The sequence below is a fragment of the Zingiber officinale genome, chromosome 7B (assembly GCF_018446385.1).
Source record: "Zingiber officinale cultivar Zhangliang chromosome 7B, Zo_v1.1, whole genome shotgun sequence".
Lineage (NCBI taxonomy): Eukaryota > Viridiplantae > Streptophyta > Magnoliopsida > Zingiberales > Zingiberaceae > Zingiber > Zingiber officinale.
The window spans coordinates 5,490,091-5,562,179 of record NC_055999.1 but is presented as its reverse complement, the minus strand read 5'-3'; the positions used below and the strand labels follow the sequence as shown (position 1 = coordinate 5,562,179).

The 72,089-nt window shown below is 38.2% G+C and overlaps 2 protein-coding genes across 2 annotated transcripts; both read right to left on the bottom strand.

Annotated features, from left to right (window-relative positions):
- Positions 1-31,427: 31,427 nt before the first annotated feature.
- On the bottom strand, positions 31,428-32,686 carry LOC122005139 (protein EXORDIUM-like 2). Its single transcript, XM_042560063.1, has one exon. The coding sequence runs from the start codon at positions 32,588-32,590 to the stop codon at positions 31,637-31,639; it is 954 nt and encodes a 317-aa protein (XP_042415997.1). The 5' UTR covers positions 32,591-32,686; the 3' UTR covers positions 31,428-31,636.
- Positions 32,687-46,359: 13,673 nt separating this feature from the next.
- Positions 46,360-48,012, bottom strand: LOC122005138 (7-deoxyloganetin glucosyltransferase-like). Its single transcript, XM_042560062.1, has 2 exons — positions 47,392-48,012; positions 46,360-47,011 (listed from the first exon to the last, which is right to left on the bottom strand). Exons 1-2 carry the CDS (start codon positions 47,897-47,899, stop codon positions 46,389-46,391), a joined length of 1,131 nt encoding a protein of 376 aa, XP_042415996.1. The 5' UTR covers positions 47,900-48,012; the 3' UTR covers positions 46,360-46,388.
- Positions 48,013-72,089: the final 24,077 nt, after the last annotated feature.

Here is a 72,089-nt window from a genome sequence, read left to right as displayed (position 1 = left end):
TAGTCATTCTGGGATTTTCATGTATATGTCATTATTTAGTGCACAATATAAATATGTCGTAACAACATCCATCATTTGCATATATGAAGTCTTCTCTGTGCTACTAAACCAATAAGATAATGGAAAGTAATATTGTCCATTATAGGAGAATATGTCTTTTCATAGTCAATCCCAAGTCTTTACGAAAAACCTTGTGCAACTAGTCGAGATTTGTATCATTCAATCTCATTTTTCTCATTTCTTTTCTCTATGAATACTCATTTATATCCTATTAGTTTAACACCTTTAGGTGTTTTTATAATATAATAGGCCCCAAACCTCACGTTTTGAGAGAGATGTTAGTTCTATCTAAATTGCATCCTTCCATTTTGGCCAATCCTTTCTTAATTGACATTCCTTTAAAGTCATAGGGTTAAAGTCTTCATTCAGAATATCAATTGTCATATTGTATGCAATATTTCATCAATATTTGTATTTGCTCAATCCCATGTTCTCATTGTAGAAATGTAATTGATTGATATTTCTTGATTATCTCTTTTAACTTCTTCTAGAAGTTTTTCTTCTTGAATCAAATTATTTCCTTTTTCTATGATCAATCTTTTCATTTGTTCCTCTTTCTTTTGAGGGTTTTTATCCTTAGAACTCATTGGTCTTCCACGCTTCAAGTATGGTTCAGATTCATTTGTTAGGAGGGGTTATTCAGAGACATCAAGTCTGATAGGAGCATTTTCTACAAGAATATATGATTTTGTTACTCATTTGGATTAAAGAAATTATCTGGCAATTGATTTGCAATCTGTTGCAAATGAATGATCCATTGAACTTCTAGTTTACACTATTTTGTGTAAGGATCGAGATGACATAAGGATTGATTATTCCAGGTAATCTCTTTTTCTAACTTTTCTTTCCTAGGGGAGTAGTATTCCAGGTAATCTCTTTTTCTAACTTTTCTTTCCTGGTATTATCTCCCCCTAAAGTTGGGAAAAAAATATCTCAACAAATCGACAATCAAGAAATCTAGTAGTAAAAACATCTCCCCATCATGGGCTCAAGAAATTTGATAATTAAAGGAGAATTAAAACCAACATAAATACCTAATTTCCTTTGAGGCCCCAGTTTTGTTCTCTGAGGGGGAGTAACGGGGACATAAATTGCACATCCAAAAGTGTGTAAATGAGAGATATTAGGTTCTCGTCCAGAGACCAATTGTAAAGGGGAAAAAACTTGAGAACTAGTGGGTCGGATGAGAGATAATGTTGATGCATGTAAGAATGCATGTCCCCAAGCATGAATGGGAAGGTTGGTTTTCATAAGTAATGGTCTCACTATCAATTGAAAGCTTTTAATAAATAATTCTGCGAGGCCATTTTGAGTATGAACATAATAAACTTACAAGATGTTCAACCTTTATACTAATAGACATGCAACAGTTATTAAATGCTTGAGAAGTAAATTCTCTAGCATTATCGGATTGTTTTGAAGGGATAATTAGGAAATTGTGCTCGTAATCAAATTATCTGAGCAAATAATCTCAAAAATGTAAGATTTCTAGTTGATAATAGGCACACATATGAGTATCTTGTAGATGCATCTATTAAAACTATGAATATCTAAATGGTTCACATGGTGGGTGAATTGGTCCACATATATCGTCATGTATCTGATTTAAAAATTCAAGTGATTAAATTCCAATTTTACTTGGTAATGGTTTTATTATCAATTTGCCTTAATAACATACAGTACATGTGAATTCATTATATTGACGAATCTTTATGTTCTTCAATAGATGTCCAGAAGAGTATTCAATGATTCTTCGTATCATTACCTATCCAAGATGATCCAGCCTATCATACCATAAAAGGTATTTATTTTGGCTAGTAAACTTCTGGTTTACTATGATATTTATTTCAATCGGTTTAATATATGTATAATAAATACCAAAAGAGAATATAGACGGTCTTTCTAAAACTTGTTTATGTTCTATTTTAACATTAGTAATGCATAATGTTCCTATCCGAAAGCTGAGTCGATGGGCAATGGAGATATGACACTCCCGTTGACTGGTCGAAGACTCTGCAAGCGTAGATCTCCTACCGACATGGACCTGCAATCACAACGCCGAGCCGGGGAGGGGTTCCCCAGCGATGACCCTCCGACGCTCAAGTAAGATCTCCGGTAGAAAGATGTAGAGCAAAGGGGAAGCGAGAACTATAGCTACAATAAAGAAGTGAACATACCTTCGTCGAAATCTGGAGGTCTTTATATAGGGCTCCCCAGAGGCGCATGCACGATCCCCGAGGCGTGCACGCTCCTCAAAACATACCTGGAATGGATGTGTCAGAAAAGTGTGTCTGACGTCATACCTCAATATCATGAGCATATCCTGACAAGACAATAGAAGCTTCCTCCGTACGATTCTCTGTTTAACCATGCCACTTGTCGGTGACACTGGTCCCCAAGAAGATATCCTCAACTGCTTCCTTTGTCCTCTTCCGGGCTGAGCGGAGGGACCGTCCGGCTAGTGCCTTTTAGGCGACACTAGGGCCGGACCGAGCGGGATGTCTGCTTGGTCAATCATCCTATTGCGACATTAGGGTCGGATCGAGCGGGATGTCCGCTCGGCCAATCATCCTATTGTCCCGGTTCTATCTCGCCGAGCGAAGAAACCGTATTTGCAGGGCCGAAGCTGCGCTCCTCGTTCAACCGAGAGGGGAGGTCGCTTGGCCGCTCAACGCTCGTTCCTCCTTGCTAGTCATGCTTGAGTCTTCTTAGTGTCGGAAGCTCGGCATCAGGCCGAGCTGTAATGCAGAATCAGACACACATACGTCCACTCGGTCGGATACTCACGGCGTTGACCGTTGACTTTCCACGTGTCATCACCCCTACTTATTACCGGATCACATAAATATTCATTATTTCCCATATTGGTTGTTTTAATATGATAGTAATTAAGAATACTATCTTCGAAACTTAATATATTTCAATGAAATTTGGGTGAAAATAATGCATTACTGATCAAGAAATTAGTCCCTTCTGATAGTAAAATGTTTGCTTTCCTGAAGCCTTCGATTAGGGTTATACTACCAGATATAATAGTCACATTTTGCTTTTTCATAATAAGATGAGAGAAATATCTTTTTTTTAGAGAATTTTATGTATAGTCGCACTGTCTACAAGACAGAGATCCTCATCTTCAAGCTTTGATCCAAGTTTAGATGCAATAATATCCATAAGTCTTCAAATAAATAAATAATGAACTTGAATTTATTTAATGAATTCAAACAATTATATTAATTAAAATCACCAAATTCAGCCCTCAAAAACATTAAAAGGGTCATCATTTTTAGATAGAGTATTTGCCTCCACATTATTCTTCGTTTCCTTCAATAAAGCTTTATAAAGCTCGATAATATGCTTTGGCATACGATAAGTACACAACCAATATCTAATCACTTCACATCTATAGCATTTATTCATAGCATTCTGACTAGATCCACTTTTTCCTTGTTTTGTCTCATTATTTTTTGACTTCTAATGGTTCAGATGTCCACCATGATCATTATGGTAAACATTTCAACTACGATAACGACCACATCCTTGACCACAATCATCCTCGCCCACATCTAGAATTGTTGTGAGTTGTCATATTCACTTCAAGGAATGGGTACTAGAGCACGTTGGACAAAATTCAAGATTTTTTATTAATAGCTCGTTATTTTGTTCAGCCACAAGTAAACAAGAAATCAATTTTGAGTACTTTTTAAAATCTTTTTCTTGATATTGTTGTTGTAGGAGTATATTCGAGACATGAAAAGTGAAGAGCATTTTCTCTAACATATTACAATCAGTAACATTCTCTCCACATACTTTTAATTAAGAACTAATTTTAAAAATGACTGAATTGTATTGACTAGCTAATTTAAATATTGGAATCTCAAATGAATCTCATCATAACAAGCTTTAGGGAGTATTACCATTTTTTAGTGGTTAAATCTTTCCTTCAGACTTTTCCGTAATTCAAGTGGATTTTTCACTAACAAATACTCGATTTTTAAATTTTCGTGGAGGTGGTGACGGAGAAAAATCATTACCTTGGCTCAATTTTGTAAAGTCTCTTTATTATTTTATTTAATTGCTTCTCTGAGTTCATTTGCATCCATATGAATTCCAGCATCAAGTATTCATGACAAGTAATTTTTTCCCCGAAATGTTGAGAACCACAAACTCAAGTTTGGTAAGATTTGACATAAATTACTATCACATAAGCACAAAAATAAACTAGAAAATAATATATACAAATGTTACTAAAATATATTATTAGTGACAATATGTTAAGAAAATTTTTTAAACAACAAGTATTGAAGTTAAAAAAAATTGACACAAGAGATGTTCAAAAAGAATCACAAGGAGCAACAACACAAATATGATTAGCACATTTCTACCATATCATGTAAATTTCAAGAATGCCATTAGTGAGATAAATTAGGGAATAAATTCTTAATTAGTATATATATATATATATATATATATATATATATATATATATATATATATATATATATATATATATATATATATATAGGAGGAGGATTAACTTGTTTATATAAAAGCAAAGCATCAATAGGCAAGACAATGATACTTACAAGTTGTGATTGTCTAAGATGATCTTGATGCTAAGCTTGTATAAAATTCGAGCAAAACTCATAATCTATTATAAAATATCTAGACAATAGAAAGAATTTAAAGAGAAGAAGAGAAGAAGAATTTTATTTCTCTCTTTGATTGTATGCCATGAGATTACAAAGATGTTTAGAAGTAATTAATGAAAATACACCCCTATTTAATATGGTAATCCAAAAGTCAATGGCCACTCTTGAATGTGGTAATCCAAGAGCTAAGAGCATCTTCAATGCAGCTTTTTTAACAGGTTTGTAAAGTTGAAAAAGTTCAACAAAAAAGCTCTAATGAGTGGATACATAAGCTTTGAGGTTTTTATTTTAAGAGCAGGTTTGATATTTCAAACCTGTTTTTTTTCTCTTGAAGATGGAGCCATTAATCATTGAAAAATTAATATTGCATGTTTGATTTTTTTAAAACCATTAAATATTTTATTTAATAGTTAAATTATACACTTTTCTTTTGAAAATAAATATATTTGGTAAGTTAAAAAAAATACAAATGACTATAATTAAATTAAAAATCATAAGTTTATTAATTTATTAATTAAAAATTATAAATAAATTAATTTAAAAAAAGGTAGATCCGCTACCTTAGCGGCCCCCCTAGTGCCGGCCCCACGGATATGGAGGGAGGTTCATGCAGGTACACAGGTCATAGACGCATGGCGGGGTAAACCAAATAAATTAATTTAAAGATGAGACAACAACAACAACAACCAAGCCTTTTCCCACTAGGTGGGGTCGGCTGTATGAATCCTTTTACGCCATTGAGCCCTATCTCCTATTATATTATCATCTATATTTAAATAAATTTTATCTTGTTTTATTGTTGCTAACCAAGTCTTTTTTGGTCGTCCTCTTCCTCGTTTGATATGCATGTTTATCATGGTTTCACATCGCCTAACTGGAGCATTTATTGGTCGTCTAAGTACATGTCTGTATCATCTTAAACGTGTCTCTCGGAGTTTGTCCTCAACAGATGCAACTCCGACTTTCTCTCTAATGCTCTCATTCCTTATTTTGTCCATCTTCGTATGTCCACACATCCACCTTAGCATCCTCATCTCTGCAACTCTCATTTTATGCTCATGTGCTCGAGTCATAGCCCAACATTCAGCTCCATATAACATAGCAGGTCTAACTGCGATTTTATAGAACTTACCTTTAAGTTTAAGAGGTACTTTACGGTCACATAAAACACCCGACGCTCCCCTCCATTTCATCCATCCTGCTTGTATTCTATGTAAGACATCTCTCTCAATCCTTCCATCATTTTGTAAAAATGATCCTAAATATTTAAATCTCTCGATTCCGGGCAACTCGTCCTCTCCTATCTTAACAATTGTTTCATTACTTCTAATATTGCTAAACTTAAATTCCATATATTCTGTCTTTAATCTACTAAGCTTAAAACCTTTCCCTTCTAGTGTTTCTCTCCAAGATTCAAGCTTAGCATTTACTCCTTCACGTGTCTCATCTACCAAAATAATATCATCTGCAAACAACATGCACCACGGTACTGTGTCTTGAATTTGCGCAGTGAGTTCGTCCATAATTAGTGTAAAAAGATAGGGACTTAGGGCTGATCCTTGATGTAACCCTATCTTTATTGGAAATGCTTCAGTTACTCCGCCTGAAGTCTTTACTCTGGTCGTTACATCCTCATACATATCCTTAATTAGTTCAATATATGTTACACTAACAACTCTCTTTTCTAAAATTCTCCAAATAATTTCTCTTGGGACTCTATCATAATCTTTTTCTAAGTCAATGAATACCATGTGTAGATCTTGTTTTTGCTCCCGATATTTTTCAATTAATTGTCTAAGGAGATGTATAGCTTCTATTGTCGACCTTCCAAGCATGAACCCAAATTGATTTTTTGTCACTGTGGTCTCCTTCCTTAATCTTTTTTCTATTACTTTTTCCCAAAGTTTCATAGTATGACTCATTAGTTTAATACCCCTATAGTTTGCACAATTTTGTATGTCTCCCTTGTTCTTATATAAGGGAACTAGAGTACTTATCCTCCATTGATCAGGTATTCTTTTCGTTTTCAATATCATGTTAAATAATTTTGTAAGCCATTCAATACCTTGTTTCCCTAAGCACTTCCATACCTCTATCGGAATATCATCTGGTCCAATGGCTTTTCCATTGTGCATCTCATTTAAAGTTTATTTTACTTCTGAAGTTTGAATTCTACGATAAAAATTAAAATTTCTATGCTCATTTGACCTAATTAAATTACCGAAGTTAAGTTGGTCACCTAAACTTTCATTAAAAAGTTGATGAAAATACCTCTTCCACCGCTCTTTTATTTCTCCATCATTTACTAATACCCTATTACATTCATATTTAATACATTTTATTTGGCTAAGATCTCTTGTTTTCCTTTCTCTCACTTTAGCTATTCTATAAATGTCTCTTTCCCCTTCTTTTGTATCCAATTTTTGATATAAGCGTTCAAAGTTTCATTTTTTGCTTCACTCACTACTTTCTTAGCTTCTTTCTTGGCTATTGTATATTTTTTTAAGTTTTCCTCGTTCTTACAAATATATAATTCCTTATAAGCTATTCGTTTTTCCTTCACTTTCTCTTGTACTTTCTCATTCCACCACCAAGATTCTTTCCTTAGTGGTGCATGTCCCTTTGACTCACTGAGTACACTTTTAGCTACTATTTTCAACTTTGATACTATCTTATCACATGTTGTATGAGAGTCATCGTATATTTCACCTAATGCTTGTACTTCTATCTGTTAATACAGTCTGACCTGGCTATTGTTTTGATGTTGACACTGATTTAAGTTTGTATCAGATATTAATTAAACTCAGACTGATTAATGATCAAGGTTGATCATGTGGAGAGGAAAAGTCCAAGTACAGATACTTGGCACGCGAAGTCGGAGAGGGCTCGGTAGCTCGTTCTCCGGACTAGGTCAGAGAGGGCTCGGTAGCTCGTTCTCTGGACCGGACGAAGTCGGAGAGGGCTCGGCAGTTCGTTCTCCAGACTAGGTCAGAGAGGGCTCGGTAGCTCGTTATCCGGACTAGGTCAGAGAGGGCTCGGTAGCTCGTTCTCTGGACCGGACGAAGTCGGAGAGGGCTCGGCAGCTCGTTCTCCAGACTAGGTCAGAGAGGGCTCGGTAGCTCGTTCTCTGACCCGGACGTGGAAGTCGGAGAGGGCTCGATAGCTCATTCTCCGTACTAGGTCAGAGAGGGCTCGGTAGCTCGTTCTCTGGACCGGACGAAGTCGGAGAGGGCTCGGCAGCTCGTTCTCCATACTAGGTCAGAGAGGGCTCGGTAGCTCGTTTTCCAGACTAGGTCAGAGAGGGCTCGGTAGCTCGTTCTCTGGACCAGGAAGACGTTAGGGTTTAGGGCTGGGAAGCTCTAAAACCAACAAAGGCATTGGATCGGTCTGTTGACCGATCCAGTGATACTTTGGCTGTCTGGATCGGTCCAGTAATACCTTAGTTATCTGATCGGTCTCGTGACCGATCAGTAACCATACAGTAGCTCTCTGTGGGCTATCTGATCGGTCTGGTGACCGATCAGTAAGAAGCAATGCGATTCAGAACAATAGGCGGATCGGTCTGTGGACCGATCCACCTATAGGCTGATCGGTCCACAGACCGATCAGCATCATCCCATACCGATCAGGATGTGTCCTGATCGGTCCAGAGGGCCATGGATCGGTCTGTTGACCGATCCACAACGATGTCGTTTGTCTTCTGCTGTTTCTCTGTGATTTCTGATTCATCTGATCTAACCATCTGCTGTAAGCTTTTTGAGTTACAGGTTGCAGGTGTCATGCCAATGCTTAAATTCAAATTAAACTCCATCAGAAGAATAAGACCAAGTGCTCTTTCTGCTGTGTTTCGCTACAAATGGTGCAATTGGAGCGTCAACGTTCACTGGCTGCGATCAGTTGGCAACAACTTGACTCTTGCTTATTGGTTCGAGCTCAGAGACACCAGTGAAGACCATGGATGGTATTGGTGTGAGTTCAGAGAACCAGATGAGGAGGAAGAGTGATTGGCGACGCCTGAGTTGGTCGCAGTGATTCGATACAGGTGACAGTGATTCGGCTCTGGCTGAAGACAGTGAGAAAGCAGAGGAATAAGAAGAAGGAAGAAGAGAGGTTTGGATAGGATTTTTCAAAAACTCTCTGTCGATCAAGCAAGAGTGCTGTGTTTTTGAGCTCTTGGCTGAGGAACTTCTTCTGTCTTTGCGTTTTGCTTTCATCGTGGCTGTAAGTTTATTGTTCATTCCTTTTAGCCACTAAACTCTGTAAGTCTTGTACTTCATTTCAAATCTTTTCTGAGACTTTGTGGAGAGATTACTCCACCGAGAAGGAGAAATACTTAGCCGGAATCTGCCCGGGGTGTGATCTACCGAAAGATCAAGGGATCGTCCACCTTATGGATACGCCGAGGAGTAGGGGCAAGTTATCCCCGAACCTCGTACATCCTTGTTGTGTTAGTGGTGGGTTGTTTCTTTTCCTTGCATCAGTTTTCCTTTTGCTTATTTTCGCTGTGCTAACAAACTTTTGTGAGGAGATTAATTGAGTTTTTAGAGGAGGCTATTCACACCCCCCTCTCTAGCCATCCGAAGGTCCTAACAAGTGGTATCAGAGCAAGGCGCTCTTCATCCGGATTAACACCCTAAAGAGCAAGAAGATGGCTATGAAGGAAGGTTTTAGCACCAATCGTCCACCCTACTTCGACGGAGCGGACTTCCAATATTGGAAGAGCCGTATGGAGTATTATCTCAAGACCGACATCTCCATGTGGTTCTCGGTCAAGGAAGGGTTCACACCTCCGAAGGACGAAGAAGGTAAAGAACTAGAGTCGTCAAGGTGGTCCGCCGAGCAAACTCGCAAAGGACAAGCCGATGCTAAGGCGGTGGTCACTCTACAATGTGGGATAGCCAAAGATCAACTTGTCAAGGTAGGTCCATTTGTGAGCGCAAAAGATTTGTTGAACAAGCTCATCGAGCTCCAAGAAGGAACCCGAGACTCTCGGATCGCCAAGAGAGACTTGTTCCTAAACCAACTACAAAATCTCACCATGAAGGAGAACGAAACGGTAAGTGAACTACACGGAAGGTTCAAAGAGATCATCAATGATTTTCATTCCGTAGATGAACGTGTAGAGAATCGCGATCTTGTAAGGTACGCTCTCAAAGCCTTTCCGAGGAATGCCTTGTGGTCATCTATGGTAGATGCCTACAAGGTCTCCAAGGACCTTTCAATTGTTAAATTAGATGAATTCTTTTGTGAAATGGAACTTCATGAACTTGCTAACAAGGGTCAAAAAGAGAAAGGTATTGCCTTAGTTGCAGGAGAAAAGAGCAAGGATGGAAGAAGGAAGAAAGAAAAGAAGAAGGAGAAAGAGATTCCTACATCCTCATCCTCCTCCGAGTCTGATGATGAAGGTGGATCATCATCAAGCGAGATGGCCAACTTCGTAAGGAGAATCATGAGAAGGAGCCGGAGATACAAAGGGAAAGGTAAGTCTATTGATCAAAATGTTGACAAGACTAATGTTACGTGTTATGAGTGTAGCAAGAAAGGACACTATCGGAGCGAGTGTCCAAAACTCAAGAAGAAGGAGGAAAGGGCTAAGAAGAAGAAAGCTCTCAAAGCTACTTGGGATGAATCCTCCTCAAGCTCATCGGAGGAAGAGAAGAAGGAGAAAAGCACTCGTCAATTAGCGCTCATGGCAAGGGAGGAATCAGATTCCGGAAGTGATATATCAGCCGCGGCTTCATCATCTTCGGATGATGAAGAGGTAACTTCTCCTCACTTAGAAAAATGCTATAAAACTATTGCACATTTATCTACTTTGCTTAAGAAATCAAAAACTGAAATCAAATCATTAAAAGATGAAGTAGAACACTAGAAGACTCTTAGGGAAGATGAGGTTGATGACCTACATCAAGAGCTTCTTGAGGATGAAAACAAAGCCTTAAAGAGTGAAATTGAGAAACTCAAGAAAATGCTTGAGAAATTCTCAACTAGTTCTAAGACCTTAGATATGATTCTAAATGCCCAAAGGGCGGTCTACAACAAGGCTGGGTTAGGATATCAACCTAAGGAATCTAGTTTTATTTCCCTAGTGTCTAGAACCCAATTTCATATATCACATGCTTCTAGGGTTCATGAGACTAGGAAGGGTGTGACCAAGACATGAGTTCCTAGGTCTTTTATTGTAGATGCATTAGGTCCCAAGATTTGGGTACCTAAAACATCTATCTTTCGTGTCTTGTAGGCATTTGTCAAGGGGGAGCATCTATCAACTTGGTTTGTTGATAGTGGATGCTCCAAGCACATAACCGGGGACAAGTCACTCTTTACTACCCTTCAAAACAAAAATAGAGGTAATGTGTCCTTTGATAATAATGGTAGCCTTAAGGTTATAGGAGTTGGAGATATTCATATATCCGAATGTTTCCAAATAAAAAATGTCCTTCTAGTCAAGGGGATGACCTTTAATCTCCTAAGTGTCAGCCAATTGTGTGATACGGGTTACACAATTGAGTTTCATTCAAGTCAATGTCTGGTCAAACACATTGACACACTTGACACGGTACTAGTAAGCACAAGGGTAGATAACATTTATCAAGTATTTTTTAAAAGTGCTACTAATGCCTCTGCTAAGTGTTTCATGTCAAAAGAAGAAGAATCATGGCTATGGCATAGGAGGTTGGCCCACGTAAATATGAAGAATATTCGAAAGCTGGCCAACAAAGGATTAGTGCGAGACTTACCAAGCATCAAGTACCAAAAGACAAAATTATGTGATGCATGTCAAAAGGGTAAGCAAACAAAAGCGTCTCATAAAGGTAAAAGCGCTGTAAGTACATCTACTGCTTTAGATTTATTGCAGTAATGTTATTTCATTGAATGGAAGTAGATACTTCCTAGTGATCATTGATGATTTTACTAGATATACATGGACTTTCTTTTTGAAAAATAAGGATCAAACCATAGATGTTTTTGTTTCTTTTTGTAGAAGAACTGAAAATGAAAAATCAACAACAATTAAAACAATTAGAAGTGATCATGGTGGAGAATTTCAAAACCATAGATTTTTAGAATTTTGTCAAGAAAAAGGATATAGGCATGAGTTCTCTACTCCAAGGACCCCACAACAAAATGGGGTTGTGGAGAGAAAGAACCGAGTCTTGCAAGAGGCTGCACGAAGCATGCTCAATGAGTACTCACTACCGAGCTACTTATGGGCTGAAGCTGTAAATACCGCTTGCTATGTGCAAAACCGAGTCTTGATACATAGGTTTTTAGGAAAGACTCCCCATGAACTTTGGTTTGGGAGACCCCCTACAATTAAACATCTTAGGGTGTTTGGTTGTAAGGTGTTTATCTTGAACACCAAGGATCATCTTGGAAAGTTCACGGCTAAGGCTGACGAAGGGATACTAGTCGGGTACTCTCTCATCAGCAAAGTCTATCGAGTCTACAACAATAGGACTAAATTGATTAAAGAGTCCTCGGATGTAGCATTTGAAGAAATTCCTAAATCAAATGATCAATCAAGGGATGTAGGAGAAATTCAATTTGAACTTAGAAATCTAAGTTTAAATGATCAAAACATAGAAAGAGTCGAAATTGACTCCGATGATGATGAGCAAAGGCAAGAGAGGGCTCAGTCTGATCCTTTGCCTGATACTGAGCCCTTGCCTGTGTCTAGTGAGACCACTCATGAGGCACCGCCAACACCAAGGCAATCTAGGATAGCCTCTAGTCATCCCCAAGACCAGATTGTGGGAGACATTCAACAAGGGGTTAGGACTAGATCATTCTTTAGAAATGAGTCTAATGAGGTCGCCTTGATCTCAGAAATCGAACCAAAATTAGTTGATGAGGTATTGCACGATCCTGATTGGATCATAGCTATGCAAGATGAGTTAGGTCAATTTGAAAGGAGCCAAGTGTGGGACTTAGTTCCTAGACCTAAGAAGACCACCATTATTGGAACCAAATGGGTCTTCAAAAATAAGTTAAACCAAAAGGGAGAAGTCGTAAGAAACAAGGCAAGACTTGTAGCCAAGGGCTATAGTCAAGTCGAAGGCCTTGATTATGATGAGACTTATGCTCCCGTGGCTCGATTAGAGTCCATTCGTTTAATGCTAGCTTTTGCTGCACATAGAGGCTTCAAGCTCTATCAAATGGACGTTAAATCGGCCTTCTTAAATGATTTCATTAAAGAAGAGGTCTATGTTGAACAACCACCGGGGTTTGTGAATACCGAAGCTCCAAACCACGTGTACAAGCTCAAGAAAGCTCTTTATGGGCTTAAACAAGCACCTCGAGCTTGGCATGAAAGGTTGTCAACTTACTTACTAGAAAAGGGCTTTGTAAGAGGTCAAATAGATACAACACTATTTCTGCGTAGAGATGGTGAAGACATATTTGTAGCCTAGGTGTATGTCGATGACATAATTTGTGGCTCAAATAACAAGGGTTATTTGAATGAATTTATCACTCACATGGAAAGTGAATTTGAGATGAGTCTGGTGGGAGAATTGACATTCTTCCTTGGACTTGAAATCAAACAAACTCGAGATGACATTTATGTCCATCAGACAAAATACACTCAAGAGATGATCAAGAAATTCAAAATGAGTGACTCTAAGGAAGTATTCACTCCAATGGCGACGAACACTCGCCTTGACAATGATGAGAATGGAAAACCAGTTGATCTAACGCAATATAGAAGCATGATCGGTAGTCTTCTATATCTCATAGCTAGTCGACCAGACATACTTTTTGCTGTGGGCATGTGCGCTAGATATCAAGTATGTGCCAAGGAATCTCATTTAATTGTAGTTAAGATAATTCTGAGATACCTTAAGGGCACAATTAGAGTAGGTCTCTGGTACCCTCGTACTGAGTCTTTTAATCTGATAGGTTATACCGACTCCGATTATGCTGGGTGCAAATTGGATCGAAAAAGCACTAGTGGGGGTTGCCAATTTTTAGGTTCATTATTGGTTAGTTGGTCAAGTCGGAAGCAACATTGTGTTGCTCTCTCTACAATCGAGGTTGAATACATTGCCATGGGAGAGAGTGTATCACAATTGTTGTGGATGATCCACACCCTAGAAGATTATGACTTTCATATAAGGGAGTGCAAGTGTTGTGTGGTAACATCAGCACAATAAACCTAACAAAAAATCCAGTCCATCATTCAAGGACCAAACATATTGAAGTGCGTCATCACTTCATTAGAGATCACGTAGCTTGGGGAGACATTGCATTCACATATGTTGAGTCAAAGTCAAACCTAGCCGATATTTTCACCAAACCTCTTCCGGAAAATGAATTTAGTCATTTGAGGAGAGAATTGGGAATGTGTTTGGCTCAATAGGTCATTAGGACCACGTCATGATCAATAAGGACAATTAAAACGATAAGAAAAAAAGGAAAATTAATTTGGGCAACTTGGGAACATCTCACACAAACTATAAGGTTTAACAAATTATTTTTGTTTGCTAGAAATGGGGTGAGATGCTAGGATCAGCCGAATTATTCAAAATGTATCATGCATCCCTTGAATAATTAGGTTGAAGAGACATAAATTGAGTATGAGGAAGACCATTACATAATTTATGTGTATTTGGTTCCTACATCTTACTCATATATTCCAACCAAGGAAACTTGGTTGGATCTTTACTTAGAAATTATGTAACTTTGGTTGATGGACTGTTTGATACTTTTGATCGATACTTTTCATGATTTTGATTGAAACTAGGACAAGTTCTTGAAATAATGATAGCAATTTGGTTATATTTTGACAAACTTGAAACGGAACATAACAGGTCAAAAATTTCAGTTTTCAAGCCTTGAGTTGTCTGTTTTTCTAAATGTCTGAAACTTTCGGGCTATAAACAATTTCAGACCATAATCTTTAGGAAATAGTTATGCTTGTAGATTCTTCAGGTTCTAGGTACTGAATTTGGAAGTTTTATTGGAGAAACTTCTACGAATTATCGAACACCTCTACGAATTTCAGTTACTGAAATTACTAGAGAAACTTCAGTATCAGACATTGATCGGTCTACAACCTAATCAGGAGAAGGTGGATCGGTCTGTCGACCGATCCAAAAATCTCTCTAGACCCTTCTGTTTGTAATCTGATCGGTCCAGGGACCGATCATGTTCATTTTGTACGCCAGGAAGCCTACTGATCGGTCTACAGACCAATCAGGAGTTCCCTGATCGGTCCGGGGATCGATCAGGTCAGTCTGGTACGCAGAGAGGGCTACTGATCATTTTCTGATCGGTCTACAGACCGATCAGGAGGTTCCCTGATCGGTCCAGAGACCGATCAGGAGGTTTCCTGATCGGACTGGTGACCGATCAGGAAGTTTCTGATATCTCCTGATCGGACAGCCATCCGATCACTTCAACACCTGGACCTAGCCGATCTCTCTTAAATCTTCCCGATCCTTTCTCTTCTCCTTTCACGCTGAAGCCCTAGCCGACACTTTCCTACACCTCAACTCTTCTCTTCTCTTTACACGCCGAAGCCCTAGCCAAAGCCCTAGCCAAAAGATACTCCAATGGCACCAAGGTAACTCCATACTTCCCTAGAACTACTCACCTTGGCATTTCAGTTTAATTTCTCACCGTATCTGTGCATTTTGTTCTGGTTATCGGTTGTTGGTGGCTCCGGTGCTCACATATTTGCCCCATTGTGTCACATTGTTAAACCTTAGGAAGAAACAAGTGGGTGAAGGAACCTCTAAGTCGTCTGAGAAGTCCAAATCTAAGGCTCCCTCTCGACCTCAACCATCCGTTTCTGGACGATTTCCAAACCATCACTTTGAAGAAGCCTTTAAACAAAGAACCTTCAAACTTCTTCCCTGTAGGTCTGTGGATCAAAAATTCATGGACGAATTTTGTCCATCTGTGTCAGAAATCATTGCCTATTACAAACTTGATTCACTTGTCTATTTAGAACGAGATATCAATTATGACTTAGTATCTGAGTTTTATAACAATCTTCATCAAACTAATGATGTAAGTTATAAAACAAAAGTTGCTAAGCAGACTCTTGATTTCAGTTTCTCAGCTTTCTTTGATTATCTAGCTTGCCGGAGGTGTTCAGGAAATGTCTTTTCTATATATCCTGATTTACCAGACCCCTTACCTTCTCCCTTTGATGTCTCATCTGACTCCATTTATGAGTATTTCTTCGGACATCCTAGACCGGGTGGGCTAGATGAATTAGATGTTGATTTTCCTACTTTTGCAGCCTTGAGATTATCTGCCCCAGATTACATTCTTTTTAAGATTGTCACAAACTGCCTTCTGCCACTCACATCTAAACCCTTGTCTGAGATCCGACCATATCATTGACTGATGCTTTATGGATTACGTCGGTGTCTCGACTTTGACATCATGTCTAGCATCTATTCTTCGATCATCTCCTATAGTGAGCCAAACAGCTTCACTGTTTATATGCCTTATGGGCATATAATTACAGATTGGCTCGAGATCCTTCAGATTGATGTCTCCAAGGGTAGAATAGTCTGTTGGTGCGGTTAGCACTAACGATTTAACCCAGGTTTTGATGAATGACAAATCAGGTTAAGTTAGTTTGTTTTTGTCTGACACTTTGATCGAGTGTGCAGGAGAAGTCCAGACAGGTCGACGGGCTGACCGGATGTCTGGCACGAAGCCCAGCTAGGTCGACGAGCTGACCGGATAGCTGGCACGAAGTCCAAGCGGGTTGACGGGCTGACCGAGCGCTTAGGCACGAAGCCCAGCTAGGTTGACGGGCTGACCGGATAGCTGGCACGAAGTCCAAGTGGGTCGACGGGTTGACCGGACGCTTAGGCACGAAGTCCAGCTAGGTCGACGGGCTGACCGGATAGCTGGCACGAAGTCCAGACGGGTCGACGGGCTGACCGGACGTCTGGCAGGTAAGTGAGGTAACTCACTGGAGGGGAGTGACTGCGAGGACGCGTTCCCAGGAAGGGAACATTAGGCGTCGATCCAGCTTAGATCCATTTCGGATATCTAAGTCGAGATCGTGACTAGATTCTGGTCTCGGAAAGACGGAATCTAAGTCATACTTTTTCTGTTAATTCATTGTGCTAACAATTTGTGTTGCAGGGTATATTTTGCCTCGGACTAACCTTGTTTTGCAGGAGAAGGAATCTCTGGAAAAAGGTGGTCCGGGCGCCCGGAGGTCCGGGCGCTCGGAAGGGATCCGGGCGCCCGGAGGTCCGGGCGCTCGGAAGGGATCCGGGCGCCCGGAGGCAAGTTTTATCCTTTGCGTCGCCTCGCCACGTGGAGCATCCTGACTGGACTTGCCACGTCGCACCAGGGCGCCCGGAAGGGATCCAGACGCCCGGAGCAGCATATAAAAGAAGCCCCAGGGGTGGAGCTTCAGAACAACAACTGAGAACTCTTCGACTGCTTGTCCTGCTGCTCTACGCTCCCACGATGCTCACAAAGCTCCGACAAAGTGCTCCTTCTTCTTTGGTTAATTTCCTTGTCGGTATTACTTTGTTTCATTAGCATTTCTTGTACTCATTTTGTAATCATATTCGAATTGCTAGTGATTGCCCAACGAAAGTGGTCAAGGACCACGGGCCTTCGAGTAGGAGTTGTCACAGGCTCCGAACGAAGTAAAATCAACTGTGTTCAATTACTTTTCCGCTGCGTACTTTTAAACTCAAGTTTTCGAATCGATATTCACCCCCCCCCCTCTATCGAACGATCACGGTCCTACAAGTGGTATCAGAGCAGGTATCGCTCTGATTTGGTGCAACCACCAATCAAGCAAAGGGGGGTCGTTTTTTTTTTTAAAAAATTAGATATTGTTTGTCTTTTAAATAAAACCTTACGCCTTTCGTTTTTTCCCTCCAAAATGGTTTTTGAAAAATACATCACCATCTTTTCACCATTATTTAGTATTTAAAAAATATTACATTTTCAAAATTTTGAAATAATATTTTTTCAAATATTTTATTAATATTTTAATAATATTTTATTATTTTTTTTCGAAAATAGTGAAATATTATTTTTTTTCAGCACTGCTAATCCAAGACCAAGTCTTGGGATTTTTTTTCTGTTTCTCTGTGTGCAAGAATAATGACTCTTCAAGAAGGACGGAACCCCCACGAACCACCACCATACGATCAAGATTTCAACTATTGGAAGCGATTAATGGAATGCTTCTTAGGAAGCGTAAACTTTGATTATTGGCTGATATTGAGAAAACCTTCTCAGAACTCAGAACTAAACACAAATGTAAGTAAAATCATTTGTAATGTTTTACCTAACAATGTTTTATGCAGAGTAAAAAAGTACAAAGATGCACATAAGCTTTGGACCCAATTGATCAAACTTCACGAGGAGCCGATGGAGCTCGAGGATCAAGTAAAAATCGAATCTGAACTCGGGTTAGATCCAATCGAAAAGCCTACTGAATTAGGGGTTGCGCTCAAGGTTAGTGATATTTACCAAAATACCCCTACTAATAGTAGTTTAGAAAATATGAGCATCGATCTGATTATTTCAGAAAATATATGTGAAAATAGTGTAGTTGACAATAATTACAAAATTACCCCTAGGATATTATCTGATAAAACAAATCCAATTAATTTAAAAAATTCAAACTTGAACCTAAACAAATCTGAAAACTCAAATGATAGAGATGACAAGGTCAATATTGATCTAGATAAAATTAATAAATTATTTAATAATCTAGACAATATTAATCTAGAAAATCCTATCCAAACCCAAGATAATTTAATTAATAAAAAATTAAATTTTAATGATAAGAATAATCTAATAAATTCCACTAATTATATCAACTTAAAAAATAAAGAAAATATAAGAATAAAATCAAACACTTTGATAAAATCAAAACTAAATTTAACAAAATTAAAATTAAATATTAAAAATAACATATTAAATAAAGATAATCTGAAAAATTCAAAATTAATAATTAATAAAAGGTTAAAATATAAACCTTTAAGGAAATATAATTCAAACAATTTAATTAATTCAAATTTAAAAATGAATAAAAACTTAAACTTTAAAAATAAGCTATTAAAGAAAGATAATTCAATTAACCTAATAAAAGTGAAATTGAAAGAAAATTTAATATTAAATACATTCTTTTAAAGAAAGATAATTTGACTAATTTAATTAATTCAAAATTAAAAACTTGAATCTAAATTGCAAATTAAACATTAAATTTTAACCAAAACTTAACTATAATAAACCCAGAACTAAAAACTAAATTAATGGCCAATAATTCAGGGGAGGTTCCAGAATAGCTGGCACCTCCAAAACTAACCTACCCGACAGGGTAACCCTAACCAACCTACCCGAAAAGGGTAACCCCAACCAACCTACCCGACAGGGTAATTAGGACTAGTTAAAGAGGGTTCAAGTTTAACTTGAATCATGGTACTGGTGAAGTTTTTTGATGATAGTACGTTGGGGAAGCTTGGGCATCGCATGTCTAGAAAGATATGACTTCAATCTGGTGCATTTGGCCAAGTAGAACCGACCGAAGCTACCTTTAAATGAATCCTAACTAGTTAGACCAAGGTTTAGTACTAAGCTCCGTGGATAGGACTATTCGGAAAACCTCGAAAGGTTGGCTACTTCTAATGACGTCCAAGTGACTCACCAAGCTTAGAAGTTTATCCGAAGAATGTCTATTTGTTGAGACCAAAGCTAAACCTGAATCTAACACAAGTTAAACCAAACTCTGTAATTAAATCTAATTTATCTCACAAAATTATAGTATTCCCTGATTGATAATCTAGATCGGGTGAGATGAATAAGGATCAAATTAATTTTCAAATTAAATTAAAATTTCAAATTTTATTTTGAATTTCAAATTAAAATTAAAATTAAAATTAATTAAAAATTGAATTTCGAATTAAAACTAAATTAATTAAAAAAAATTAATATTAAATTAACTTTAAAAATTATTTTAAAATTTAAATTAACTTTAAAAAATTATTTTAAAACAAAAATTAACTTTAAAAATATTTTTAAATTTAACTTTAAAAATTTTATATTTAACTTAAAAAATTTTATTCTAAACTTAAAAATTATTTTCAAATTTTTTAAAAATTATTTTAAAAACTATTTTAAAAATCATTTTAAAAACTTTAAAAAATTCTTTTAAAAAATTCTTTTAAAACATTTTAAAAATTATTTTAAAAACTCTTTTAAAAATCATTTTAAAAACTTTAAAAAATTCTTTTAAAATTTATTTCAAAAACTCTTTTAAAAATCATTTTAAAAACTTTAAAAAATTCTTTTAAAACATTTTAAAAATTATTTTAAAAACTCTTTTAAAAATCATTTTAAAAACTTTAAAAAATTCTTTTAAAAATTATTTTAAAACATTTTAAAAACTCTTTTAAATATCATTTTAAAAACTATAAAAAATTCTTTTAAAAATTCTTTTAAAACATTTTTAAAATTATTTTAAAAAACTCTTTTAAAAATCATTTTAAAAACTTTAAAAAATTCTTTTAAAAATTATTTTAAAAACTCTTTTAAAAATCATTTTAAAAACTTTAAAAAATTCTTTTAAAAAAATTATTTTAAAACATTTTAAAAATTACTTTAAAAACTCTTTTAAAAATCATTATAAAAACTTTAAAAAATTCTTTTAAAAATTATTTTAAAAACTCTTTTAAAAATGATTTAAAAAAAAAACTTTAAAAAATTCTTTTAAAAATTCTTTTAAAAACTCTTTTAAAAATCATTTTAAAAAAATTTAAAAAATTCTTTTAAAAAACTCTTATAAAAATCATTTAAAAAACTTTAAAAAAAAAATTCTTTTAAAAATTCTTTTAAAAACTCTTTTAAAAATCATTTTAAAAACTTTAAAAAATTATTTTAAAACATTTTAAAAATTATTTTTAAAAACTCTTTTAAAAATCATTTTAAAAACTTTAAAAATTCTTTTAAAACCTTTTAAAAATTATTGTTATTTTAAAAATTATTTTAACATAAAAATTATTTTAACTTAAAATTATTTTAATATAAAAATTATATTTTTAAAATTATTTTAACTTAAAAATTATTTCAAAAATTATTAAAAATCATTTAAAAACTATTTTAAAAATCATTTAAAAACTATTTTAAAAATTATGTATCATTTTGAAAAATTCTTCTTATTTTTTCACTATAATAAAATTCTTTTAACTTAAAATAGTAATAATAATAAATTATTTCTATAGACTATTTTCACTTTAAAAATTATTATTGACTTTAAACTCATTTTTAATCTTAAACATCATTTTAACCTTAAAATTATTTTTTAATTTAACTTAACTGAAAATTAGATCTTAAATTAAAACTCATTAAAACTTAATTTAAACATTACTTTTCAACTTAATTTAACCTAGCTGAAAATTAAAACTTAAATTAAAACTTATTTTCTAAAAGCTAAAAGCTAATGCTCCCTCTATTCACCCCCCCCTCTATCGAATCTTAACCTTGTTTAATAACGAGTTTAACTTCAAATTACTACCAACTTTAAACTAAGTTAATCCAACTTAAAAGGAAGTAAATGAAAAGTTAAATTATAACTAACACCTTCATCAATTAGTACAAAGTTTAGATTATATTAAATTATTGAATCAAGAAAAATTTAATCAATAAATTATTAATATTGATTAATTATTGAATTAATAACAACTTATCTTACTTAACATTACACTAAAGGTTAACTCATTTCAACTGAATCTAACGTTAATTACGTTTAGTCAAATTTAAATGAACAATTTTATAAAGATAATTATACAATCGCCTAAAACACTTAGGTACGAAAATATGTTACGGTTGTAAAATTTTATATTAAGGGGGAGTAATAAATAAGGAGGATTAATAAATTAAAGGAGTATCAAATTCAGGGGGAGGTTTTTAATTATCTCCTTAAGTGTTATTTTTTAATCTTCTCTTTAAAATCTCTCTAGAAAATTCTACCTCAATTTTTTTCTACTTTGAATATATTTAGCAAATATTTTCAAAATTTTATGTCAGGTTCAGGGGGAGAAATAAAACTAATTCAGTTTTTCAAATCGAATTTTAAACTTAATTTTGAAAATCAAAGTTTAAAAATCAAATTTCAAAATCAACCTGTTTAAAATTGTGAAAAATTTCTTAAATCAACTCACAATTGTTTGTTTTAAATCACAAACTTTTTATCCTTTTTACTTAATCCTTGAAAACTGACCTTTTCTAGTATTTTAAACCATGGTTTTGAAACTAGTACTTTTGAACTTTGAAAATTTGATTTTAGAAAAAGAATTCTACAAAATTATTTTTGAAAACTAAAAGTAAAGTTCAAAATCATTTTTCTTAATTTTGAAATTTGAATCTTTTACAAACTTAGTGTTGAAAAATTAATTTCAATCAGTTTTTGAAAACTGGATTTTTCAAACTTAGTTTTGGAATTTTTGATTTTGAAAACTTATGTTTGAAAAGCGTTTCAAAGTTGAAACGTTTCTTGAAAATTTAAAACTTGATCTTGAAATTTAGAACTTATACACTTATGTTTGAAAGTTATTTTTCTAAAAGCTAAAAGCTAATGCTTCAAACAAGTTTTCAAAAAAAGTTTAAACTCCCCCAGATTATCTTGACATTTTTTCTTTGTCTGAAGTCTGTGCTTACTTTATCCATGATTACTTTTGATGAATGCCAAAGGGGAAGGGTTAGGTGGTTAAGTTAGCTAAACCAATTTGAAAATAAAAACTAACTTTAAAACCACGGTTAGGTGGTTAAGTTAGTTAAACCAATTTGAAAATACAAACTAACTTTAAAATCACATAAATGCATGTTGTTTCTTGCATATGTTTTCACTAACTTAACCAGGTTGTCATTCCATCAAAAAGGGGGAGATTGTTGGTGCGGTTAGCACTAACGATTTAACCCAGGTTTTGATGAATGACAAATCAGGTTAAGTTAGTTTGTTGTTGTCTGACACTTTGATCGAGTGTACAGGAGAAGTCCAGACAGGTCGACGGGCTGACCGGATGTCTGGCACGAAGCCCAGCTAGGTCGACGAGCTGACCGGATAGCTGACACGAAGTCCAAGCGGATCGACGGGCTGACCGGACGCTTAGGCACGAAGCCCAGCTACGTCAACGGGCTGACCGGATAGCTGGCACGAAGTCCAAGCGGGTCGACGGGCTGACCGGACGCTTAGGCACGAAGTCCAGCTAGGTCGACGGGCTGACCGGATAGCTGGCACGAAGTCCAGACGGGTCGACGGGCTGACCGGACGTCTGGCAGGTAAGTGAGGTAACTCACTGGAGGGGAGTGACTGCGAGGACGCGTTCCCAGGAAGGGAACATTAGGCGTCGATCCGGCTTAGATCCATTTCGGATATCTAAGTCGAGATCGTGACTAGATTCTGGTCTCGGAAATACGGAATCTAAGTCATACTTTTTCTGTTAATTCATTGTGCTAACAATCTGTGTTGCAGGGTATATTTTGCCTCGGACTAACCTTGTTTTGCAGGAGAAGGAATCTCTGGAAAAAGGTGGTCCGGGCACCCGGAGGCAAGTTTTATCCTCTGCGTCGCCTCGCCACGTGGAGCATCCTGACTGGACTTGCCACGTCGCACCAGGGCGCCCGGAAGGGATCCAGGCGCCCGGAGCAGCATATAAAAGAAGCCCCAGGGGTGGAGCTTCAGAACAACAACTGAGAACTCTTCGACTGCTTGTCCTGCTGCTCTACGCTCCCACGACGCTCACAAAGCTCCGACAAAGTGCTCCTTCTTTTTTGGTTAATTTCCTTGTCGGTATTACTTTGTTTCATTAGCATTTCTTGTACTCATTTTGTAATCATATTCGAATTGCTAGTGATTGCCCAACGAAAGTGGTCAAGGACCACGGGCCTTCGAGTATGAGTCGTCATAGGCTCCGAACTAAGTAAAATCAACTGTGTTCATTTACTTTTCCGCTGCGTACTTTTAAACTCAAGTTTTCGAATCGATATTCACCCCCCCTCTATCGAACGATCACGGTCCTACATAGTCAAGATGGTCGGACAGGACTGCAGACTTGGGAAACGAGCATTTTCTAAGTCTGGCATCATAGGACAGAATGGGGAGGTTCGGTGGAAGGATGGGAGAGCACTAGGTGAGTTACCACGGGCACCTCCATGACAGGTTACGGTTGTTCCTGTTGCTGCTCCTCCTGCTGCTGCTGTTGACGATGGAGAGGCAGATCCTGATCTGCGCTGGCAGATCCTGATCTGCGCTGGCAGATCGCCGAGCTGGAGAGCCGCATTGATCAGCACGATGAGCTGCTGGTTGCTGAGCTCCACGGGCTGCGCGTTCGGATTGACCAGCGCTACGATGATCTACGCAGTCAGCAGTTGGTGACACATCAGGCGATTATGGGATGGATGGTCAGATACCCACCTCAGCTGTATTTCCCGGGCTATCCATCCTCGAGCAGCGGCATGCCACCTCAGGGACCCACTCCTCCAGCTGATGATGCTGATGCTCCTCATGATGAGGAGGTTGATTGATACACATTGTTTTATGCTGTCATTTTGATTATCTATGTTTTGGATGTTATTTGTTGGATACTTATGTCTGACCTGGATACTTGCTGATTTCATATATTTATGCTGCTCATTTTCTTGTTTTTCTTTATGTTTCACTTCCTATTGGCTATTAATATGATGTTCATATGCCATGTCTTGTATGTCTCTTATTTCTTTATCACTATCTTATAATACACTTAGAGGGCATTCTAGGTGGATTAAGAAAAAGACAGTATGGGTTAAGGGGGAGTCCTTTAATGTTTTCTTACCTAATTCGCACCTTTTCGGTGTTTGACATAGGGGGAGAAGATAACTAAGTTTAGAGATAAATGAAAGTTTGGCTTTAGGGGGAGGATCTTGATTCCCCTATCCTTACATGATGTTGTATCTATCTTAGGGGGAGGATCTTGATTCCCCTAAAATTAGGGAAATATGAACATTTCTGATCTAAACTTAAATCGTGTTGTCAAACAACAAAAAGGGGGAGATTGTTAATACAGTCTGACCTGGCTATTGTTTTGATGTTGACACTGATTTAAGTTTGTATCAGATATTAATTAAACTCAGACTGATTAATGATCAAGGTTGATCATGTGGAGAGGAAAAGTCCAAGTACGGATACTTGGCACGCGAAGTCGGAGAGGGCTCGGTAGCTCGTTCTCCGGACTAGGTCAGAGAGGGCTCGGTAGCTCGTTCTCTGGACCGGACGAAGTCGGAGAGGGCTCGGCAGCTCGTTCTCTGGACCGGACGAAGTCGGAGAGGGCTCGGCAGCTCGTTCTCCGGACTAGGTCAGAGAGGGCTCGGTAGCTCGTTCTCTGACCCGGACGTGGAAGTCGGAGAGGGCTCGGTAGCTCGTTCTCCGGACTAGGTCAGAGAGGGCTCGGTAGCTCGTTCTCTGGACCGGACGAAGTCGGAGAGGGCTCGGCAGCTCGTTCTCCAGACTAGGTCAGAGAGGGCTCGGTAGCTCGTTCTCCAGACTAGGTCAGAGAGGGCTCGGTAGCTCGTTCTCTAGACCAGGAAGACGTTAGGGTTTAGGGCTGGGAAGCTCTAAAACCAACAGAGGCATTGGATCGGTCTGTTGACCGATCCAGTGATACTTTGGCTGTCTGGATCGGTCTGTCGACCGATCCAGTAATATCTTAGTTATCTGATCGATCTCGTGACCGATCAGTAACCACACAGTAGCTCTCTTTGGGTTATCTGATTGGTCTGGTGACCGATCAGTAAGAAGCAATGCGATTCAGAACAATAGGCGGATCGGTCTGTGGACCGATCCACCTATAGGCTGATCGGTCCACAGACCGATCAACATCATCCCAGACCGATCAGGATGTGTCCTGATCGGTCCAGAGGGCCATGGATCGGTCTGTTGACCGATCCACAACGATGTCGTTTGTCTTCTGCTGTTTCCCTGCGATTTCTGATTCATATGATCTAACCATCTGCTGTAAGCTTTTTGAGTTACAGGTTGCAGGTGTCGTGCCAATGCTTAAATTCAAATTAAGCTTCATTAGAAGAATAAGACCAAGTGCTCTTTCTGCTGTGTTTCACTGTAAATGGTGCAATTGGAGCGTCAACGTTCACTGGCTGCGATCAGTTGGCAACAACTTGACTCTTGCTTATTGGTTCGAGCTCAGAGACACCAGTGAAGACCATGGATGGTATTGGTGTGAGTTCAGAGAACCAGATGAGGAGGAAGAGTGATTGGCGACGCCTGAGTTGGTCGCAGTGATTCGATACAGGTGACAGTGATTCGGCTCTGGCTGAAGACAGTGAGAAAGCAGAGGAATAAGAAGAAGGAAGAAGAGAGGTTTGGATAGGATTTTTCAAAAACTCTCTGTCGATCAAGCAAGAGTGCTGTGTTTTTGAGCTCTTGGCTGAGGAACTTCTTCTGTCTTTGCGTTTTGCTTTCATCGTGGCTGTAAGTTTATTGTTCATTCCTTTTAGCCACTAAACTCTGTAAGTCTTGTGCTTCATTTCAAATCTTTTCTGAGACTTTGTGGAGAGGTTACTCCACCGAGAAGGAGAAATACTTAGCCGGAATCTGTCCGGGGTGTGATCTACCGAAAGATCAAGGGATCGTCCACCTTACGGATACGCCAAGGAGTAGGGGCAAGTTATCCCCGAACCTCGTACATCCTTGTTCTGTTAGTGGTGGGTTGTTTCGTTTCCTTGCATCAGTTTTCCTTTTGCTTATTTCCGCTGTGCTAACAAACTTTTGTGAGGAGATTAATTGAGTTTTTAGAGGAGGCTATTCACACCCCCCTCTCTAGTCATCCGAAGGTCCTAACACTATCTTCTCTTTAAATATATTTTGTTTCCCATCCTTTAACTTCCACCACTTAATTCTAGGAATTGTATAGATTTTCTTTCTATTGATACTATGTTTGAGGCGTATATCCAATACTACTACCCTATGTTGGGTAGTTAAGCTTTCTCCAGGGATGACTTTGCAATCTTTACAAATCTTTATATCCTTCTTCCTAACCATAAGAAAGTCAATTTGCGATTTATTATTCCCACTTTTGAATGTGACTAAGTGTTCTTCTCTTTTCTTAAAAAACGTATTAGCTAATATAAGGTCATATGCTATCGCAAAATCTAATATAGTTTTCCCTTCCTCATTCCTCGTTCCAAACTCATAACTTCCATGTACTCTCTCATATTCCTCATTTTTCACTCCGACATGCCCATTTAGATCACCTCCTATTAAAATCATTTCATTTGGTGGAATATTTTGTAATATTTCATCTAAGTCCTCCCAAAACCTTAATTCTAATCCTACTTGTGGTGCATATACACTAATTATGTTCATAGTTTCTTTCCCCACTATTATCTTAAGGGCTATAATTCTATCCCATTTTCTAACTACTCCTACAACTTCATCCTTTAACAAACTATCTACAATGATACCCACTCCATTTCTTGCTTTACTCTTTCCAGTGTACCATAACTTAAAACCGGAGTTCTCTATCATCTTTGCCTTCTCGCCTATCCATTTTGTCTCTTGTACACACAAAATACTAATTTTTCTCCTAATCATCATATCTACTACCTCTATTGATTTACCAGTGAGAGTTCCTATATTCCATGTTCCAAATCTTAGATTATTAGTTTTCCTATCATATTTGTTCTTATCTAACCTATGGTGTGAGAACTTTTGCCTATTTAACACTACACCCAAGTTCTCATGGAGATGTAGCGGTCCTTGCTGAGATGTTACAGTCGGACCCTGTAACGCGAACTCTTGCATATTTATCACTACACCCGAGTTCTGGAGATGTAGCGGTCCTTGCCGAGACGTTACAGTCGGACCCTGCAACGCGTTCTTTCCGGGGAACAACCTAGCATTAGCACAATAGTTTAATGGATTCATTCATTGAATATTTGCCATAGTTTGACGCTGGCTGGCAACCTAACGCAACCCTCCTCCTTTATCCGGGCTTGGGACCGGCCATGACCGGTCATCATGGGCGGAGTTAATTTAAAGATGAGAATTAAATAAAATATTAAGTAAAAATTATATAGAGATATTAAATGAAAAAAATAAAAATAAAGATGTATGATTTGTAATGTAGGACCCACAAAAAAAAAGTTGTATGGAGGTTTTTTTATTGTGGAGAGAATAGTAGATTTTTCTATTTTTGATGTGACATATTGGAAATTAAAAAAAAACTTACGAAGAGATTTAATTATTGGAGATGCCCTAATGGTCATGATGATATCCACAATAATTGCATATCATTTATAACAAAAATAATAATTAAATTAAATTAATTGAAGTACACATTATTAAGACATGCATATAAAAATATGTATACTTAGTTTATGTTGATAAAATGCTGAAAAAAATGGAATTTAATTTCACAATGTGTCGGAAAAAATGTTGCATCAAGTGAGATTAAGACATGCAACCACTAAAGTAGCATCATCTTTCACAATGAATTAGCTTCGTTAGACAAGTGGACAAGGAAACCATTGTTCTTGGCTGATTTCTTTATAACTCGTCATAGGGGAAACCTAACCTAACGATGGTCCATACAAAATCATATAATAATTGAATGTACAAAATAATCTCAAGCAACTACAATTGGTCCCTTTGTTTCTAACAAGATTGGCTTCCAAAAATAAGGGTATGGCCCATTTGAAACTTCAAATGCTCTTCTCTGAACTCTGAAGCTCAAATGTAGGATCAGAAATTTCATGCATCTTATATTTTAAATATTGGGCATCAAGTTCACTGCATGCATGATGCATGCGCATCATCAATAGGCAAATTAAAGAAAACGCAAAGAACTTAAAAAGTGAAGAGAAGAAAAAGATAGCTAAAACAATTTACAAGAATCAGATATATGATTGCTTTAGCCACTTAGCTTGTTGTTGGCTCAATGATAGAACTAGATAGCTATGATTTGAGCACAAGACAAAGAACAGACATTATGTGATTCCTTTAATGGAGCAGCTGGCATGAATATTCTGAATGACAACTTATATATTTTATATCAATAATATATATATATATGTGCAATATATGCTGCTCCAACTGGAAACCACTTAAGACTATTTGAATGATACGTTCAAATCTGATTCAATTTAATCCTTCGGCATTATATTGAGACTGAGTGCATGGGACCAGCTTCAACAATCATGCAAGCACCACAGTTTTAGCTTTCGGCCATCACAGCTCTCTATTAATTGAGATAAAGACAAAAATAAGAGAAAGGCATCAATAAACTTCTCCCCGTTGTTAGAAAGTGATAAGAACGACTCACTCACATAGTCACATTACGCTGATGGTAAGTGATACGATGCATAATTACGGGTCAGGTCAGACGTGGTCGGAAGTTAAGTCCATGTAACGGTCAAAAGTTAAGTCCGTGTGACGATTAGAAGGTAAGCCTACATGACGATCAAAAGTCAGGCTTACGTGATGGTCAAGAGTTTGACCTACATGGAGGTAAAAAAGCCGGCCTACGTGGATATCAAAGGGTCGGATTATAAAATGGTCCTGGTCAAGCACAAGTGCTAATCCGAGGTTAAGCCTACGCGTCAAGTAGGAACTCGGAGGTAAGGATACAGATCAGGGCTTATAGTCTTGCGACACAGAACACAGAGACCAAAGCGTACAGGTCGGGATGCGCCAACCAAGGATACAGGTCAGGACTTATAACTTTGCGACACAGAACACAGGGACCAAAACGTACAGGTCGAAATGTGCCAACCAAGGATACAGGTCAGGACTTATAGCCTTGCGGCAAAGGATGCATGGGCCAAAGTGTACAGGTCGGGATGTGTCAACCAAGGATACAAGTTAGTACTTATAACCTTGCAGCAAAGGATGCATGGACCAAAACGTACAGGTCGGGATGTGTCAACCAAGGATATAGGTTAGGACTTATAGCCTCGCGACACAGAACACAGGGACCAAAGCGTACAGGTCGGGATGTGCCAACCAAAGATACATGTCAAGACTTATAGCTTTGCGACACAAAACACAAGGACCAAAACGTACCGGTCGGGATGTGCTAACCAAGGATACAGGTCAAGAGTTATAGCCTTGAGACACAAAACACAGGGACCAAAGTGTACCGGTCGGGATGTGTCAACCAAAGATACAAGTCAGGACTTATAGACTTGCGGCACAGAACACAGGGACCAAAGCGTACAGGTCGGGATGTGCCAGCCAAGGATACATGTTAGGATTTATAGCCTTGCGGCGAAGGATGCATGGACCAAAGCGTACAGGTCGGGATGTGTCAACCAAGGATACAGGTCAGGACTTATAGACTCGTGGCATAGGCACCCAGGTTGAAGCGGACAGATCGGGACATACGGAATCAGACTGACGAGTGCAGGCCAGGACTCAGGATTAGCGGAAGCAAAGTAAGGCGTACAGGTCAGGACTCAGGATAAGCGGAAGCAAACTGAGGCGCACAGGTCAGGACTCAGGATAGGCGGAAGCAAACTGAGGCGTACAGGTCGGGATTCAGAATAAGCGGAACCAGACTAAGGCTTACAGGTCATAACTTACAAGGTAAGGCATGTCAGAAGTTCAAAGAACAGGACATGCAGGACAAGGACGGACACAGGTCTGGACTTGGGAAGCGACAAACGCAGATCAGGAAAGGTAGGTCTACACCCACAGATCGAGGTCGGAAGATACAGGGATCCAGTCCAGGATTAGGATTAACAGATCGGGATAGGCATACACTACACGTACGACAAGCAAGTCAGGGAATCGTAACAGCCTGTTAGGGAATAATCACTGTCTGTCAGAGAATATGTTAACGGTTGGATGCTCATCGCCCGCTGATTCCTTCCTGGACCTATAGGAGGACGCCACGTGTCATCCACCGCCAGACAACGCCTGACACCCGACATTTCCTGACACTCGTCAGACTCCAGAAGCACCCATTGCAATATAAAAAGGGAAGCTTTGTCCCTTACGCAGGTACGCTCACTCGTCTTTTCATACTTGTCTTTCACTTTTCGTCCTTTCTTTGTGCTTCTGGGGAAAAAGTACCTGACTTGAGCGTTGGAGGATCTGACCCGGGGATTTTTTCCCTGGTTTCTGGTCTCTAACGACTCGTGGGCTCGTCTGAGTGTGCACAGGACCCTTGCTTCGTCATCACCCCTCGTCATCCGCTCGTGTAAGCTTTCCGGCGGGTGGCAGATCGACCAGGCTTCGCAGCGACTTTCCGTCAACATCAGCGACAACGCGACCGACCTCCATCCGATTCAGCTCCTGGACGAGACCAGTAAGTGTACAGTGAACAATGATCTATTCGATAAGAAAACACAGGTTATCTATAATCTCTTGGCTGAAAAGTAGGACTGCTGGATTGCTGATCAGAAGAAAATAATATTTGGAATGGTTCTTTATCGAATTTTTATATTTATCAGTTAGGTTGGAACCCACAGAATTCGCCAGAAGATTATAAACTGCAGCAAAATGCCTTTTCATCATTCCAACATGCTAGTGGATTGAACTCTAGGTCTTCCACTTCATAATTACTATATGATAATGATTGAATTCACAGTGACGTCCTGCCATGCTAGTGTTTCGTATTATCATACTTCATCAAGTCAAGCTATAATCTACGTGTTCTTGAATGGTTTGTAGATTTTTTTCCACCATATAAGTATAATAGATGTGGATTAAGTCAACAAGGAACATAAGGGAAGCCAACTTACTATTAATTAAACAGTACAAGGAACAGAGAAGAAGAAGAAGAATAAACAAGGATGAACATATCTGACTCCGACGTCTTCAGAAACAGCAAAAATCCAACTATATATAAATGCAGATGTATACGATCATGGTACATAAGAAATAACAGCGGCGTGACTCTATTTTATTGCTCCATGATCGCTTCTTCGACAGCCTACACGAGGGGCTTACACTGCTTCGTCTTCGGGTCCCACATGGCAGGAAGCAGGTACTTCCTCCCCGCCAATCCGAGCGAGTTGTAGTAGGCCCCGGTCGTGGGGTCCACGAGCAGGTTCCCCGGATAGCCCGGGAAGGCGCCGGCGCCGAATATGCCGGTGCAGCTCGTGACCGCCTCATTGGGCATCGTCGGCGGGCCCTGGAAGTAGCCGTCGCCGTACGGATTGGTCACCGTGTCGGCCAGCAGCGTGGCCAGGCTGATGATGAGCCCGTCGACGCCGACGTCGCCGTTGGGCGGCACCAGGGGCGCCGTCTGCGGCCCGTAGATCGGCTTCGCGAAGGGCCACGCGCACTCGCCGGGGCACTGCGTCGCCGGGTTGCCCACCCACAGGTACGCGTACCGGGCTCGGCCGCGCCGGCCGGCGCGGGCGGAGTCGTGGAAGCCGCAGCGACTGACGCAGAAGCCGTCGACGAGGACTTCCGGTGCTGTGAGGACGGCGGTGATGGAGGAGCGATGGGGGGCGGCGCGGGCGGCGAGGGTCACGAGGTCGGAGTGGGCGAGGGACTTACCGAGGGAGTAGGCGTCGTCGAGAAAGACGCGGCCGAGGGAGAGACGGGTGGTGCCGACGGGGGAGTAGAGGAAGGTGGTGGACCACCAGGAGGCGACAGAGGGGGATCGGACGGAGGTGGCAGAGAGGGATCGGACGAAGTCAGCGACGATGGAGCGTTGGGCAGGGGAGAAGCGGCCGTAGAAGAGGAGGTTGAGGGAGTAGTTGCCCTTGAGGAGGGCGCCTTTGTGGTAGTTGAGAACGAGGGGCTGCTGGGGGACGAGGAAGAGCATGCGGGGGACGATGGCGGAGGACTGCAGAGCGAGGAGGTGGAGGAGGGAGAGGAAGAGAAGCATAGAAGAAGGACGAGGAGCAGGGGAGAAAGCCATTGCAGAGTAGCTCATTATCGTGAGGAGCAGTGGAAGCAGAGCAACTAGTAAGAGGTTCTATTTCCAGACTATATATAATATAGGGGATACAGGAGCTTGCTAGTTAGGGATTACGCGCAGAACAGAGCAGTGACGGGCACGTCCATGAGTGCCACGCTAAATTTGATATACAATAGCAGCAAAAGTAAAAGGAAGGGAGAAAGGACATGAAACAGAGGGGGGCAAGCAATGTATGGGAAGGGCTTCACCCTGGGGAGGAACATTGCCTGCAATACTTTTGCGATCAAAATGAAAGAAAAAAGAATGATCCGTTCACAAGTAAAAAACAGTGAAGATTCAAATTGCAAGTGTAAATACGTAATGAGTTCTCATTGTTTATTTGCTTGTGGAGTTACTGATTTGGTTTTCTGATTTAGTCTGCTCTTTTACTAGTTAAGTTGGCTATGTAGTAAAAGGAGTCCCCAAATTAAAATTGCTTTGTTATCATACGTGTAGCGGTAGTGCCCGAACCCACGTCGCCATGTTTATGCCAAATAATAATTCATATGATTTTTTTTTTATATAAGTTAGTAATTGGTATACACATGACAACTAATAAATGGGGTTCAGGTACTACTCTTTTCGAAAGCTAAGTCCAATTAGCAACTCGTTTTTGAAGTTTAAATAGAATTGAATTAAACTCGTGCATGGGACCTGAACTATCTCTGCTTTTGTTGTGTTCTTGAAAATGATATATCTCATTTCAGCAAGACAAAACCAACTTTTGGAAAAGCTATACATTTCCCCAGCAGATGTCAAGTTTGCTAACTTCTTCATGCTCATTATGACAGAGATGAATAAAATTGTTAACTCCAGAAACTCAAACCGAAGTCGCTTCTAAAATCAAAAGAAGAGAGAGAGGAGATTGATCAGATAAATGTATCAAAGTGTTAAGAAAACGGGTCTTATTTTTTCTGTTTAGTTCTTTTATTGAACTCTGGTTTGTGTTCCTTCTTTTTCACAGTAGTCTATTTTAACCGCTCTTCTTCTCTGGCATGTTTACTGAAGCAGAGTCTACTTTTGCCTCCAGCTGTTGCCAGTTACGCGATCCTCTCAATTACCAAAACCCTTTTTTGACTTTGCTTCATGAATTTAGCCTGTCCTTCGAGCTAATTATGGGGGGAAAGGGAAGGTGACAGACAAAGCTCCAGTAGGAAACTTGGAAAGGATTTTGCTTAAGATGCACGGAAGAAAAGATGGAGTGTGATAAGGACCGAGGGTGTGTGGAAGCCTAAAACAATACCTTTGTTTTCTCAGGATACCTTATTTTCTCGGGATGATTTTATAATTCGAATTATTTATTTATATTTTGAGGATAATTTAATTTTTAATTTTTTAAATTTAGGATTTAGATTTTTTTGATAATTAATTATAAATATAAGACTTTGTACTCTTTATTTTCTTAAATCATTTTTTTAATTCATCAATAAAGATGACTATTTTTCTTTGTAATCAATTTCTACATGATATCAGAGTTTTCATCTCTATTTTCATCTCTATGTTTTTGATAATTAGATTGAAGAACTGTTAATTTGATCCACAATTTTCGCGTATCGAACTGTGGAGTTTCTTTTGTTTTCGCAACCGTGCAGTTTTGATTGAGTTTCTTTTGTTTTCGTAATACTTGATTTTATTTGATGTTCGGTATTCGTGAACACAATTTGTTCTATCATCATGAGTGATCGCACAGAAGATTTGCTTCAATCGATCAGTGTCCGATTGGATGGAAAAAATTATTCATATTGGGGATATGTTATGAAAAAAATTTTGCGAGGAAAATCTATGTGGGGATATATTTCAGGTGTACGAGTTCAACCTACGGGCATTAATGCGGATGATTATGTAAAGTCGTTGGATGTTTGGGAGACCAATAATGCGAAGATTATTACATGGATCAATAATTCTGTTTCACACTCCATCGGTGCTCAGTTGGCCAAGTATGAGACAACCAAAGAGGTTTGGGATCATTTGGTAAAATTATACACGCAGTCTAACTTTGCCAAACAATATAAATTAGAAGCAGATATACGTGCACTTCGGCAGTAAGATATGGGGATTCAAGATTTTTATTCTATCATGTTGGAACTATGAGACCAGTTAGCACTCACAAAATCCTCAGAATTGCGAGCATTCCCAGCTTGTATTACTCATAGAGAAGAGCAACGTCTGGTCCAATTCTTGATGGCTCTTCGTGATGACTTTGAAGGATGGCTTGGAACAATTTTGCATCGTAGTCCTCTCCCTTCCGTTGATTCAGTAGTACATGAATTGCTAGTTGAGGAGATTCGTCTTAAGTCTTAGGTTGATAAGAGGATTGTTGCACCATCTACGCCATCTATTTTTGCAACACCACAGTGGTCTATGCCGCATAATCAAAGTAGGTCGACTTCAAAGGTTTCTAGTGATGAATGTGCTTATTGCAAAGAAAAATGACATTGAAAGTCTCAATGTCTATTATTGTTGAACAAAGGTAAACTACCACAGTAGCAAAAACTACCACCACAACAACAATATTAGCAGCAACGACCTCAACAGCCACCATTACTACATCAAAATTCTTCATGGAAATTTGGTAATAAACCACAACAGTTGTCAAATGGACTATCTCAGACTAGTAATGCAGTGGTTGCCTCCTCTTTAGTTCCTTATATGCTTGAGCAGTTTTAACAATTCCTTGCTTCACAGCCCTCTGCCATGTCTGCTTCTTCTCATATAGGTTTGTCATCCTCCGGTATATCAGGTATATCTTCCTCTTTATAGATCTTAGATTCTGGAGAGTTTCAACAATTCCTTGCTTCACAACCCTCTGCCATATTTGCTTCTTCTCATATAGGTTTGTCATCCTCCGGTACATCAGGTATATCTTCCTCTTTATAGATCTTAGATTCTGGAGCCTCTCATCATATGCCACCTAACTTATCATCTTTTATCTTCTTGTCTTCTAATTCATCTTTAGCAGTTATGACGGCTGATGGTACTCCAATGTTATTATTAGGTGTTGGTTCTGTTGTTACAACTTGCTTGTCTCTTCCTGATGTCTATTATATTCCTAGTCTTATACTTAATCTTTTTTCAGTTAGTCAATTGTCTGAGTCTAGATATTTAATCTCTTTTTTTTCATCAAATTGTTATGTGCAAGACCCGCAATCCCAGAAGGTGATTGGGATAGGTCGTAGGCAAGGGGGACTCTATGTCTTGGATAAGCTTCAAGTACCAGATGTTGCAGCTTCTAGTGTCGATTTGTCATCTTTCTGATTGAGTCATTCTTCTTCTGATTTCTATTTATAGCATATTCGTGTAGGTCATGTTTCAACCTCTCGTTTACAATTTTTAGCTTTGTCTGGGGTATTAGGAACTTTAAAAAGTCATGATATTTCAGATTGCAGTGGTTGTAAACTGAAATTTTTTTTTTCATTACCTTTTAATAAAAGTCTATCTTTTTCTCTTAATTCTTTTGATTTTGTTCATTCTGATATATGGGGGTCTTCTCCTGTTACTACAAAAGGGGATCAAGATATTATGTTTCTTTTATTAATGATTGCACTCGCTATACTTGCATTTATCTTATGAAACACAGATCTGATTATCTTACCATTTTCAATAACTTTAAAGCTCTTGTCAAAACTCAACATTCAGCAGTTATCAAGTGTTTTCATTGTGATTTAGGGGGCAAATACACTTCTAATAGTTTTTCTCATTTACTTGCATCAGAAGGTACTATACATCAAACCTCGTGTCGAGAAACACCTGAACAGAATGGGGTTGCAGAGAGAAAACATAGACATCTTATTGAGACTGCCCATTCATTCTTATTATCTGCAAATGTTCCTAGTATTTTTTGGGGAAAAACAGTTCTTACTGCTACTTATGTAATTAATAGGATTCCAACTTCTCACAATAATTCAGGTTTGTCTCATTTTCAAAAACTATATGGTCATGCTCCTGATTATTCCTCTTTACGTATCTTTGGTTGTTTCTGTTTTGTTCTCCGACCACACGTTGAGCATGATAAGTTGTCCTCTAAGTCTGCTTTGTGTATCTTCCTTGGTTATGGTGTTGGTAAAAAAGGATATCGTTATTTTGATCCAATTAGTAAAAAAAATTGTATGTCTCTCGTCATATTGTGTTTTTTGAGCATATTCATTTCTTCTCCATATCTCTTCTATCACATGACATGACTCATGCAAAACTTATTCGCGTTGATTCCTTTAGTACTGACACCGATGAAGCCTCCCCCATGGGTACTCTTCCACATGACAGCTTCACTGAATCTGATATTCTCGAGACATCTCCTGCACCTCCACCTCCCCCTCCTACGACTATTCCTTCACTTCCAGAGATTGTGGACAATCCTATTCGTTGGTCTACACGTCCTCGTAAGTCTACTAAACTACCTGATTTTGCTTATTCTTGTTATTCAACTTCCTTTACCTCTTTTGTTGTCTCTATTCATCATCTTTCTGAGTCTTTGTCCTATAGAGAAGCTATTGGTAGAATACTATGGATGAGGAATTAACTACTCTATATTATACTTATACTTGGGATTTGGTACCTCTGCCATAAGGAAAACGTGTCATTGGTTCTCGTTGGGTCTATAAGATCAAAATTAAATCTGATGGTTCTGTCGAATGGTACAAAGCTTGTCTTGTTGCTAAAGATTACTCTCAGGAGTATGAGATGGATTATGAGGAAACTTTTACCCCTGTTGCTAAAATGACCATTGTTCGTATGTTAATTATTGTTGCCTCTGTTCGTCAATGGAAGATATCTTAGATGGATGTCAAAACTGCTTTCTTGAATGGTGATCTTCAAGAAGAAGTGTATATGATGCCTCCTCCTGGAGTTGCTCACCAATCTGGTGAAGTTTGCAGGCTTCGCAAAGCTCTCTATAGACTCAAACAAATACCACGTGCTTGGTTTGCTAAGTTCTTCACGGTGGTTACCTCACTTGGCTTTCATCCCAGTAATCATGATTCAACTTTATTTGTCAAGTGCACGCGTGCAGGCTATATACTTTTATCTTTATATGTGAATGACATGATAATTACTGGTGATGATTTTGATGGAATTGAGTCTTTAATATTTGAATTAGCTCGTTGTTTTGCTATGAAATACTCGGGTTTACTACGCTATTTTCTGGGGATTGAGATCGCCTCTTCACCTAAAGGTTATCTCTTGTCTCAGTCAAAATACATAGCTGATCTATTTGAGCATGCACGTCTCACTGACAACAGAGTAGTTGATACTCTCCTTGAGACTAATGCTATGTATTCTCCATCAGATGGTTCTCCTTTGCCAGATCCTAACCTTTACCATACAGTTGTGGGAAGCTTGGTTTATCTCACTGTGACTCGTCCTGATATTGCGTATGTTGTACATGTGGTTAGTCAGTTTGTCACTATACCGACCACAGTTCATTGGGCTGTTGTTCTTCGCATTCTTCAGTATCTTTGGGGAACTCAGTTTCAGAGTCTCTTATTCCCTTCTACTTCCTCATTAGAGCTCTGTGCATACTCTGATGCTGACTGGGCAGGTGACCTTGCGAATCGTAAGTCGACCACTGGCTTCTGTATTTTTCTTGGAGATTCTCTTATCTCTTGGAAAAGTAAGAAGCAATATGTTATTTTGAGATCCTCCACAGAAGTTGAGTATCGTGTCATGGCTACCACTACTTGTGAGATTGTTTGGCTACGTTGGTTGCTTGCAGATATAAGAATTTTTCTTCAGAAACTTACTTCTCTTCATTGTGATAATAAGAGTGTCATTCACATTGTACGCAATATATTTTTTCATAAGAGAATGAAGCATATTGAGATAGATTGTCATTTCACTCGTCATCATCTACAATTGACACTATCACATTATTTTTTGTTCCTTCCTTACTACAGATAGCTGATATATTTACCAAGGCTCATTTCGCTTCGCGCTTCCAATTTTTATCTAATAAACTCTCAATGCTTCTGGCTGTAGCATCGTGAGTTTGAGGGGAGTGTTATATTATATAATTAGAATTATTTTTTTATAGCATTGATGGTAATTTAGTCTTTTACCTTTTTAATTTAGAGTTTAGGTTTTCTGATAATTAACCATATAAGACTTTGTACTTTTTATTTTTTTACAATTTTTTTTTGAATTCATCAATAAAGATGGCTACTTTTCTTTGACATCAATTTCTACAGGTCTAGTATCTAGTGCATGAAGTATTGTCATCATGAGGTCTAAGGTTTAAATCTTGATATAGCCGAGGTAAATGCCTCCCTCATGTGCCAGTTAGTATTTCAACGAGTAGTAGTCACCCATGATTCACCTCCTTCGTATTGACCTTGGGACGAGTTGGAAGCATAATCATTAATCGCCTTTTGGCACCACTAAAACAATGTTGCTTTGCTATGATGGGTCATAAATAGACTAACTAGCCCATTTTATACATATGGGCATATCCAAGTTTAAATGTTTAATCCCTCTAAACCCGTTAATTTATCATCATCTATGATAGGATTTAAACTCTAAAATCTCATACATACCAATATATCCTTAGAGTGTGTTTGGTTTAAGTTATTATATATGACTTTAGTTATGTTATTATTTTTGGTTATTATTTCTAATTGATGGGTTTAATTGCAAGTTGTGCATATGATTACAAACCGAACCCATTAAAGTGATCTAACTAAGACTTATTGGGGTTCCGTTATTGGATGTAAACCTTGTATCTGTAGAAGCTATAGTCCCGCATCTATTATTATCTATGAGTTGATAATAGATGTCCACTATATATAAGGTTATTCCCCAAGGGTTTAGGGTTTAATTTTGACAGAGCTTTTGGTTCCCCATAGACCTAAAACTTTTCGGAGTCATCACCCCTAAGTCCTTTGGAAGATATTCTTTTTCTTTCCGCTGCATCTGCTTCCACAAAGATTATTTTGGATAACGCTAAAGACAATGATGACTCTTCAATCAGGTTCTTTATCATATTTGTTTATGTATTTATTTTTCTCATGTCATGTTTAATCGATGAAACGAAGATCCAGACTTATATGTTCTTATATTTTCTATATGTAAATTCTTATAGGGTTCTTAGAATTCATGCGGCTTAGGTTTTACAAGAATCATCAATTGGTATCAAAGCCACATGCTCTATTTCGTCATTTTCATTGACAATAAAATTTAAGTTTTTTGTTGATTTGTTGTTTGTATATTAGATCAAGTTTTTCCTAATTAATACAAATTTTTTGATCGACGAAAATTATATAAGAGAAAACTAGGATAAACTTATTTTTCAAGTATTTCTGTGAAGAATACGAATAACGACGAAAATAGTCACTGTTTAACCTAATTTTAGATAAAATTATGATAGTTTAATCGATTGCTTTAGTCAAGCAATCGATTGTCGGGTCGAAAATTTTGAAGAGAAATGATTAAAGATTTTAATTGATTAACAGCTTTAGACTTGCGACTGCGTCAATTATCAATCGATTAGGATTATTTTTTGTCGATTGAGATTGTTTTTATTTTTCACTAAGTTTTTTTTTTGGTTTGGTTTGAGATTGTTTTTAATAGATTTACGTTTTTTGCTTCATAAATTAAAAAATAAATAAATAAGTAATTATGTTTCAATTTAAAATCGTGCTAGAAGTATATATATATAAAATAAAAACGGATTCACTGTTTTAATGCGAAATAGTGAATGCATTTTTTTTCAGGTAGGAATAATTAAGGGATTAAATATTATTAGTTAATTATAGAATTTAAAGGGAGTTTTAGCTTTTTAAAGGAGGGTTATATATATATATATATAGTCATGTAATATATATATATATATATATATATATATATATATAAAATCTCGTATAGTAGACTTTTAAATCGATTGAATAAAATCAATCGACTATTATATTGTATCAATCGATTGATAAATCTAATTTTGAGTTGTTAAAACTGATTAAGTAATTTCTATTCGAATTAAGTTTTTAGAATTTTCTTGAGTCTATTCACACAACGAACTACTAAGTTGAACTAATGTATCGGCCCAAAGGAAGACACCTTAGGTAGGTTTAGTGCATTATGTGTTAGTAAACGTATATATATGCTAAAAGTAATCGACTCAAAGGAAGATTACTTTTATGCCAGATATATGCATAAGGTAGCTTACAACTATGTTCAGATCATGCACAAAATATGTTGACCCAAATGAAGGCATATTATATGGCCAATTAAGGTTGTTGTGAGTTATGGACCAAAATATAACTCATATAAAATATCATATTATGCGCACAATGGGTCGGCCCAAATGAAGACATATTGTATGACCAATTAAAGTTTGAGTTATATTAGAGAATATCGCTAACAAATAATGTGTCGATCCAAATAAAGACACATTATATTGTACTTAATATCTCGTAAAGAGCTCATTTATATGCATTTAAAATTTGATTTTATTTGCATAATTTTATATTACGTTTATGTTCTTGGCTTTAGTTAAATCATGAACTTAAAATAAAATTCTCTCTTTAATTTCAGTACAATCTGTAACTGACAACATTAATAATATCCCAACACTAACTAGTTCGAATTTTGCTGAATAAAAAGAATACATGACTGTAGTCTTAGGCTGCATGAACTTAGATTATGCATTAAGGAATGATCGTCCGGGACCTCTGACCAGTGCTAGCACTATAGAGAAGAGGGATGAATTTTAGTTGTGGGAGAAATCAAATCGCATGTGCCTAAGTATCATAAAGCTTTCCATACCGACACCAATAAATGACTCAATAACAGAAGGAGAAGATGCTAGGAGTTCACTGGACCAATTGGCAGATCGATTCATCTCAAATGAAAATGTCGAAACTACCACACTTCTTACGAAGTTGGTAACCATGCGGTACAATGGTAAAGGAAGCATAAGGGAGTATATTATGGAGATGTCCAATATAGCGACAAGTCTGAAAGCACTAAAACTCGATATGTCTAAGAGTATGTTAGTGCATTTCGTCTTAATGTCTCTGCCTACACTGTTCACTCCTGATATCGTATAATACTCAAAAGGAAAAGTGGACATTGAATGAGTTTATTGCTTAATGTGTGCAAGATGAGGGGAGACTAAAGATTGAGATATCTGAGAGTGTTCACTTAGCATTTGGTTCTCAAAGTGCGAGCAAGAAACAAAAGAGGATCAATAACAAAGGAAAAGGAAAACAAACTGCAGATTTTGGAGGTAATGGTCATAAGGAGCACAAGAAGTAGGATAAAAAAAATCCACTTATTTCTTTTGCAAGAAGAAATGTCATATGAAGAAAGTCTGTCTCAAGTATGTCAATTGGCGTATAAAGAAAGGTAAACTTCTCAACTTTGTTAATTCGAAAGTCAATCTAACTATTGTACCTACTAACACTTGGCGGATAGATATCGGTGGTATTACTCACATAAGTGTCACTATACAAGGTTGTCTCAGGAGCCGACTTCCACTTGATGGTGAAATATACATCTATACAGGAAATAGAAAGAAGGTTAAAGTCGAGTCGATTGATGTTTTTATGCTTTGTTTAGAAACCAATGTTTTTTCTGGATTTAGAAAATTATTGTATCGTATTTTTGACGAAATTTAATTTCAATTTCTTGTTTGGACAAATTAGGTTATTCTTGTTCATTTAAAATTGAAATTTTTAGTATTTTCTTTAATTCAGTGTTGGTTGGCAATGATTCCTTGGTTGATAAGCTTTATAAATTGAACACATTTACTTTTACAGTTGACAACGTAATAATGTATAGTGTAGGTACGAAACGCAAATTGACTAACGAGAATTCTTCCATGTTGTGGCATAGGCGTTTAGGACATATATCCAAAGAACGCCTAGAAAGGTTAATGTCACATGGAATTCTCGATTCCTTTGACATGTCAGACTTTGATATCTGCATAGAGTGTGTTAAGGGGAAGACCACTAATAAAAGAAACACGAGGGCTAGCCGTTATAGTGACATTTTAGAGCTAATACATATGGACATTTATGGACTATTCTCTAAGGCATTTTAGAATGTACACACATATTTTATTAGCTTCATAGATGACTATTCCATATTTGGTCATCTGTATCTTATTCATGAGAAATCACAATCTTTGGACATGTTCAAAATTTTTAGAGCCGAAGTTGAAATTCAACTAGGTAAGAAAATTAAAGTCGTCTGATCTGACTGTGGAGGTGAATATTACAGTCGATATGATGGATCAGGTGAACAACGTCCGAATGTCCAGGACCTTTTACGATCTACCTTGCTGAGTGTGAGATTGTGTCTCAATATACCATGTCTGGTACACCCAGTCAGAATGGTGTAGCTGAGCGTTGTAATTAAACCCTAAAAGACATGGTAAGAAGTATGATGACTTTCATTTCTCTACCAGAATCTTTGTGGGGTGAAGCAGTCAAGACTGTAGTTTACCTACTCAATAGAGTACCTAGTAAGGTAGTAACTAAAACTCCATTCAAGATGTGGATGGGTAGAAAGTCTAGCATTAGACATTTGCATATTTGGGGTTATCCAGTTGAAGCTAGGCCTTACAGGCGTAATGAAAAGAAATTGGACTCAAGAACAGTTAGCTACAATTTTGTAGGTTATTCTGAAAAGTTAAGAGAGTATAAATTTTATTATCCCTCTAATAGATCCTTCTTTGAAATGATAAACACCAAGTTTATTAAGGACAGTGGGAGTAATAAAATCAGGGAAGTATCTTTTGAGGAAAGCATTGGCGATCCTCCTATGGTCACTACTAGTGCAATCAGTAGCGGTATGATTACCATACCGTACATTATGAGTATCATACATCCAGTGAGCGTAGTGAACCAAGATATTCCCATGACATCTCTAATGCAATTGGAGGAACCTACCACTGAAATTGAAGTATTTCCTCATTTGGTGAGAAAGTACCTCAACCACCTCAAACACAAGTGTCTTTAAGGCGATCCACAAGGGAACAGAGAACAATGAATTCTAGTGATTATATTGATCTCCAAGAGTATGATTTTAACATAGGGTTGGAAAGTGATCCTACATCTTTCTAAGAAGTCAAACAATGCTCTAATCATGAAAGGTGGATTAACGCCATGCAAGAAGAGTTGAAGTTTATGGTAGATAATGATGTTTGGGAACTTGTCAAATTGCCTGAAGGAAAGAAGTCCGTTGGTTGTAAATGGATATTTAAAATCAAGTGGAATTCAAGGGGCAATATCGAAAAGTATAAGACTCGTCTTATTGCCAAAGGATTCACTCAGAAAGAATACATTGATTATAAGAAGACTTTCTCACCTGTGTCGACGAAAGACTCCCTTAGGGGAATCATGACACTTGTAGTCATTATGATTTAGAGCTACATCAAATGGACGTCAAGACTGCATTCCTTAATAGAGACATAGAGGAATCTATATATATGGTGCAACCAGATCATCTGCAAATAACTAAAGGACATATGCTCACGTATCAGAGATTAGATCATCTGGAAGTGATCAGATCACACTAAATGCTTGGATAGTAGGAGATCTACTTCGGACTATATTTTCATGTCTGCTGGAGGGGCTATATCTTGGAAGAGAATCAAGCAGACGCTAGTAGCCACTTCTACTATGGAGGCAGAGTTGGTAGCATACTACAAAGCATCCAATCACGGGATTTGACTGCAGAACTTCATCATAGCATTACAAATTGTTGATGACATTGACATACCACTAAGGATCTACAGTAGCCACAGAACTTTATGCCGAGAACAACCGTAGTTCGTCGAAGTCCAAGGCCATCAACATCAAATTTTTAGCGGTTAAAGAAAAAGTTCAGAGTACTCAGATTACGGTAGAGCACATCAGCACATATTCCATATTAGCCGATCCACTCACCAAAGGCTTGGTGCCTAAGGTGTTTCATGCGCATGTTATGGATATGAGAGTCCTTCTTATGGAAGAAGAATTCATCTAGTGGGAGTTTGTATTTATCTTAACACTCTATATTTAATAATAAAGACAAACATTTTGTTTTGATTATTATACGTATTTAAAGTTCAAAATATTAATGGAAATTTATAAGTTTGTTTGATACTCTAACTATGATATCGTCATTTACAACTGCTGTTTAGCATTTGATTTTTATAAATATGATACAAATCTTTTAAATCATAAAGTTGATCATGATTTTCTATTGCAGTTTAGCATAAAGTATTTCACAAATATAATCTGACCTCTTTTGAGGTCATCATAGGACTAGTTGAAAATTGACATGTACTGATCTTATTTCGTGTAATTTTCACTCTACACATTTACATCTTGATCTATGTCATTAATGATATTAGTATTGTGATTACTGTTGGGGCTTGTTATGATCATATACAGTAGGTATGACCTCTTTAGTCCTATACCAATAAAGTTAATGGACCAAATTATTTATAGGGGTATTCTATACCCATAAAGTTTGATATCAACTAAAGTTTTACTTATATTTCATATACAACTCACAAATAGCCTAAGTGGGAGATTGTTAGTTATTATCTCTAATTGGCGGACTTAATTGTAAGTTATGCATATGAGTACAAACCGAACTCATTAAAATGATCTAACTTAGACTTATTGGGTTTCGGTTATTGGATGTAAACCTTGTATGTGTAGAACCTATAGTCCCGCATCTACTATCATCTATGTGTTGATAATAGATGTTCACTATATATAAGATTGTTCCCCAAGAGTTTAGGGTTTAATCTTGATAGAGCTTTTGGTTCCCCATTGACCTAAAATTTTTTTGTGTCGTCACCCCTAAGCCTTTGGAAGACATTCTTTTTCTTTCCGCTGTATTTTCTTCTATAGGGATTATTCATGCTCATATATTATTGTATTTTCTATATGTGAATTTTTATAGGGTTCTTAGAATTCATGCGGCTTAGATTTTACAAGAATCATCAATTATAAGATAATCACATATTTAAAGTTATAGAGAATAAAACATAATCTAATATTATTTGGTTCAACTTATATAATAAAAAAAAATTATTTATTTAAAAATTTTAATATATAACTTAATTAGTTTAATATTTTTCTGTATCATCCTCCATTACCCCCACCAATAATATATAATAATAATAATTATTATCGTCTTTTAACGTTTACGTTTTTTTTATTTAGTTGTTTACGTTTTTTCTACTTTATTTTTTTTACATTAAGTTATTCTAACTTTACTATATTTTTAAAAATATAAATTTATTTTTTAAATAAAATAACACTTATTTTTTATTTTTATTTAGTTTTTATAATTTAAAATAAAATTTTCATTATAAAAATTTTAATGATATTTTTATCTAAGTATAAATATTAGAGGATATTTTTGATAATTTTTTTTAAAAAAAATCTCAATGTTTTGAGTTTTCCCTATTTAAGATTATATATCTCTTTTACTGATATATTAGGCATGGATTATTAATTGAGAATCATATATTACTTAAATTAAATAGAATTTTTAATGATAATAATAATTAAAATTATCTAAAATAATCTTCAACCTAACCATCTGAATCTTAAGAATTGTAAGATAATAAAATTATCTAGAATAAAATTTTTATTGATAATAATTTTTATTGCAGTTATGCAGTTGTTGATAAGCAAAGATGATAAGACAAGAGCGGACCTTCTAATAAAAGGCTACTACGGAATAAAGTGGAATAGCTCTCCACAATCATCAAAGTAGGATAATATAGCATCGATGTTTATTTAATGGCTCCTGACTCTTTGGATCGTAAGGTTGTTTATTTAATTTACTTCATTATTACCTCCTTAATAACTCTATCTAAATTAATCCAAGAGACTCCACCAATTGAAGCTGCCTTCACCGCTCTTGCCTTCCATTCCAATGCCTTTCTCTTCATCTCCTTCCCCTTCTGTCCTCCCATCAATTCCTCGATCAACCTCTCCACCTTCTCTCTCTTCACATCCTCTCCAATCTCGATCCCGATGCCCCACTCCGAGCATAAGAATCTGCAATTTGTCTGTTGGTCTGCGAAGAAAGGCCAGCATATCATGGGGACCCCCGCGCACATGCTTTCCATTGTAGAATTCCATCCGCAGTGAGTCAAGAAGCCACCAATGGCTGGATGAGAGAGCACCTCCTTTTGGGTGCACCAGTTCGTGATGAAGCTCCTTGGCTTAATCTCAGTCGCGAACTCTGGCGGCAGCAGTGCGTTCTCGCCTTCCACAAGATCAGGTCGAATCACCCACAGGAACTCACACCCGCTGTTGGCCAAACCCCAAGCGAACTCAATAAACTGGTCATTCGTCAGCACGGCGATGCTACCATAGTTGACATAAAGCACGGAGCCCCGATCCTTCTCGTCCAGCCACTCGATGCAACTCGAGTCCTCCTTCCACAAGCTCACTCCAACTCCGAGCAAATCACGATTTGGAATGTATTCAGAAAGCAGAGACACGGGGCCGATGTCATACACCGGCGGCACCAGCACCGACGACAATGCCTCGATGACCGGGGCTTCGAGATCATGGAAAGTGTTGAAGATGACAGCCGAGGCGCCGCACGACGCTCGCGCTTCCTCCGAGCAGAAGTTTAGCATGACGTCGTGCGGATTGGCGGTCCGTATAAAACTCGGTAGATCTTTCAAGCGGATGTTTGGCATTCCCGGAATCCAATCTATGACGGCGTGTAGGTATCCATTCGTGAGGTCTTCTTCGCCTATTTGTAAAGATATAGTTAATCGATGAGGATTTAATCGAGAGAAAGACATAGAATTGTGGTTAATTAATTACCTTTTAAAGGGATGATGCTCCTCTGCTTCAACTCCTCCAAGTAGACGGCGCTCAAGAAGCCAGTGGCGCTCGCCGAGCAGAAGAAGATGCTCGGGATGGACAATTCAGCGGTGACGGCGAGGGTGAAGCTGGTGAAGAAGTCCGAGATCACGCAGCTGACGGGTGGCCCTCCGGAGCAGGGGTCGTTGAGGGCCTTTATGAGGTCGCGGAGAGGAGAGGCGCAATGGCGCTTGGTGGAGACGCAGAGGGCGGCGAGGTCTTGGCTCTTGTCGGTGTCGTCCTTGGGCGACGAGAGGCCATCGGGGATGGTGGCAAATCGGAAGTCGGGGAGGCCAGCGAGGGAGGCAAGGCCGGCGTTCCGCAGGACGCGGCGGTGGTTGAATTCGGAGTTGACGAAGGTGATGTGGAAGCCCATGAAGTGGAGGGCCTTGGAGAAGTGGAGCATGCCATTGATGTGGCCTTGGATTGGCAACGGAAAGCAGACTGCGTGAGGCTTGGTGTTAGCCATGGGATCGATCTCTGTATATCTGGACGACAACAATGTTTGCGCAGACGAATTGTTTGATCGAGTACCCTTATTTTTAACGGTAATTCTTGTTGTCCGGAATCTAACCAGTTAGAATTTTTTATCCTTCAATTAAAATGCATGTATGTACATGCATGTAATTAATGTACACATATGATATTACTAAAATACCCATGTGTACACTTGCATGTATTGATTCTAATTGATCAAATTATGATCATTTAGCATTATCCTATTTTTAATCCAGGGCAACGGTTCTGTGATATTAATTTATCATTTTTATTGAAGTGAATGACTATTTATCACAAACGAGGAAATCTATCCACTTATATATTTCTTTATGGTAAAATTGAAGAACAGCAGATCCTCTACGTGTTCATCGGATTGCATTTTTTTTGGTGTGGATCTTGTTGTTACATGTTGGCCGACCACTCCTCAGCCCACGCCTCGGGATTCCGCACTTCAGTGTGACTGATATTGAATACTATTACTTGGTAATCTTTAGAAATCTGGTATTGCATAAGCTATGGGAAATAGAAGAATTATAATTACATGGTCAAGCTATGAGAAAAGATCTATTTGGTAACTTGCCAAGATGGTTGACTAGTTTATATCATGTTCCATTCTGCATTATAAATTTATTATAAATTTGAACATGACAAGCACTTGAGATAGAGTAAGCAAGAGAAAAATTGTAAAAGATTGTTGTAGTAACTCTCATTTTAATAGAAAATCTCTTTTCCTCAAAATTTCTATGCTTTCGCACCTAACAAATTTGATATCAGAGTTGCCATTGTCTTCCAAATTTGATTTCTTTGAAGATAGAACAGAATTTTGGAAAGTCAAAGTTGAATCTGCATCAGGTAAATTTCCTGCAGAGCTCATGCAGATGACTTCTTCTTTTCTTAATAAAATGATATCTATTTTATTCACATACTCTCCTAGCTAAGTACCTATATTTGAAGGAGAATATTATGAGTTTTGAAGCAGTCAAATGCAGACATTCTTTCTCTTTGGACCTTTGGGATATTATTGTCGACAATGACAAATTCCCAGCCAACGATGATAAAGATTATGAAAAATTGTTAAAAGAATGCAAAAAGCTAGATGTAATGACATTATGTTACATTCAACCAGGAGTTGGGAAAATTATTTTTCCTCATATTTTTGGTGTCATGACGGCTACAGAGGCTTGGCAAATATTAAAACAAGAATTTCAAGGAACGGAGAAGACAATTGCATTAAAGCTCTAAATTTTATGGAGAGATTTTGATAATTTAAGAATGGAGAAATGAGAGACCATACAAGATTTCTCATCACGAGTCTCAACTGTCAATCGAATAAAAGGATATGGAGATATGATTCAAGTAAAAGAATTATTGAAAAAGTACTTCAATCGCTTCCTCCAAAGTTTGATTATGTTGCTGTCGCAATTGAAGAATCAAAGGACTTGTCAAATATGACTATATATGAGTTGACGGGTTCACTTCTCACACATGAGTGAATTAATCATTCTAATGCTCAATTAACCGAACAAGCCTTCAAGTCAAAGCAATTGTTGATAGTTTTAAGAAATTATGGAGACTTAAGCAATGAAGGCTCAAATTATAGCAAGGAAAAATCCAATAAATGGAGGAAGAATGAAAAGAAGATAAACTGGAAAGCTAAGACATTACAAAAATATGGTAATGTTGAATCTTGTATTATTTGCAAAAAGTCAAATCATGAGTCAAGTGATTGCTAATATAAATGCAAAAGATATAAAATTTCTAACCACTCTCACCCTCTGTTTAGATGGGATGAGCAAAGGTTCATTAACGGAAAGGGAAAAGAAGTTAAGTATTTATATTCATCTTATTTGGGAAGAAAGGAAGGTTCATTAACGCAACATGTGTTACTATGTTTGGGAGGAAAGTGAGGATAATGAAGATTAAATATATAAAGTTATAAAATTATCTTAACTTTTGTTAAAGACTTACACGTTCAAGAATCTAGTGCATCTTGCATATATTTATTTGTTAAGGCTTATACATTCAAGCAATTGTAGCTCATTTGTTAAAGTCGACGTCGACGTCTAAGTCAGAGTCGGAGTCGATGTAGAAGTCGGTATCAAAGTTAGTGTCGGTGTCAACATTGAAGTCAGTGTCAAAGTCGACGTCGGCGTCAAAGTTGGTGTCCACGTCGACAGTGTGCGAGTGTCGGGCGGTGCGAGTCGGTCAGTGCGAGTGTTTTGTGTCGCCACACAAAGAATACATAAAACAATGACTTTTAGAATTAATATAATAAAACAGGGATAAAATTGAAACATTTTTTTTTTAAGTTCCCTTACCCTTCTTTACATCTCAAATCGGGGTATAAGAAATTCTTTCATTTCATGGGTAAGAAAGGTTAAAGTGTTCCCTTCCTTATAAGAAATTCTTTCATTTCATCAGCCGGGATAAGTTGACCGAGTCACTGCCCGACGATGTGTTGAACTACCTCGAGTGAACCCGCCTCTTGCGAAGTTTGCCTCTTATATGTAATGCCCCTTGATAACTTGTAAAAATTTTCTAAGTGCTAATGCAAGTTCGCCCATTCGGCGTACCTTTGTTTGCCCGAGTATGTTTATTCAATCATCGCCACAAGTCGTTCGACGTTTCCTTATTTTGTTGGCTGTCGCACTTACTCATGCATGCTTTGCAGCTCGGTTCGAGTAGGACTACAAACCACTTACCGTTTTGCGAAAATTTTCTAGTGTGGTGCTATGTCCTCCCGATCGTCAATGTAGCCGGTCGTTGGGGTGTCCAAGCAATCATTCCAAGCTTCCAAACGACTTTAATTTAGTGGAAACTGTTGTTTCTTCGAGCAACACGTTTCTTGGTCAGTCTTATTTTCAGCTTACATATTCTCCATTCCTCTTCGTTTGTCGTAGACTTAGTTTTAGAACGACCGATCAACTATTATTCACTGTAGACTCAGGTTCATAATCGCCGCTCGGTTATTAAAGATGCAGACTTGTGTTTAACGTCGTCGCTCGACGATTGACATAGACTTGGATTTAAGGTCGCCACTTGACCGTTGATGATGACAAGGGTTTAAGGTCGCCGCTCGACCGTTGATTTGCGTAGATGAGAGTTTAATGTCGTTGCTCGACAATTGATTTGCGTAGACGAGGGTTTAACGTCGTCGCTCGACGGTTGATTTACATAGATGAGGGTTTAATGTCGCCGCTCGACGGTTGATTTGTGTAGACGAGGGTTGAACGTCGCCACTAAACGGTCGGTGAAGACTAGGGTTTATAGTCGCCACTCAACTTTTAACTTGGCCGATTGGCACAAGAGTCTTGATTACTTAGGATTTTTATTCATTCTTTTCTTGCATCCATAAGTCATACACTTACACAAGCACATATGTATTTACTCACGAACCTCTCACCCGACCCTATAGGGTTGGAGATGGTTCGCATTCCAAGGTCACTCGAGTTGTCTTCCATCTTCATCCTGCCTTGCCGAGTGGACGAGCCATCAACATATATTTTCCAAGTTGCATCTGGCTCGGTGTTCTGGACTTTTGTGACGAAATCAGCTAAGGCCTAGGCTTTAATCGTCGTTCGCGGCTGATATTGAATGTCGAACTCACTGAGCTTGGCCATCCACTTGATCAGCCGTTCAAACACCTCTGGGTTTAGAAGGACCCTGCCTAGGGCGCTGTTGGTCATCACGAAGATCGGGTGCGCCAGGAAGTACGAGCAGAGTCTCCGAGCAGCTAGAACCAATGCGTATGCTAATTTTTCAAGATAGATGTAGTGGGACTCTGTATCTTTCAATATATGACTCAAAAAATATATGGATTGTTGTTCATGGCCATTCTTCTTTACCAATGACGAACCAACTGCATACTCGATGGATGACAGGTAGATCCAGAGCGGCTCGCCATCGCTCGGCTTGGCCAATACAGGCAAGGAGTTGAGGTACTCCTTAAGCTCTTCTAACGTCTTGTCACACTCCGCGTCCCATTGGAATTTCATCGATCAGTGTAACACCTTGAAGAACAGATGACTTTGACCGGATGACTTGGAAATAAACCTTGACAGTGCGGTGATCCGCCCGGTCAGCTGTTGTGCCTCTTTCAAGTTGCGAGGCAGGGGCATGTCTTGTAACGCCTTCACCTTGCTTGGATTCACCTTGATGCCCCATTTGGTGATTATGTATTCGAGGAAGCGGACACTCTTCGCGCCGAATAGACATTTGCTCGGGTTCAGCTTTATCCCATATGCCCTTAAGGTTCGGCATGTTTCTTCGATATCTACACAAAGATCAGCAGCTTGGAGGGATTTTATTAATATGTCATCGACATATACCTCAATGTTATGGTTGATCTGCTGATGGAACACTTTATTCATCATCCTCTGGCAGGTGGCGTCAGTGTTCTTCAATCCGAACAGCATACCGTTATAGCAACACGTTCTGTCGGTCGTGATGAAGCTGACCTTCTTTTGATCCTCCCAGGCGAGCGACGCTTGGTGGTATGTTTGGTATGCGTCGAGCATGCAGATCAGCTCGCTGCCCCAGGTAGAGTCCACCATCTGATCTATTCTGGGTAGCGGATAGAAATCCTTCGGGCACACCTTATTCAAATCACGGAAGTCGATGCAGACCCGCCACTTATTGCCCAGCTTGGAGACTAGTACGACATTAACGAACCAACTTGAGAATTAAACTTCTCGGATGTGGCCGACCTCCAGTAATTTTTCTCTTCGCTCGGATGATCAAGTTTTGTTTCGTGCTAAAGTCCCTCTTCTTCTGCTTCACCGGTCGAGCGTCCGGTCGGACATGAAGCTTATACTAGGCCACACTCGACAAGATGCCTGAGAGTTCCTGTGTCAACCAGGCGAACACTTTGTGGTTCTGCCTAAGGTAAGCAACCAACTCTGCCTTCTAATCGCTTTGCAGGTTGGCAGCAATAAAGATAGTTGCCTCCGACCGATTTGGGTGCATTTGAACCTCTTCCTTTTCTTCATAGATCAACATAGGAGGTTTCTCCATTATAGCTTGCACCTCCAAGCGCGGGTTCTTTCGAGCGGCCCTTGTTGTGGATTTGACCATCTCGAAGTAACATCGCCGAGCGACCAACTGATCGCCTTTGACTTCGCTCACCTTGTCGTTCACCGGGAATTTAATCTTCTGGCAGAAGGTGGACACGATCGTGCGGAACTCATTGAGTGCTGGTCAGCCCAATATGACGTTGTAGGCTGACGGCACATCCACCACAATGAAATTTGTGGTCCTTGTCCTCTTTAGTGGCTCTTCCCCGAGTGAGATTGCGAAGGTCAGAATTACATCGGCTCATAGGCCAAACACCATATCAACTTGAAGGTTAGAGCAAATAAATTACCTAGAGCATGAACCAGCGACACAAAGCCAAGACGAAACAGGTGTTATAGCATCATAACCGAATAGGAACGACAGTCAGGTTAAGAACCCAGGCAGTGGCTGCCCCGGAGGGTGACGACTGTTGGGGTGGTGGTGATAGCCGCTGGAGGTGGCGACGACAGCCGCTGGAGGAGGCGGAGGTAGCCGCTGGAGGTGACGGCGACAACTTCTGGAGGCAGCTCTAAGGATGGTGGTGGCCGGAGAGAGCGACGACGGTCAGAGAGGCAGCGACAGCTGCTGGACCGGTATTGGGAACAACGGTAACGACGGTGAGGGCGAGGAGAGGTGTGATCGATGATGACGAAGGTTGTGGACGACTATTGTTAGGGAGAAGAGAGTTGTTGCGGTAGAGAGCCCTTGTGCATGAGGGAGAGGGGCTGCTGACAGTGGATGTGACCGGCGACGGAGGCGACAAAGGTAACATCCGCGTGCGCCCCCACTGTGGTGGCTAGGCGTGAGGAAGCTAGCGCCGGAGGAGTGAGCATTCGGTTAATTTGATATTAATTTTGTATAAATTCTTTTTATTGTTATTTTAAATAAATTTAGTTAATTCGGTGTTAACCGAAATAACCGATTCTGTTAATTCTGTTAGCCAATACTAAATCGATTTTCAATTAATTTATGGACTGAATTAACCGAATGCTCACCCCTAATTTGAGGGGGCTACCGGCGAGAGGAGAGGCGACCTGTGTGCTGGCGGCGAGAGGGGAGGCGGCGAGGTGGCCCAATCATGCGTCGTTGTGGTGGCATCGGTAGAAACCAGCTAAAAGAACCAACCCCCCCCCCCCCCCCAATCTATTCATGAGGTATAGTGCCCCTCATCAAAACCAAAACGCTCCCAATGTGAAAAGAGTAACTTGCCCTTATTCTCCACATGTCCTCATCTCATCACTGGATCAGTAGAAATAGTTTTATGTCAAATTACTATAATTAGTACTATCACGGAGAGCCTTATTTTTATGACCCAACTGAGCCTTCTGGTGGTTCGTCATTTGACATAACTGTTGTTGGGAAATCATCAACTAATGATATTGCAATGCAATCAATTGTTCACAATTGATTATTCCAATATAAATGAAATACCAACACTTAAATATCAGTGATAACATGAAATGTTAAATGCTAGTGAAAGAAAAAAGTGGGAAGACATTTCTTCTAGTCATTTTAACTATGAGCTACTGCAACGTATTTGACTTTCTGTAAGATTTTCTATTTCTATCTTATATATAGATGTATTATTTAGATTATTTTCTATCATAATATGTATTTAAATATGGATATTTAGATAGTTTATTTTTTTTTTTATATTATTGTGATATGTTTAGATTTTGTTTATTTTAGATAATTATGATTGTTGGAGATTTAAATACTTTCTATTAGTTAGATTGTATGAATGTTTATATGGATGTTAGTTTATTTGTGTTTGTGATATTATATATTATATGAAATATATGTATGGATTGTTAAAATGTCTGAAATGTATTTGTATGTGTAGATTGTGAAATGTGATTGTATGAATATGACTATTTGTATGTATGAAATACCATCGTTTGTGATAGTTTTTGTATATATGGAAATTATAAACTTGGTAGATCCTGAATATGAATGATTCTTGAATTTTTTTCATTGTAGATGGAATACCAACAGAATCAGTATATTGATATAGTTTACCGATGGAAATACTGTTCCCGTCGATAAGCCCTTGAAGAATTGCTGGTGGAAATAGTATTCCTATCGGTAAAACTTAACCACGGAATTTAATTTCTTTTGAAAATTTTACTAACGGAATTTAGATTTTGTCAGTGTATACTGATGGAATTTAAGTTCTCTCGATGAAAATGTTTCTGATGAATTCCGACAAATAATTTTTTATTATAATTTCATCAAAAAATCATTATATTAGCGGAATTAGAGATAAAATATTCTCCTGACAATCCTATTTTTTTTATAATACTTTTCTTGTTGGGATGACTTTGTTACCTTGTTGACGTGCGGCCATGTTTTTTTCTCTGCTCTTCTTTCTTTCACAACTAGAGGTGGATGGATTGTTATCCGCATTACAACAATGTGGAAGCCCATGTAGTAGAGGGCCTTGGAGAAGTGGAGCATGCCATTGATGTGGCCTTGGATTGGCAACGGAAAGCAGACTGCGTGAGGCTTGGTGTTAGCCATGGGATCGATCTTTGTATATCTGGACGACAACAATGTTTGCGCAGATGAATTGTTTGATCGAGTACCCTTATTTTTAATCAAGGGCGGCGGTTCTGTGATATTAATTTATCATTTTTATTGAAGTGAATGACGATTGATCACAAACGACGAAATCTATCCACCTATATATTTCTTTATGGCAGCATTGAAGAACAACAGATCCTCTACGTGTTCATCGGATTGCATTTTTTTTTGTGGATCTTGTTGTTACATGTTGGCCGACCACTCCTCAACCCACGCCTCGGGATTCCGCACTTAAGTGTGACTGATATTGAATAGTATTAGTGGGTAATCCTTGGAGATCTTGCCAAAGAATTAATATTGTTGACTAGCTTTAATGTTAATGTATCATGTTCCATTGACATTACAAATTCGAACATGACAAGCACTCGAGATAGAGTAAGCAAGAGATAAATTACAAAAGATCGGAGTGTGCTGTAGCAACTACTATTTCAATAAAAAAATCTTTTTTTCTCAATATTTCTAGGCTTCCGCACCCAACAAATTTGGTATGAGAGCCACCATTATTTTTCAAAATCTAATTTCTTTGAAGATAGAATAGAATTTTGGAATGTCAAAAGTTGAATCTGCATCTGGAAAATTTCCAACAGAGCTCGTGGAGAAGACATCTCTTTTTCTTTATAAAATGACATATACTTTATTCGCATATTCTCCTAGCCAAGTACCTATATTTGAAGATGAATATTATGAGTTTTGGAGCAGTCAAATGCAGATTCTTCATCTCTTTGGACCTTTGGGATATTATTGACGACAATGGCAAAGCACCCGCCAACGATGATAAAGATTATGAAAAGTTGTTAAAAGAATACAAAAAACAAGATGCAATGACATTGCGTTACATTCAACAAGGAGTGGGGAAAACTATTTTTTCTCATATTTTTGGTGTCATGATGGCCAAAGAGGTTTGACAAATATTAAAGTAAGAATTTCAAGGAATAGAGAAGACAATTGTATTAAAACTCCAAATTTTATGAAGAGATTTTGATAATTTAAGAATGGAGGAACGAGAGAACATACAAGATTGTCTCAAATACTGTCAATCAAATAAAAGGATGTGGAGATACGATCCAAGATAAAAAAATTGTTGAAAAAGTACTTCGATCGATTCCTCCAAAGTTTGATTATGCTACTACCACAATCGAAGAATCAAAGGACTTAGAGTTGACGGGTTCACTTCTCGCACGTGAGCAAAGAATCAATCATTCTAATGCTCAATCAACCAAACAAACCTTCAAGTCAAAGCAATTGTCAATAATTTTAAGAAATTATGGAAACTCTAGCAATGAAGGTTCAAAATACAGCAATGAAAGATCTAATAAATAGAGGAAGAATGAAATGAAGATAAATGGGAAAGCTAAGGCATCACAAAAATATGGTAACCTTGAATCTTGTATTATTTACAAAAAGTCAAATCATGAGTCAAGCGATTACTATTATAAATGCAAAAGATGCAAAATTCCTAACCACTCGCAAAGGGATTACTGGTTTCAAAACAAGGAAAATAAAGATGTTGCAAATTTCTCGAAAGAAGAAGAACATGAGATTTTATTCTATTCTCAACATGGTTACGCGTCAAATGGTGTTTGGATAGCGGTGCTAGCAACCATATTATGGGAAACAAAGAATTATTTGTGGAGCTCAATCCAAATATTAGCTCAAGTATTATTCTTGGTGATGGAACTTATAGAAGTGCAAAAGGAAAAGATACTCTTGTTGTCCAAACAAAGGAAGGTAACAAAAATCTCATTACTGGTGTTCTTTATGTTCCGAGTCTTTCATACAATCTCTTAAGTATTGAACAACTTATTCAAAAAGTTTTTTTAGTCCATTTTGATGTTGGAAAGTGCAAAATTGTTTATAAAAAGAAAATTACTATTGTGGTAAATGTTGAAATGAAGAACAAAACTTTTTCTATCATATTGCCACTAAACAATGATTGTGCATTTAAAGTTGAAGATGCAGATTTGTCTCATCTATGACATTTGCGATATGACCATCTTAATCAGAGGGGTATTCATTTACTAAAGGAGAAAAATATGGTGGTTGGTCTTCCAAATATTCAAATAGCAAATAATGTTTGTGAAGGTTGTGTCTACGAAAAGATGCATAAGCTTCTATTTCCAAAGTTGTCATGGCGAGCTAAAGCATACTACTAGAACTTGTTTATTCTGACATTTGTGGACCAATGCAAACTCCTACTCTGAGAAACAAGAAATATTTTATTATCTTTGTGGATGACTTTACCAGAATAATGTGGATTTATTTTTTCAGCCAAAAATTTGAAGTATTCTCTATATTTCTACAATTTAAAGCACTTGTAGAGAGACAAAGTGGTTTTCTTATGAAGACTTTAAGAATTGATTAGGCGGAGAATATCTTTACAATCCATTCATGGAGTATTGTAAAGACAATGACATCAAAAGACAATTAGCAATTAGTCGATGTCCTCAACAAAATGGCGTGACTGAAAGAAAAAATCGCACAATTGTGGAAATGACAAGGAGTATACTAAAAGGCAAGGGAATTCTAAATCTTTATTGGGCAGAAGCTATACATACAACTATATATATTCTCAATCGATTGCCAACTAAAGCTGTTAGAAATAAAACATCATATGAAGCTTGGTATAAGAAAAAAAAAACCAAGAGTTGATCATTTTAGAGTATTTGGCAGCATTGCATATGCGCTTATATTATTGCAACAACGTGAAAAGTTTGATTAGAAAGGTCAGAAACTTCTTTTCATGGCTATAGTGAAGAATCAAAAGGATATCGTTTATTAGATCCATCAACAAACAAACTTATTATATCTCGAGATGTTATTTTTGATGAAAATGCTACTTGGGATTGGAAAGGGAAAGAACTTGTCAACTCGGGATCATTGAAATTTGATAATCAAATATCATCTCAACCTGACCCATCTCAAGTCTATAATATTGATCCAGTTCCTACAACATAATTTTCTACAATTAACGAAGAAAGTGACTCAGAAAGTCCCCCAAGAAAAATAAGATTACTAAGTGAAATATATGATTCTGTTGAGGTTGGGTTGTTCTCTTGTGAACCTCAAACTTTTGAAGAAGCATCAAAATAAGAATGTTGGATCGAAGCAATGCATGATGAATTAACCACAATCCAGAAAAACAAAACATGAGAGGTTGTTGACTTGCCCAAAGGAAAGAAGACTATTGGTCTAAAATAGATCTTTAAAATTAAATACAATGAATATGGGTGAATTCAAAAACACAAAACTCGATTTGTCACAAAAGAATATTCTCAACAACCAGGAATCGACTTCACAAAAACATTTACTCCAGCTACAAAGATAGAAACAATTCGTACAACTCTAGCCTTAGCGGCTCATTTGGAGGTAAATATTTTCTAACTTGATGTAAAATCAGTATTATATGGGTTGAACAACTCATATGGGTTTTAAGATCAAAAAGAAAGAAGCCAAGGTTTTTTGACTTAAGAAGGCATTATATGGGTTACGACAAGCACCCCGATCATGGAATAGCAAAATCAACAATTACTTCATTGAAAATGGCTTCGATCGAAGTGCAAGTGAATCATCACTCTATGTGAAGACAATTAAATATGACTTCTGGGTTGAATGCCTTTATGTCGATGATCTCATTTACTCTGGGACCAATAAAGCTATGGTGGAAGAATTCAAAAATAAAATAATGAAAATTTTTAAAATGACAGACTTGGGGCTTATGAAATATTTTCTTGGAATTCAAAGTCAAGCAAAAACCTGAAAATATTTTTATATCTCAAGAAAGGTATATTGAGGATCTTCTCAAAAAATTTAATGAGTTAATGCAAGCTGGTCTCTACTCCTATGATGTTAAATGGAAATTTTCAAATTAATGATGATAGTGAAAAGGTTGACCCCAGTCTCTATAGGAAATTAATTGGTTCTTTGATCTATCTCAATGCAAGGCCGGATATCACATATTCAGTAAGTTTGTTATCTAGAGTCATGGCATTGAGTTCAAAAAAGAAAACAATTTCAAGCTTATTGGGCACACAGATAGTGATTGGGTAGGATCGATTAACGATTGAAAAAAATACTTTTGGATATATTTTTTTTCCTAGGATCAAATGTGATATTTTGGAGTTCAAAGAAGCAAAAACTATAGTATTATCTTTTGCAGAAGTAGAATATATAGCTATAATAGACACAGCTTGTGAGCCTGTTTGGATCAGAAGAATTTTGAAAGATTTAAATTTCAAGCAAGATGAGCCAACAATAATTCATTGTGATAACATGTCGGCAATTGCAATGACATAATCCAATCTTCCATACAAGATCCAAGCATATTGAATTGCGATATCACTTCATTAGAGATTTAGTTAATTAAGAAGAAATATGCATAAAGTTTACCAAGACGGATGATCAACCGGCATACATCATGACCAAAGCTGTTACAATTGATAAGTTTATCAAATTCAAGAAGCAACTCAAGATTACAAATTAAGAGGGGATATTGAATAGTATTGATTGGTAATATTTGGAAATCTGAAATTGCTATGGGAAATAGAAGAACAACAATTGCATGGTCAAACTATCGGAAAAGAATATCTCTTTGGTAACTTGCCAAGAGTTAATATGGTTGACTAGCTTTAATGTCAATGTATCGTGTTTCATTCTGCATTATAAATTCCAACATGACAAGCACTTGGGATAGAGTAAGCAAGAGATAAATTGTAAAAGATCGAGTGTTGTATAGCAACTCTCATTTTATAGTAAATTTTATTGGTCATAATCTAATCAATTAGAAATGAATTGTAATACATATATATGCAGTAATCTTGCCAGTTAGAAATGAATTATAATACATGTATATAAATAATATATAAATATGATATTATTAAAATATCCTTGATAATAATTTATATAATATATTCTTACCGGTGAGATTCAGATCATTTAACACTATCCCTTATTAAAATCCCTCATTTTAATAGAAAATCCCTTTTCCTCAGTATTTCTACGCTTCCACACCCAACACCCTCAACCCAAGCCTCGGGATTCCACACTTAAGTGTGACTGATATTAATTTTAAAATTTCCTATGGCGATAAAATAACGTAATCATATTTAATTAATCAGTTAGACATAATAATCTTATTTTAATCATTTTTTACTATAACTATTTTGATTATGCAACTCAAAGAAGTCTTTACGCCAATAAAATTTATTGATCTTATTCATATAAAGTTTTTTTTTCATGCCCACATCTTTGTGATAAAATTAATATACAAATTATATTTTATATGAAAAACATGAAAGTGATTTTTACACGTGATAATTTTTTTATTTGCAAATGAATTTTAAAACAAATTTTATATATAATTTAAAACATTATATTTTTATTATACTTTAATAGCACTTAATTGCAATTTACTAGTAGATATGGTGTCATTATATTAATACTGATCATATAATTAATTAAATTGTATCTAAAATATAATTTAGTAATAAACATTAAGCCTTTTGTTCCCTTCATTTGATATATTTTAAGAGATATCTAAAATGTACAAAGAGGGTTAGGCCAATTCGAGTTTGAGTGAGATAAACTAATCAACTTAACTACGTTGCTGCATGTGAGATTGATTAGCCCACTTATGAACCTGCCAAGCAAGCCAAGACTTATTGCTATTCAGCTTTCTTAGAGCATCTCAATGGTTAAATCTCTCACTAATTTTTTTTTAATTCTCAATATACCATATTAATACCACATCATAGATATAAAAACCTCTTATTCTATTTACAATCAAAAAATCTTCATACAACTTTTTTATGGGCCTTACAATACAAATCATATATATTTATTTATTATTTTTTCATTTAATATCTCTATATAATTTTTATTTAATATTTTAATTAATTATGATCTTTAATTTTATTTATTTATAATTTATAATTAATAAATTAATAAATTAATAAATTTATGATTTTCATTTTAATTAAATTTATAATTTCCATTAAAATAAATTTATAATTTTTTTAATATTTATTAACTTATGAATTTTAATTTAATTATAGTCATTTGTATATTTTCTTTAACTTATCTCGAATATATTTATTTTTAAAATAAACATTTTAATTATTACTAACCATTTATGAAATAAGTATTATAACTAAATATTTCTTAAAATAATTTACCTTTTAATTATTTTAAAAGGCCAAACATATAATTAAATGTCATTATTAATTATTAACTCCACTTTCACTCTTAAACTAAAAACCTTAAATCTTATCTATAGAATCATAAAAGGTTGTTGGTTAAAAATTTTCAATTTTACAAATTTTTGGCAAACCTTCCATTGGAGATACTCTTATGTTGACATATCCGCTCAGGGCAGAATGTTGGGGCAATTTCCCTTGGTCAAGGTTGACCGGTTTGACTAAGCTTGAGTTGTGTCAAGCTTGAGTCGGGGTTTGAGTTTTGATATTTGACAATATATGGAGATTGCTAGGACAATCGTCCGGTTATGGAGATGGTCAAAGGGTTGACCAAGTTGATGGGAATACAAGTCAAGTAGGTCAAGGTTGACATGAGACTTGACTGGGAAAGTTCTAACTAGAAGTTAGGTGTAAGGAAGTCCAAACTGGAGGTTAGGCGTATGTAAAGTCCTAACTGGAGGTTAGGCATATAGAAGTCCTAACTAGAGATTAGGCGTATAGAAGTCCTAACTGGAGTTTAGGCAGTAGTGGAAGTCCTAACTGGAGGTTAGGCAATTGAAAAGTCCAAGTGTGATCTTGGCAAAGGGTGGAAAGTCCAAGTGTGATCTTGACAATTGAGAAAGTCCTGGTGAGGAGCCAGATAATTGGAAAGTCCAAGTGTGATCTTGGCACAGGTTGTAAGTCTAAGCATGTGGTCTTGGCAAGGTAAGTCCTAGTGTGACTTGGCAAGGAGAACTCGATAACTAGGATGAGGCCGAAGGAAGCTCTTGAAGGCAAGGCGTGAAGGATGGAGAGATATCCGAGGGACGCAAGACTGATAGAGGAGGCTAGAAGGCTAATTCGAGGTTAGTCGAGTGTGGTGGTATAATCCGACAACTAGGATGAGGTCGAAGGAAGCTCCTGAAGGCAAGACGTGAAGAATGAGAGATATCCGAGGGACGCAAGGCTGATGGAGGAGGTTAGAAGGCTAGTTCGAGGTTAGTCGGGTGTGACCAAATACTAGGCACGGAGAGCCAACAGGTCACGGTTGACTGAGAGTTGGGTTGGAGGCTTTGGACTTGAGTTTGAGTCAAGTCCAGGCTGGTCAATCGATCGGGCGATCGATTGAACCAGGGTCCAATAGATCAGTCGATCAATTGGTGTGTGCTGCGATTGTGGGAAGGCCCAATCGATCGGTCGATCGATTGGAATGTGAAATCGCGAGCACATAAGCTTTCCCAATCGATCGAACGATCGATTGGGAGCTGCCCAATCGATTGGTCGATCGATTGGGCAGGGGAGTTCTCGCGCGATCGCGAGAACACAGAAAGCTTCTGAATCGATCCACCGATCGATTCAGCTGTTCCCAATCGATCGGTCGATCGATTGGTATTCGACCGTTGGGCAGGATACAGGTGATGGATGCATGAGATGGAGCAGTGCTGACGTGGCAATCGATTGGGGGATGAATTGGATCGATTGGGAGCACTGTTTAAAGCCTGGGCGGAGCGTTTTCTCCACAGATTTTTGCGATATGTTTTCTGCGATTTTCAGCGATTCTTCACGAGCTTTCTCCAATCTACTCACGCCAGTTCTTGAAGACACTTGGGGAGTTTCTCCAAGGTTCAAGGGGCGACAACAAGCACAAGTAAGCAAGAAGAAGGGTGTATTACATTGTATTTTTGTTTCTTCTTCTTGTGTTTGTGTTTGTGTTTGTGTTTGTGTGTGAGTACTGTACGAGGCTTCTCCGCCTCCGACTGTGACCGAGAAGGAGGTTTTCATTAGTGGAGTGAGCGTGTCGTGTGGATCCTTAGATTTGTCACATCTTCTTGAGGTGGATACCAAGTAAATCCGTAGTGTTAGCGTTGTGTGTGTCTTGTGTTTATTTCCATTGCACATTATCAAGACAAAGCAACCGACAAGCGTGACGAAACGCTATTCACTCTCCCCTAACGGGCACAAAGTGTTGGTGCAGCGGAGACCGGCAAGAGGGGGGTGAATTGCTGAAAACAAAAACGAAAATACCCTCCTCGGATTTCAACTCAGAATAAAACGTAGTAGTAAAATAATAAAGACAGAAACTAAAAGCAGAAACAGGAATTTAACCTGGTTACAACCAAGGAGGTTGTTAATCCAGGGCAGTGAAAAGCGCACTAAGAAAATTCTCCTTCTCTGAAGGCGGAGAAGCCTTTTACACTCTAATTGCTCAGAACTACTGCTAGGAATTGCTTACAGATTGATTGCTTGAGTTATTGTTCAATTCCTAGCTCCAGGGGCCCTTAAATAGCCTTTGGAAATTCTATCCCAAGGGTCTAAGGTGCCTCCAACAAGGTTCAAGGCGCCTCCACAGCTCGGTCAGTGGATAGAACTCTATCCGAACGCAAACGGTCATTTTGACCTGTTGAAGGCTCCTCCAATCAGGCTGAAGGCGCCTCCAGCCTGGTTGAAGGCGCCTTCAAGCTGGAGGCGACTCCAGTCAGGTTGGAGGCGCCTCCAAGTTGGCAGCTCAGCTCTTTTGACTTCGTTTCCAGCTTGTTGCGACTTCCGATGCTCCGATCTTTTGGGTGATTGTGGCCAACCGAAATAGGGCTCACCCGAACCCAATTTCCGGCCTTCTCCTCGAGCAGCCTTCCGTCCCGGCTTAACGTCCCTCGAACGCCGCGCATGCTCTTCACGCCCACCGGAGTACTCTTCCGCAGCTCTCTCGTCCTTCGGACGCACCGAGCCCGTCGGCTCCCTTCCCATGCCGTCCTTCTCGCTAGCTGCGTCTTCCGCTCGACTTCCTGTGCTCCTAAGCTCCTGCACACTCAGACACAGGGATCAAACCCAACAGGACCTAACTAACTTGGTTGATCACATCAAAACTACCATGGGGTCCAACAATCTCCCCCTTTTTGATGTGCATCAACCCAAGTTCAAGTTAGGGTTAAAATAGACATAAAAAGTAATTTTAAAGAAAAATTACTAAACTAACAAGTTAAACATAATTTTTGCAATTAGTAAAATTGTAACACTTTTTATAAAAATAAAGGAAATTTTAAAATTGTCTAACTCCCCCTAAATATTTATAATAAAAGAAATTTTAAATTTATCTAACTCCCCCTAAACTTGTACATTTCTCTCCCCCTTTGATCACAGCAAAAATGGGGTCTTAAGAATTTTCAAGTAAGATTGAAGTTTTTGAAAATTTTCTAAGTTAAAAATGCTAAGTTAAAATAAATTTTCCAAAAAAAATTTCTAAGTGAAAAAAAAAATCTTAAGTAAATGTTCCAAAAAAAAAAAATTTCTAAGCCAAGTGAATGAGTTTTTAGAATTTTCCAGAAGAAAATTTCTAACAAAAAAAAATTAAGTTAGAATTTTTTTTAAAAAAAAAATTCTAAGGAATTTTTTTTTAAAAAAAAAATTCTAAGGAATTTTTGTTTAATTTAACAAATATTTGATAAACTTTCAAAGCATTATTTAATTCTTGTTTAATGCTTTTTCAGAAAGTTAATTAAACATTTTCTTTCAATATTTTAGCTTCCAGGTCGTGGCGAGACATTAGGCCTTCTTGGTTATTGGAGCAACAACCACTTCCTTAGACAAACCTTCCATAGAGAATTTCAATGTTTAATTTTCTCACTTTAAGCTTTTAATTTTTGAAAAATTAATTAAGCATAGATTTTGGAACCCAATAGAGGTTCCTTCCTACAGGATTATTCAAAAATCTAGGGGGTACATAGTTTCTTGGTATTTTTCTAAGTTGACCTTGATGCTTCCTTATATACCAATTTAATTTACCATAAATTCTAATTTTTGACTTTGGAAATTTCTTTAAGCATGCATCATTTTTCAATTTTTCAATTTCTAATTTTAAATTTTCATTTTCTGATTTTAGATTATCATACATTTCTAACGGGCATGCTCTTGCTAGGTTCAACTTTAGTTCAGTATTCTCTTTTTCTAATTGACCTAACTCTTTAGAAAGAGACTTGATAAATTTGAAAGATTGAGTTAGGGTTAGATTGCGTACCTTACTTACCTGGTCTGGTGACGCTCCCCCTTCACTGCTGCTTTCTTCTTCTGATGTTCCTCCCCCTTCATCGATGCTCATCTCTGAGCTTGAGTCTTCTTCCGGTTGATGGTTCGCCAATAGCGCTAACCCTGAGAATTCTTCGATGTCCGACTCAGAGGTTGACGAATCTGACCAAGTAGCCTTCAGATTCTTGTGCTTGGAGGGTTCTGGTTTCTTGTATTTTGGCTTTGCCCTTTCTTTCTCCTTTCTCTTTAGCTTTGGGCAGTCATCTTTGATGTGTCCCTCTTCGTTGCAGTTGTAGCAGCGAACCGTCCTCTTCTTTCGATGATGCCTCTGCGATTTAAATTTATTAGTACTAAAAAACTTATTGAAGCGTCTTACCAGTAGTGTCGCTTCGGATTCGTCGACTGAGGCTTCAGAGTCAGAACTGTTCATCTTTGCCTTTAAGGCAATGTTCTGACTTGTCTTCTCTGCTCCGTTGGGTTCTGAAACTCGAGATTCGTGAAGTTCAAAAGTTGAAAATAATTGTTCTAACGTACTTACCTCGAGGTCCTTAGAGATATAGTACGCATCTACTAAGGAGGCCCACTCTGGAGTTCTCGGGAAGGCATTGAGCGCGTATCGGATAGAATCCTGATTGGTTACCTCTTCTCCAAGGTTCGTTAGTTGCGTTATCAGCTCCTTGATTCTCGCCTGGAGTTGCGCTACCTTCTCGCCTTGGTTCATCCGGAGGTTCGTTAACTGGTTCCGGAGGATGTCGCGCTTCGCTAGCTTCGCTTCGGAAGTACCTTCGTGTAGCTCCAGGAATTTTTCCCAGAGATCTTTCGCTGAGTCGTAGCTTCCGATCCGATTTACTTCTTGTGGTGGCAGCACACTAAGCAGGTGGAACTCCGCCTTTCCGTTGGCGACGAAATCGGCTTGCTCCTTCTTGCTCCATGTGTTTTCTTCTTTGTCTTTCGGCGCTGCAAAACCATATTTCATTGTAATAAGAATATCAAAATCCGTTTTAAAAAATACCTCCATTTTGCGCTTCCATGTGGCGAAGTCTCCGTCGAACTTCGGGGGATGGATGTTAGCTCCGGCCATCGTCTTGATCGTAGTGCTTCAGTTGGCGGTCAGTCCTTCTGAGGCGATCAGGCTCTGATACCACTTGTTGGTGCAGCGGAGACCGACAAGAGGGGGGTGAATTGCTGAAAACAAAAACGAAAATACCCTCCTCGGATTTCAACTCAGAATAAAACGCAGTAGTAAAATAATAAAGACAGAAACTAAAAGCAGAAACAGGAATTTAACCTGGTTACAACCAAGGAGGTTGTTAATCCAGGGCAGTGAAAAGCGCACTAAGAAAATTCTCCTTCTCTGAAGGCGGAGAAGCCTTTTACACTCTAATTGCTCAGAACTACTGCTAGGAATTGCTTACAGATTGATTGCTTGAGTTATTGTTCAATTCCTAGCTCCAGGGGCCTTTAAATAGCCTCTGGAAATTCTATCCCGAGGGTCCGAGGCGCCTCCAACAAGGTTCAAGGCGCCTCCACAGCTCGGTCAGCGGATAGAACTCTATCCGAACGCAAACGGTCATTTTGACCTGTTGAAGGCGCCTCCAATCAGGCTGAAGGCGCCTCCAGCCTGGCTGAAGGCGCCTTCAACCTGGTTGAAGGCGCCTTCAAGCTGGAGGCGCCTCTAGTCAGGTTGGAGGCGCCTCCAAGCTGGCAGCTCAGCTCTTTTGACTTCGTTTCCAGCTTGTTACAACTTCCGATGCTCCGATCTTTTGGGTGATTGTGGCCAACCGAAATAGAGCTCACCCGAACCTAATTTCCGGCATTCTCCTCGAGCAGCCTTCCGTCCCGACTTAACGTCCCTCGAACGCCGCGCACGCTCTTCACGCCCACCGGAGTACTCTTCCGCAGCTCTCTCGTCCTTCGGACGCACCGAGCCCGTCGGCTCCCTTCCCGTGTCGTCCTTCTCGCTAGCTGCGTCTTCCGCTCGACTTCCTGTGCTCCTAAGCTCCTGCACACTCAGACACAGGGATCAAACCCAACAGGACCTAACTAACTTGGTTGATCACATCAAAACTACCATGGGGTCCAACACAAAGGTCCTAACACATAACACCCTAGTTGACTCACTTTGACTATACAAACTTTTCAAACTAACCAAGCCAATTAAATTAATAAGTTCAATTAGCATAATCGCAACCAAAATGCACACTTTTTCTGGAATTGATCAATTAAATTTGATGCCGGTTATAGGAAATTAATAATAACCATTTTTTTTCTCAGCTCTCAATTTTTCTCTAAAATCCTCCACCAGGTTTTGCCGTTTTGGTACCTCAACTGCTCTCTCTTTCCACTTCGATGCCTTACTCTTCATCTCCTTCCTCGACCCATCTCTTTCCACCTTCGTTAAGATCTCCATCCCAGTGCATATGTATCTATCAATTGATTTGCTGATCGGAGAAACAGGCCAACAAATCATGCATGGGAACCCCTGCACATTTGCTTTCAGTTTTAGAATTCCATCTCCAGTGTGTCAAGAAGCCACGGATTGCAGCATGAGATAACACTCTGTCACGTTGCTTGGCACCAGCTCATGAAGAACTAATTCAAGTCTTATCTCGAATGACCATGTAGGTATAAATTAAAACCTGTTTATTGGAGCAAAAAAACGAATGAGGTCCAAATGTATAAACTATCGTCGTTATCATGTTGCATTATTACTCGGAGAACTGTGCCAGTCAATTTAATATTGCGGCATCCTGAAAGGAGAACTTCCATTATTAGGTCATCAATGACACAGCTTCACTTTTTTTTTGGGTTACTTTATCTTTTTATCCTCTATATTTTATTTGTCGTTTCACGTATAAAAAACACTCGCGCATCTAATGAAATAATATCACGCAGTTGAGTATTGAAAGAAGGAAATCTATCTGGATTTGATCCTAACTTTAAAACAAAGGAATGATGTCATACTGTTGATTTTAGTAGCATCTTCGTCGAGACTTCTCTCCTACTAAATAAATAATCAACGATGCAATATTGTTTTTTTTAAGTGGTGGTTATCCACAGGTTTGAAAACGCAGAAGATGACAATGAATTGCTGTTCAGATAATGAATCCGTGCGGTGGTTACAAGTTGCCCAAGAAATATATATATATATATATATATATATATATATATATATATATATATATATATATATATATATATTTTGATGATAAAAAGGTGAATACGTAGAAGTGATGTCCCCTTCATCTAGTATGGAATCTTAAGAGATATCTAAAACAAAGTTAGAGTGCCATTTGAAGAATCTTTCACCATATTTACCGTATAAAATAAAAGTAGACAATGTACTAATCTGTCCTATTTTTTTCATTAACAAAGATATAATATATATACAATTGTATATATCTTTGCTCCTATAATTGAGTCATTTTAATATGACAGTTATGATATTTATAACAAGAATCATTAAATATCATTTACTTGTCTAATGTTTTCTCTCAAGTTAGAGAGTGAATATCAAGAACTCTCAACTTGTATTTCATTGTGAAAAAAACTTTCTTCCCTAATGATGTAGTAAACAACTTAGCAAGTTGTTCCACTTAAAGGACATATTCAGTAATAACTGAACCATCTTGAATCTTATCATGGATAAAGTGACAGTCTATTTTTATATGTCGGGTTCATTCATGAAACACCAGGTTGACTGCAATATGAAGCGTTGCTTGGTTGTCACAGTACAATAATGCTGGCTTTGAGTACAATATTTACAGATCCTACAACAATGATCGTAGCCAAGATCACTCATAACAGGTAGTAGTCATAGCTCTATATTCAACTTTCGCTAAGGATAGAGAAATTGTTTTTTTGTCTTTTTGTTTGCCCAGAAATTAGAGAAGATAAAAAAACAAAAATACCTTGTAGTTGATTTTCTAGATACTAGGCAACCTCCCAATCTAAATCACAAAAGATGCGCAAAGATAAACATTTTGGGAAGCAAAAAAGTAAACCTTGCCCCATGTTCTTTAGATATCGTAATACACACATGGTGTTGTACAATCCGTAAGTACACGGTTGTTGTCAAATAATAAAAATATCGATCCCAGAGGAATTATCGATTAAGCACCAGTTAACTTCGCATAGTAAATTATCTAGACAATTGAAAGTTGGTTCACGAGCACTTTAAAATTAGGAATTGAAAGAAGAGAGAGAGAGAGAGAAAGAAGGAAAGAGTGTGAGTGCAAGTGATCATAGAGAGGGGGGGGAGCGCAGCCGCCTCCGGCAGGCGCCGTGGCAGCCTTCAGCAGGCGCCGTGGATGCCTCTGTCGCCCGCGAGCCTCCGTTACTAGCGAGCCCAGTCGGCAGTGAGCCTCTGCCGCGAGCGAGCTTCTGCTGGTTAGCGCTCTTCTACATCTCTAGATATTGCCGATGGCACCTCCAGCCGCCGACGATGCCTCTAGCCATTGTGTAGCACCGGCACCTCTAGCAGCCACTGCCTCAGCCACCTCCGGCAGCCAACACCCCCGGCGGCCAACGCCGTCTCCCGCTGCTGCCGATGTCCCCAGCGTCCGCCGACACCCCTCACTACCGCCGAGTCCAGCGATCACCGCTGAGTCCAGCAGTCACCATTGCCGGGCCCAGCAGCCGCCACTACCGCCTATCGCGGTCGCAACCGCCCTTAGCGGTAACCAGCGCCTCCGGCGTCCCGCGCCGTCATCTCATATAGCCACTGCCGCAGCCGCCAACACCTCCGGGCAACATCGTCACCCTCCGAGCAGTCGCCTTCTGAGGGCTCAGGTATCGTACTATGCCTTTATTCCCGGCCTGCGAGCCGAGAGTGTGTTCGGACTGCATGCCGCTATTATATCCCGATCTGCGAGCTGATGGAGTGTTCGACCTTCGTGCCACTGTTGCATGCCATCCTGCGAGCCAAGGTTGTAGTCAGACCGTCCGTCGCCTTGCGGATCCATATCGCGCCCGACTTCGAGCCGCCAGAGACAGCTACTCATCTGGTGGACCTTTATCTACTCTTCAGGGCCACGACGACCCGATTAACACCGCGATCAGTTCACCCATCCATCCGAGGGCGCCCCCCCACATCCCCGGGGCCAGGGTACGTCCCTGTATTCATATCTCATTTACATCATTATTCTACTATTCATTTATTCGACTGCTTATGCATTATTGGGATCCACCTCGAGCATCGGGGTACCAGAGACCGGGGCGACCCGGTCAATGGCTACAGGTGCTATTGACCAGAGGATTTCGGGCAACTTGGTCAACACAGGAGACAACTCACCATCCGGGTCATGGAGATGCGGTCAACATTCTAGAAACGTCATTCCGGCAGGTTTGTCTTCTAAGCTTCCCGACAGGATCAACATCGAATGAGTAAATACTTCTAATATGGTAACTCCCAGAAAATGCTCTTTTTTTTCCAACCATACTTGTACAATCTAACAATGTATTTATTTATCTTATCAGAATCATACTAAGATATTGGTAGAAATCTATAGTTGCTTATTTAGTCAATAATTTCTTCACCTGACTTGATTGTTGGCCAAAGTTTTATGACTACAATATTTTTTTATGAAATTTTTTTTATTTCACCTAAAAGAGTGTTCATCTGGTAAAAATTTATAGTGATTATCAAACTAAAATATCTTTCCATTATAAGGTAATGAAAATATGTTAGACTCTATCATGCAATGTGAGCATGCTAACTTACTAGTCGCGCTCCATGTCAACAACATTGAGTATGCTGAAAAATCACTAATCGTTCATAATAACACAACATGTTGGATCTTGTGGTTGTTTTGATGTGATCAACCAAGTTTGGTTAGGTCCTGTTTGTTGGATCGAGAAACGCTAGAGGGGGGGTTAAATAGCGCTCGCGGCTAATTCGTTTTTCGAATCGCAAAACTATCGGAGTTAAAACCTCGTTCAGAAAATAATGCAGCGGAAATGAAATAGAGAAACACAGACACAAAGGATTTACTTCGTTCGGAGCCTGTGACGACTCCTACTCGAAGGCCCGCGATCCTTGATCGCTTTCGGTGGACAACAACTATAAGCACGATTATTACAAACTAAGTATTACAATAAATGTGTTAAATAAATCTATACCGATGACGGAAAATGAGATCTCGGAGCTCTGGGTCGTCGGGCACGAGTAGCAGCACTTCGAAATGTCTTTTGGAGTAGCACATGGCAAGAGAATCACTTGGAATTCAAATGATCGAAGGTGCTGCTCAAAACCCCCTTATAAAGGGTGTTCAAGGCGCCTTGGAAGCCTCCGAAGGCGCCTTCATGCTGTCGAGTCTCCCACGTGGATCAAACTTG

Coding starts and splice junctions, on each gene's coding strand:
- LOC122005139 (XM_042560063.1), bottom strand. CDS start 32,590: ATGAGCTACTCTGCAATGGCTTTCTCCCCTGCTCCTCGTCCTTCTTCT.
- LOC122005138 (XM_042560062.1), bottom strand. CDS start 47,899: ATGGCTAACACCAAGCCTCACGCAGTCTGCTTTCCGTTGCCAATCCAA. Junction 47,012..47,391: donor GAGCATCATCCCTTTAAAAG/GTAATTAATTAA, acceptor ATTTGCTCGGAG/TTGGAGTGAGCTTGTGGAAG.